Raw genomic sequence first — 72,089 nt, forward strand, 5'->3', positions numbered from 1 at the left:
CTTTCGATTTTAAACACTACCCAGTTAAACCGCATATGCGGCAACTTAATTGCATCTGCGATTCTGCTTCTGCGAAAACAATATCACTTCTGCTTACAAGCCTCAAGGCACACCTTTCGCTTCTGCGATCCTTCATCCGCATTTGCGCCCTCGCAGGTGCGGGAATCTCATCGCACCTGCGGAACTTCCCCGCTGACCAAATTCTGCTTCTATGCCCAGCTCGCCGCATCTGCGACCACGCAGGTGCGGAAATTACCTCGCACCTGCGACCACTGCACAACTCATCCTAGTCCGCTTCTGCCCTCCACTTCTCGCTTCTTGCGAGCTCGCTTCTACGGTGCCATGACCGCATCTGCGGTCTCAGCTGGGCAGTCCCAAATCCACTTCTATGGATCGATGGCCACTTCTGCGGCCCAAAATGCGCAAGTGCGATTGCACGAGACATAGCAATGCTTCAGCTATGCACTAAGTCCAATTTCGTTCCAGAGTCAGGTACGAATCACACCTGGGCCTCCCGGGACCGCATCCGAGTATACCAATAAGTCTTAAAATATTATACGGACTTAGTCGAGGCTTAAAATCATATCAAATAATGCTAAAACATGAATTGCACATCGATTCAAGCCTAATGAACTTCAAAAGTTCAAATGTTTACATCCGACGTCGAAACCTATCAAATCAAGTCCGATTGACCTCAAATTTTGCACACAAGTTATAATTGATATTACGGACCTACTCCAACTTCCGAAATTGGAATCCGACACCGATATCAAAAAGTCCACTCTTGGTCAAACTTTCCGAAAATCATCCAATTTTCCAACTTTTGCCATTTTATGCCGGAATGACCTACGGGCCTCCAAATCAACATCCGGGCGCGTTCCTAAGACCAAAATCACCCTATAAATCTATAGGAACTATCAAAACTCCATCTCGTAGTCATCTTCATACAAATCAAACTACGGTTAATTCTTACGACTTAGACTTTCATTTTAGGGACTATGTGTCCCATTTTACTCTGAAATCAAAAAGCAAACCTTCCAGCGAGTCACGTAACCACATAATAAAATAGAGGGAGCAATAAATAAGGGTTCGGGGATAATACTCTCAAAACGATCGGTCGGGTCGTTACATTAATACATCATTGGCAAGGGTAACTCACGCATATATTTTGCTACACTCGGGTGTTGACTTGACACACTTAGTAGCCTCTTGAAGTGCCTAAATGATAAAGGGATCAGTTAAAGTGTTTGTATGATCATTGGGGATAACTTAAAGGGGTTGTTTATATATTTCGCCTTATTTATAATATGTGTATAATAGTTATAATCAGTGTATAATTCATATATACCGGCTAAAAAATACGAACAATAAATTTAACTGGTTATTTATGTAAAGATCCCTATTTTGTATATCGGTTGGGGCCACCATTGAAGTTATACCCGCATTGCATAAAAATTTACAAAGTGTACCCACTAGGATCTGAAGTAGTCCAATCTCTTCAATGCAACTTCAGAAATCAAATATGAAGTTCTTCTATCTTTCAAATGCAACTTCAGAAATTCAAATCTTAAGTAGTTCAATCTCTTCAATACAACTTCAGAAATCAAATTGAAGTTCTTCTATCATTCAAATGCAAATTCGGTAATTCAAATCTTAATTAGTTCAATCTCTTTAGTGCAACTGCAAATTTCAAATCTTAAGTTATGAAATATAAACTAAACTTGTTCTTTGAATTTGAACAATCTAATTAACACACGATTCAATGCTCAAATCAAATAAGGTCATATTTGAAATATAACTTTTATATATCATAAAGAGCAAGCTCCAATTATCAAAATACCAATAAATTTAACAAACACATTTTGCAATCAAGAGGAAGAAGAAGAAACCCTAAGCATAAAGAAGAAGAAGAAAGCAACATCAAAGAAGAAGAAAAAAGTGTATGTATTTGAAATTACCCATAAATTAAGTATCAGTTACGTAATATTTTCAAAAAGGTGTATACAAATTCAATGTGTAGCGTAAAAATGAGCGCTACATAAAATTTTTACTTTTGTATATGACTAGGAGTGTTCATGGTTCGGTTTGGCTCGGTTTTTCCCTAAAAAAAACCAAACCAAGTAAGTCGGTTTTTCAAATATTGGAACCAAACCAAACCAATTAAGTCGGTTTTTTATCGATTCGGTTTTTGTCGGGTTTTCGGTTTTTTCGATTATTTATCGGGTTTTTTTTAAATATGAGACATACACTACCAAACGCATATTCCGACGATTACATTTTCAACGTAACACTATCAAACTAATTGCTCTTTGAGAAATCTATCATTTACCAAGATATATTGGTAAAAATTGACTCAAATAGTGATGAATAATTTAAGTACTCAATTAAAAATTGATTATTTTTAGCATGAAATAAATTATTGTACTTAGCAAAAGAAAACTACCAATCAAACTAGAAGGCAAAGAATTAGATTATTATAATAGCAAAGAATTAGACTAAAAATATAAATGACTAATATGTACCATAAAATTTCAGAAATTTTATATAAAAATATACATATATAGGTGTAATAATAAATTTAAATAGCTACTTTTATAGTCGGTTTGGTTCGGATTTTTTCGGTTATTTTTTTATTAAAACCAAAACCAAACCAAATTTGATCGGTTTTTAAAATTTAAAACTAAAACCAAACCAAACCTAAAAAAGTATCGATTTTTTTAGCCGATTTGATTCGGTTTTCGGTTTGGTTCGATTTTTCGGGTTTTTATGAACACCCTACGTATGACGAACAAGAATCTAGGCCATTGCACCTCTCCTAGCAACCGAAAAATTCAGAACAGGGATTTGGCCCAACATGTTTCCTTAAGGTTACGTAGATAGAAGTTTTGGTGTTTTTTAATAGGATTTTGAAGGATTAAATTTTAGGCAATAAATTTTTGAAGAAAAAAAAATACAAATAGATATGTGTTGGAGAATGATGCAGACTTATGTCGATACCAGAACTGGTCAAGCCGACAAAGAACTTGCACGTGGGGCCATCGCACGTGTGCATACATTCTACAAGAATTTTATTTCCTATCTTCTTAAGTTTTGTTCTAGATATCAATCTAGTGTTGAATAAGAAAATGAAACAAGATTGAACCCACATTACGTATATGTAGATTGTATTTAATCTGATGCTAGTTGCCCTTTCATTTTCCATAATTAATTTATTCACCATTTGGTATGTATGAATGTTATACTCTAAAAAAGTCCATCCAACAGTTAAGATATCACATAAATTATATTATTACGAGTTTAAATGTCAAATATCTTCTGGTCACTGTAAACCGGTTAGAGTTCTCATATTTCCCCTATTAACCACTATGTTAAAAAATCAACAGTACACACGCTTTAACAAAACAAGGATTTATTAAATGACAAAAGTTTAATAGTTCCAAATATATCAGTTACGTAAGTACATTAAATAAACCGTGTAAAGTGCAGCTCGTGAATAATTTTCAAAGAGTAGAGAAGACTAAAGTCTTGAAATATATGGAAGTTTTGACGGGTCACCGACAAGAAAAAAAGAATTGTTAGGGAAAATTGAGAGTGCCTAATGATTAAGAGACAAAATTAGGAAACTTCATTTTCAAAAAATATTTCATTAAATATCATGTCAAATTCACTAATATTATGTTTTACGTTAAGGTGTAGTTTGAACAGCAGGCAGTTATTCAAAGTCCAAACCCTTAATATAGGGATTTTTTAAAAATTAATGATTTGCGTAATTTAAGCTTATATAAACCAAGGGATAGTCAGCAGTACTGGTCATTTCAACATTAGGGCAAAAGAGCTGAGATGATGAAAGGTGGTGTTTTTATTCATTTATTTATCTACTCCTATTTATTTATTTGTTTGTTTTTATGTTCATGAATTAGACTAGACTGGTATAAGAAGCTAGAGGTGAGATGTCTTAATAAAGTACAGGTGGATATTTCAATCTACAACTAATGCACAAGTAATATTAATATTGTTGGACTGTTTTGCATTAAGTAATAACAATGTATATATTCTAGGTTAGATGACTTCCATTTCACTTGACGGGGCGCCCGCTTAAGATCGACACAAATGGTTGAGCCTACGTCATACTTTGTGACAATGAGGGCATGTGTTCAAAGATATTGTACAATGTATTTTGATATTTGTACCTTAAGACTGAAGCTACTCAACTTTTTTTTCTTTTTTCTTCTTTTTTAGTTATATATCAAAGAATCCAACTGGACTGCAATATCCTAAGAGGCACCATTAGACTTCAAATTATAACCTCTTGACAATCAACTCATGTTTTACGAGTACAAACTACTCGAACTTAGTCAACATATACATGCATTAGTTAATATTGAAACTATTTTATGATCACAAAGATCCTAATTAAAAGGTAAATATTTTGATAGCAGAATTGGTGTACTAAATCTTGTTTGGGAGGAGGGGGTGGATCCGGTTTGCATTTCCGGTGTCGTCCAAGTCAAACAAATGCCCTGTTCACTGCTCCAATTAAACCACCACTTTTACCGACAAGGGTTGTTGAGGGGTAAATATTCCTTCAATATTAGTTAAAGATTTCGGGTTTAAGCAATGAATATGAAATTGTTTTAGTTAGGAACCATTTCAGCCCTCGATGTAAGATTTTAACGGGAATCTAGAAGGTTTGAGTTCGGCATTAGGTATAGAATTGCTTTTACTAGAGAGTTTTACCCCAGACTTTCGGCTCGATTCGAATTTAACCGAACTCCAATACACCCCGCATGCCATCCACCTTTCCCCTCCCCCATGCCGGCCCAAGGAATTAAAATAATACGTATAGTAAATTTTTCTTATTCTTCCTACTGTATTCATCTCTCTCAGCTTGTTTCATTTATAAATCACAATATACACGCGTGACCACTCTGTTTCGAGCACGTCAAATAAGAGAAGAAACAGAAAAGATAAGATATAAAGAAAATAAAGATAAAAAAGTAGATCAACTTTAGTTGACCTCCAAACATGAAACAGAAAAGGACGAACAGTGTATTGTTTATTGGGCCGGCAAAAGTGCATTTCTCCCATTTTTAGGATTATTATTCCTTTTCAATGGCCCAACTTGTCTCTGCTGGCTTTGTTATGAAATTGTACGTGTAGTTTAATATATCTAATTTCCATCCACACGAATGGATATGCATTATTATAGCACTACGAACAAAGCTTTTTAGAATATTTTGTAGATTTGATTCCAGACAGATCCACGATTTTGTTAATGCTTTGTACTTTCTGGTACAAATATTAAAGCAGAAACGGGCTGGACCTCCACATCTTAGTGTTGGCCCAAGTTAGGATACACGCAAGTCCATTCTGGCCTCGGCCCAATATTCAAATGCACCTCGTTTATATCAAGCAATGAATCAAACACTCTGTTGTGAATATTGTTTCTCATCATTTTATAATGTCTCGTTTAACTATATTATATGATACTACAATATTTGAAGAGATTATATCGTTTGTCGTGATTTAATAAAAATTATTTATCGTGATTTAATTAAAAAAATTCTTATTTGGTGACTATATTGTATTATCAATACCTAAGTAGTCTTAGGGTACGCGCGCGCGTGTATCCCATCTCGTGGGTAATATTTTTTAAAGAGAATCTCATTAATATTATTTTAAAAATTATATAAGATTACAATAAAAATTTATGCTCATGAATTGATGACCGTTGATCATATATAGCTAACTCAATAAAGGAAGAAACTCTACCTCATAGAATTCCTCAATTATAATTCAGTATATTGAACTAAGCTTAATTTTGGTTCTATAATTTGATCATCGAAATTTCACAGCTTATCATGCCTCTTTTTCAGTTTTATCAAGAACATATAGCTTTTAAAATTTAAGAGTTTATTTTTTGTAAGAAGCAACTTTCAAGTTCATTCGTTTTTTCCCCGTTATCTTCAAGTTCATTCTAAAAGACACAAACGTGGTCAATTAACTAACAGAAAATTTTCTCGCGAGCAAAGTATAAATTGTTCTATTTTTTTAATTAATAAGAAAACTATATAAATTTCTCCAATAAATTAAAAAAGAATAAATTACTATTGCAAGAGTAAAATCCAACAATTACATTTTGAACATAAGTTTTAGTTGATTTCATAATCCTAAATATTAAAAAATAATTAAAGGACATTTGTTTATGTGAAAGTAATTTTTACCTTCCTATACTACATATGAAACTTATTTACTCTTTCTTATCAAGTTTTAACTTAATTACATGGGTGTATACAATTTACCAATTATATACAAATTAGTATTAATGAGTATCCCTTTATATCAGAAATTGAATATGTAATTAGTTATTTCCACATCCCCTACTCTCTCTCTCTCTCTCTCTCTCTCTCTCTCTCTCTCTCTCTCTCTCCCTCTCTCTCTCTCTCTGTTCTTTTCCCAATTTTTCTTCATTCGTTTTTTCTGCTTTTTATCCTCTTATTTTATCAATGAATTTTAATTATTTTAATATAGAGTTTTAACTTAGCAATCTCCTTTTCATGTTACACAATTGATGTTCGAATTGAAATTGTTAATTAATAAATTATGAAGGTGTTTGATTCTCCACCATTGACAATAATTAAAAAGCTTTAAAGCTTTGAATTCGAATTTGAGTTTTCAAAAATTATTGTTTGTTTGAATTGGGTGTTGTTGCAAACAATTGAAAATATCCTTCATAATTGGAAAAACCACATATAAAATATATACAAATCACATACAAAAGATATATTTGTATAAAATTTGTATTTAAGTTGTATGGTGTTGTAGTTATTTTTAACTAGGTAAAAATGATGTATAAAAATTGTAGATAAGTTATAAACAAGTTGTATACAATATAATTAGTTGTATAAAAAAAATATTTTGTCAATGAGAATTTTATATATATAAAACTAGAAATTACAGTGCAGATTACTGTCTAAGTGGGGGTACTGCAGTTCCCCTAAAACAATCATATTTTGTTCAATTGTATCAATATTACATGCCAAACAATTCCTAACTAATTCAGTTCCTAGGATGTTTGCCCAAACTACATCATTTGCAAACATCGGAGGAACTGCTAGCATGGTAGCTCTACCCAAAAATTTTAAATTTGCTGCCTCCTTTGTCAGTGCATCAGCCACTCTATTTTGCTCCCTGTAGATGTGTCTCACCACCACCTTGTCCATTCTTTGCATCAATAACCTGCATTCACAAATCATAGGATCATAAGTTATATTACTTGTGAGTAGCATTTTTATTACTTCAGCTTTATCTGTAGCTATGTCCAGAGGAACCCATCCATTTTGTTCTTCTATTTGAAGGCCCTTTTAGCAGTGATTTTAGTTCTGATATGGTGTTGGTGGTATGTGGTATATTTTTCATATACCCATAATCCAATCCCCATTATGATTCCGGAATACACCACCATCCTCCCCCTCCCCCCCCCAAATGCCCGGGTTGCCCTTGGCAATCTCATCCGTGTTTGGTTTATAGTGCCCCATAATAGGGAACTCTTATTTAACTCTGGTATGGAATGACTTCCTGATAACACCTTTTTTGTGCTAACATATAGTACTCTCTTGATTTGGAGATGGTATTTTTTGCTGAGATGTTATCTTTCTTATAATTGAAAAGGTTGTGGTTTCTTGCTAGCCAGATGTGCCAGAAGCAAAAAGGAAGGATGTTTTCCCAGGAGATAATATTGTTAAAAGATAGCTTCTTTAGCTTGTTCCAGGTTGTTGGCCAAAGCTGTGCTGAGAAGATGGGATTCAATTGCTGACTTTCAGTAGTTCCCTTGTGTCATGCCGACTTACTCATGTATGTCAGCAGCACAGAATGGCCCGTACGGCGCCTACAGTCACCCCTGCCTGCAGGCCAGCCTAACTCCTTCCCAGGTTTTCTAACACGATCTTGTGCCTGTAGTGGAGCTCGCCCAGGAGGCTCGCTCCAACTGTGTCGCCCGTATGATGTCAATGCTCTTGGCCTTGACTAATTGTGGCGTATCGCATCTACTGGATCTCATCCATGCGCACACCCGGGGTTGGTTTAGGACATGTTTGTCCCTCACCTAGAATTGAGCATCGCTCTCACGTGCATAGTCCAATCCTCAAGCTTGACACTCGCCTCGTACATCCACACCCATTTTGCGCCTCGCCCGAGTAAGGTAATCTTTATTCCTTGGCCTTTGTCACGTGCGTCTTTCGTGCCATGCCCATACATAGCCCTCGCGACATACTTCTATCCCGAATAGTGCAGTGCCATCCCACAACTACACGTCTAGGCCAACGGACCCTTGCTCGCATAGCTGAACCCAAGCTAAGCTCACAAGTCGACACATGAGGCCCCTAAGATAAGTGCTTCAAGTATCAAATCGGCACGGAGGTCTCGATCCATCATTTTTGTTGCCCGCGGGGCCTACCCATTCCACATATCGAGCCTCCAGCACCCGTTTGGTGCCCAACTTTAGCCCTAAGGTGTCGCGACGTCCATAGAGTTGCCTAACTCGTATGGATACATAAGACACTCATTTGAGTCGTCCAGGCAGGCCCTTGAGGTTCCCTTTCAAGGTCGCTCATTTTGTACGGCTTAGTAGCAGAACGTACGGGGGAGGCAGGTTGAGCTTCAATACCTCTACCCCCCTTATATATGCTTAAAATTAAAAAGCCCCAGGTTCCTGAGTAGACATGCCTATGTCAGAGAATCATAAGGACATTTTCTCACCGATTCTGAACGAAATCACAACCCCAAAATGCGGGTTATGACACTTGGCTAGTATTTCATGTCAGAATTGGGTTGCATTGGGGCATTCAAAGAAGATGTGGTCACTGATTTCAGACATTATTGAGCAAAAATAGCATTAAGGGTTGAAATTAACCCCAATTTTGTGCAGGAAAGCTCCAGTGGGCAGCCTATCTTGAGAAAGCAGCGAGATGAAGTTTTTGATTTTGTTAGAAACTTTGAACTTCCATATCCAATTGAAGTTACCTTCCTCCTCTTTCAAAAGATTCTCCTTATTGTTTCTAAGAAAGGTATAAGATGATTTGGTGGTGAAAGACCCGTTTGGAGTCAACCCCCATATAAGTCTGTCTTCCTTGGAAGAGTTAGCAGGGATGAAGGTTGATTTGATCAAGTTAGCAATGTTCTCAGGGATGTCTATGGAGATGGATGAGGTATCCTAGTTCCCAGAATTGTAGATAGTGTCCACTTTGGTAGATATGTCATTTGGGGTTAAAGGGCCCTAAATCATGTCCCTAATTGCTGGTTGGTTTAGGATCCATGCATCATTGATGAAGCTCACCCTATTTCTCTTATGGACAATCCATCTACTGGTTTTGTTGTATGTATCCTAGCCTTTGAGAATACATTGCCAGGTTGGAGATTTGGCCTTCTTGGGGGTATGGTTCCAGTTATAGTGTTTAAAGATCAGGACTTTATCCCATAAACTAGAGGTGTTATGGTAGATCCTCTAGGCCAATCTAACATAGGAGGCTTTATTTTTATACTCAGCTTTTTGCAAACCCAACCCACCATGAGACTTCTGCCTAGTGACTTGTCCCAGTTAACCAGGTGCATTTTTTTCTTGTTTGGAGTGGTGCCCTAGATAAAATTCCTTTGAATTCTATCAATTTGATTTGTAGTCTTGGTGGAAAATTTCATGTATTGCATAACATGGCTTAGTTTGGATTGCATATTGTCTAGTATGAATTGAAAGTCACTACTGGTGGATCTCCTATGTAACATTGGGAATCTTAGGTACTTCCCAAAGGATGTAGTAGCTTGGATTGAAAGGGTATTTGTGAGGCATTCCAATGTGTCAGGCTTTGTGTTAGATGAGAAGAGAACCATGTACTTGGTGAGATTAATTTTTGCCAAGAAGCCTCATTGAAGGACTGCAGGATAGAGTAGATTGTGGTGCAGTTCCTAATTTTTGCTTTTGCAAACAGAGTAAAGTTATCAGCAAAGAAGAGATGAGAAATTTTTGGGCCAGACCTGTTGATACTGATAGGGAGCCATTATTTATCTTGGACAGCTTTATCAATTGACCTGGAGAGTCTCTCCATACACATAATGAAAAAGTAAGGGGAGATTAGATCCCCTTGTCTGATACCCCTAGAAGGCTTGAAGGTGTCAGTTTTTCCACCATTCAATAGGATGGAGATGTTTGATGAGCTAATGCAGGATAGTATTAACTTAGTTAGCCTAGGATGGAAGTTGAAGGCATGTAATGTGTCCCTAATGAAGGACCACTCCAGCCTTCAAAGACTTTCTCTAAGTCAATTTTGAGAATCATATGAGCTTGGTTCCCTTTTATTTTCCCAAAATGGGTGATGTATTCTTGGACAATAATGGCATTGTCTGAGGACCTTCTATTACAAAGGAAATTGGCCTGGCTAGGGCAAATTATAGCAGGGAGAAGGGGCTTGATCTTATTGATAATGATATTAGTGATGATCTTGTAGATGGTGTTACAAAGCCCTGTTGGTCTGCAGTTTTTGAGCATATTAGCCTGGGGACACTTTGGGATGATACAAAGGAGAGTTTGGTTCATGGTCTCATCCATGAAGTGTGTGTCAAACATGAATTGCAGAAGTCAACTACTGAATTTCCCACAATGCTCTAGTACGATTCCTAACGTCTTGGTTTGGATTATCCAAAGTTGCATATGTCTCGCTAGATAGGTTTATATAAGCAAATGAAACAAGATAGCTAGTGTTCCATGTTTTTTGAATTAGCTGAAGCGGTTGAAGGTAGAATACTAGTAGATTTTTTACGCTTGGTTAGTATTTACACATAACATGCACTGTTGGAAAGAGGAAAGGAGAGAGAAAAAAAGAAAAGGGTGTACCTGAATCCCATAATTTAAAGCACTAATAATGGATTATATATGGAGAGAGGCGGCAGAGAATAGGGAAAGAGGAGAGGAGAGAAAAAAGGAAAATGGTGTAACTGAATTCCCTAATTTAAGACACTAATAATGGATTGTATATAAATTGTAAGCAATACTAGTTTATGGTGGGTAATATACAAAATTAGAATAATTTTGGTAAATAAATTTTAAATATTATATAGGAACGAAAAAATCCCTATGTGAAATCAACGAAAATTTTGATTATTAAGTATTTTCTTATTTTAAATCATATAGGAAATCTTAATATTAAAAACTTTAAAATCGATTAATATTTCCGCATATATAAACTTGTCCTTATCATACCTATCAAATTCTAACTCTAAGTAATATAAAGCGTTAAATTTGGGACTTATAAATCAATTAAGATCCATATGATTCCATATTGGATATACTTTGTTTTTTTCTTATTGCATGGAACTCCTTTCCATACCATATTTGTATATGTCGTCGGCGTCGTTTTCTTCTCCCCTTCTTCCTCCGCTTGGGTGGGTGCAAGTCCGGCGTGTTTCTGGCGATTGTTGCAAGTCCGGCGACCCTTGTAGCATGTTTCCGGCGACCCGTCTTGTTTTGCAATTTCCGGTGACCCATCCATTTTCTCCATCCTCTTTATCTTTTTGCCTTTCTCTCTCTCCCTTCTGTGTGTGGGGGTGCGTTCTATTTCTTTGGACAGCTGCAGCATTTTCCCGCCGAGAACATGCTATTTCCCAGCATGTGTACAGATTCCCGGTGAGTTTCACTAATTTCGGCGACTTCTGAACAGTTTTCCAACGGGACGCAGTAGGATTATCTGTAGTCTTGAGCAGATTTGGCATACCTCAGGAAAACTCACTCCAAGTTATTTCGTTCTGTCTTGGGTATTTGTGGTATCGGTATTTTATTTTATTTTGCTTTCTTATCTCTTTGATATCTGCAGTATTTTTTTTAAAACTGTATTTAGTTAGACTTGCCTGCTTATATCTGTCTCGGTCAATTACTTTAGTGTTATAGCTAATACATAATTAGTTATAACCTGTCTTCTTCGTCCTCTTTCTCTTTTTCCCTTTCTCTCTCTCCCTTCTGTATGTGTGGGTGCGCTATGTTTCGTTGGACAGGTGCAGCATTTTCCCGGTGAGGACATGCTATTTCCTAGCGTATGTACAGATTCCCGGCGAGTTTCATTAATTCCGGCGACTTCTGAACAGCTTTCCAGCGGGACGCAATAGGACTGTCAGTAGTCTTGAGCAGATTCGTCATACTTCAGGAAAACTCGCTCCAAGTTCTTTCGTTCTGTCTTGAGTATTTGTGGTATCCGTATCTTTATTTTTGCTTGCCTATCTCTTTGATATCTGCAGTATCTTGTTTTAAACTGTATTTAGTTAGACTTGCCTGCTTATATCTGTCTCGGTCAATTGCTTTAGTGTTATAGCTAATACTTAATTTAGTCTATTTCTTTTTTAGCCTTTTGTTGGTCTAGCGGTCGTGCCGAGCTGTGATAGAGTGAGGTCATGTCCTCGGGGGGACCGAGGGGTAGAGGGTAAGGGACCTTCTAGGTTGAGAGTGGGGGTCATGGAACGTAAGGACTTTAACGAGAAAGTTTATAGAGTTAGCAAAGATTCTCCATAAGAGGAAGATTAACATAGCCTGCATCCAAGAGACTAGATAGGTAGGGAACAAGGCTCGGGAGGCTAATGGGTTTAAGTTGTGGTATTCAGGGAGGATGAGAGGGAATAACGGGGTAGGCATCTTAGTTGATAGAGATCTAAGGGAGCTAGTGGTTGAGGTTAAGAGGGTGAATGATAGGTTGATGGCCATTAAGATAGTCGTGAGAGTATACTCTAAACGTAGTTAGTGTTTACGCGCCTCATATAGGTTTGGTCGAGTAGGTTAAAAGACTCTTCTGGAGGATTTGGATGGGTTGATGCGGGGTATACCATCCACTGAGAAGCTTATTATATGGGGCGATTTTAACGGCCACATTGGGAGGTTGCATGGGGGATATGACGGTGTGCATAGTGGCTTCGGTTTTGGAGATGGAAATGGAGGAAGTACTTCGCTGCTGGAGTACGCTAAAGCTTTTGAGCTGGTGATTGTTAACTCGTGTTAGCCAAAGAAGGCGGAGCACCTACCTTTCAGAGTACGGTGGCAAGACCCAAATTGATTATCTACTTCTCATAAAATGTGATAGAGGTCTATGCACAGATTGCAAGGTCATTTTACGACCCATCATATGATTTTGGTTATAGACTTAGAGATCAGGTGGATGAGGAGGAAGAGGGCTATGTTTGGGCTATCTAGGGTCAGGTGGGGTGCATTGACTAAGGACAAAGCCCAGGAGTTGGGGGAGAAGTTGCTGGCTATGGAGGGGTTGAGGAGTAGCGGGTACGCGAATTGTATGTGGTCTACGACATCGAATTGTATCAAAGAGGGGCGAGAGAGGTGTTAGAGGTCTCGAAGGGCGTGTCTGGTGGCCATAAAGGGGACTGGTGGTGGGACGAAGAGGTTCAAATGAAAGCGGAAGTTAAGAAAGCGGTGTATTTGAAACTAGTAGAGAGCATAAACAAGGGGCAGAAGAGGGCTAACAGGGAGGAGTATAAGAAGGCTATGAAGGAGGAGAAGTTAGCGGTTATCGCGGCTAAGACCGCGGCGTTTGGTCGTTTATACGAAAAAATTAGGGATAAAGTCAAGGACAAGATGTTGTACATGCTGGAGAAGGTGAGAGAGCGGAAGGCCCGGGATCTGAACCAAGTTAGGTGCATAAAAGACGATGAGGGTAGATTTTTGTTGGAGGGGGCACAGATTAGGCAGAGATGACAGTCTTACCTCCACAAACTCTTGAATAAAGAGGGTGATAAGAGCATTGTGCTAGGTGAGTTGGAGTACTTGGGGCGTCATCGATATTTTGGGTATTGTAGATGCATACGAGTGGGGGAGGTTGTACGGGATATGCACAGGATGAGTAGGGGTAGAGCGACCGGACCAGACGAGATCCTGGTAGAATTTTGGAAGAGCGCGGGTACGACGGGCTTGGAATAGCTTTCTAGGTTATTTAACATTATTTTTAGGAAAAAGAAGATGCCTTAAGAGTGGAGGCGGAGTATGATGATTCTGTTGTACAAGAGCAAGGGGGTATCCAAAACTGCAACAACTATAGGGGTATCAAGTTGTTAAGCCATACGATGAAAGTATGGGAGAGAGTGATCGAAGGGAGGACGAGGAGGAGTATGTCCATTTCCGAGAACCAGTTTGGTTTCATGCCGGGACGGTCGACTACTGAAGCCATTCACATTGTGAGGATATTGGTAGAGCAGTATAGGGCGATGAAGAAGGACTTGCATATGGTGTTCATTGACCTAGAGAAAGCCTATGACAAAGTCCTGAGAGAGGTTCTATGGAGATGTTTGGAGGCTAAAGGAGTGCTTGTAGCGTATATTAGAGTGATCCAAGACATGTATAATGGAGCTAAGTCACGGGTTAGGACAGCAGGAGAAGATTCTGAATACTTCCCGATTGAGATGGGGTTACATCAGGTATCATCACTTAGCCCATTTTTGTTTTCCTTGGTAATGGATGCATTGACGCGACACATTCAAGGGGGGGTGCCTTGGTTCCTGTTATTTGTGGATGACATAGTTCTGATTGATGAGACGCGAGGTGGTGTTAACGAGAGGCTGGAGGTCTGGAGACATACTCTTGAGTCAAAGGGTTTCAAGTTGAGCAGGACCAAGACAGAATACTTGGAGTGTAAGTTTAGCGGTGTTACCCAGGAAGCGGACGGGGATGTTAGGCTTGATACGCAAGTCATTCCCAGGAGAGAAAGTTTCGAGTATCCGGGGTCTATAATTCAGAAAGATGGGGAGATTGATGAGGATATCACACATCGTATCGGAGTAGAATGGATGAAGTGGAAGCTCGTTTCCGGTATCTTGTGCGATAAGAATGTGCCGTTGAGACTTAAGGGTAAGTTCTATAAGGTAGTGGTTAGACCGGCTATGTTGTATGGGGTAGAGTGTTGGCCAGTCAAGAATTCTCATGTCCATCAGATGAAAGTAGCTGAAATGAGGATGTTGAGATGAATGTGTGGACATACTAGGTTGGATAGAATCAGGAATAAAGTTATTCGGGACAAGGTAGGAGTGGCCCATGTGGAGGAAAAGATGCGTGAGGCGAGGCTGAGATGGTTCGGGCATGTTAAAAGGAGAAGCACAGATGCCCCAGTCAGGAGGTGTGAGAGGTTGGCCTTGGGGGTAGGATGAGGGGTAGAGGTAGGCCAAAGAAGCCTTGGAGAGAGGTGATCATGCGGGACATGGTGCATCTTGAGCTAACCGAGGACATGACCCTGGATAAAAGGGTGTGGAGGTTGAAGATTAGGGTAGAAGGTTAGTAGGTAGTCGTGTGTTTCCCTTTGTCTTCACTAGTTCGATGGTATTGTTGATAGTATGGTACCCCCTGTATCTTTAGTTTGCTATTATCGCATTTCTTGTTCTGTTACTACTTGCCATTAGTACTTCCTTAGTTTGCTGGCAATACTTCTTCCATATTCTCTATTGCTATCTTGGATTTAGTTTTTTAAATATATTGTCTTGCTATTACTTGTTATCGGTATCTCTTTTATATTCTTTATTAGTTTTCTAAATATATTGTCTTGCTATTACTTGCTATCATGACTTCCTCTATCTTCTTTAGCCGAGGGTCTATCAGAAACAGTCTCCCTGCCCTTCAAGGGTATGGATAAGGCTGCGTACATCCTACCCTCCTCATACCCCACTTGTGAAATTACACAAGGTTGTTGTTATTATTGTTGTAAATTTAATGCCATATGTTTGACGGCAATGATTCACGTATAGAGAATTTTATTTAATATTAAATATTAATCCAACTCTACGTAACATAAAATTTGGAATATTGAAAATTTTGCCTTAAATTTAGGAGTTATAAATTAAGAACTTAAATAATTTAAAAAGTAATTAATAACTAACCCTAAATATTAGAAAATTAACTAAATAACTGTTATAAAATACTAAAAAAATTAATTAATTGACTATTTTTTCAGAATGAATTTATTTTTAAATAGTAAAAAAATGTATAACATTTTGCTTAAAGCATTCGTGCTTTTAATAATACTATAATATAGAATAGATAAGTTAATAGATTATCATTAACTGAGTTATATACATCCCACATTCAAGATTCCGGGAAGGGAACTTGAGTGCTTTTGATTTTTTTTTTAAATATATATATTGAATTTATCAACAAATAAAATAATTATCACCGGAATTTCAATAACGTACAAATTCTAGAGCATACCCCACAAATCTATTAAATATTTAAGAAATTAAAAGAAAATGAAAAAGAGTTTGTAAATTCGCGTGAGAGCGAGAGCGAAGATAACATTTAAAAAAGGGAAAGAAGACCAGACCTGGAGTGGCTAAAGAGGAGGGGCTACTCCAAATATATATCCCTCTTATGGGCCAATAGTAAAGGGCAGAATGGTAAAGAAAATAATATAATAATCCCACCATACCAAATTAGTTAAATATATGAGGTTTTTATGATTCGTAATCCGTTGTATTAAAAGCAATAATACAATAGAATACGATGAAAACACACAACCCAACGAAAACTATGAGTCAATTAAGATACAAACTCAGAGACACTACTATAGCAATTATTATGACCCCTAGAAAACAACTGAATGTTCCTAGGACAGGACTCAAAGATGTGAGCAAGCATTAGAGGTTACAAAGAGAACAAAAAGACTAATGAACAAATTTGGGATCAAATTTATTGAGAAGTACCAAAATTCCCTTTACCAAATCAAGGAACTTGGGACATATAAGAAGAGGGGACATTTTTGAGGATTATTAAAGTACCAAAAAAACTGTAGTTTACACAATGTTACAGGTTTAAATAGGTATTCATCTGAAAATAGCTTCATCAGGAGAACCAGGCAAACCTTTTAGAACGTCTCTTAAGGCATAATAATAACCTTCACATTTGTGGTCAGAAATAATGTTGCTTGATAGAAGTATCCTCTGAAAATGTTCACCTGGGTGTCTCTTCAAAAGAGTGAAATATTCGCCACTGTTTCCATTGATTCTAGCATCTGCATTCCTCTTTAGATAATAGAGACTTCCCGGCACAAACAACTCATCAACTACTTTGCTACCAGCTTCTTCCCGTCTTACAAGAGAAGTCGCATTTCCCGATGGTTTGGAGGTAGGCTGAACTCCAGAATTATCTGAATACGTAGAGGAGAATTGAAAGGATATGTAAGTAACATAATTGAAAACAGACACAACACTTCAACCCCCCACACACACACTTTTATTCCAGACCCAGAAAAGTAAATAAATGAAAACGAAAAATGCAAATGTTACAGAACATTTGATCAATCGAAGTCTCTCCCATACCAGAGTACTTTGCATTGCCTGGCAATTTAGTATAATCAGCAAGTTTCCAAGCAACATCTTGCACAGAAGACACAACCTGCTTCGCATTTGTGAACAAATCTATGACACCTCTCCAGTCTTCCTTCTGGAGAACACTCACCCTGTCCAATAAATAACAGGAAAGACAAAGATTAGCATGGATCTTATCATTATAGACCTTCCACCCGCCTCCCTCAACTGCCAACAACGAAACCACCCAAACCCTAAGGTAGTACAAGATGGAAATAAGGAAAGAGGAAAAGAAAAAGAAATAAAACTTAAGATTCTGACATACGACCATCGTAACTGTCTCCTCAAAGTAGTGCTTTTTATTCTTGTTTAAGAGATAAAGTCCCATTATCCCCCTGCGTGTAGAAGAACTTATGGATTACCCTTCCTTGTGTTGCTAAAATAGGTTTGCAACCTCCTTGCTAAAAGAAACCAGTAGAGCTACCCCTTACCCTTAATTTGACTTTGTATAATTAATTTTCTTATGCCAAATAACTATATTTTGTGTTTCCTTCTTTCCCTTTAACTAAAACCAATATTCTGTAAATTAAAGTCCCAGTTGACTTAGATGAATTCAAGTCACCATGGGTCAACAAATATCTAAAATAATAAAGGTAAAAGCTCCAGAGTGGATATTACAAATCCTTTTAGCAAATCTGAGCTTGTAAAAAGAGAGAAAAGAGAGGGAAAAGAGGAAATAGACTACTACATGCAAATGGCCCACACCTTTCTCCTCTAGCCCCCCACACCTCCAAAAGATAAGGCACTAATGCATTGACATAAATTTTAGTGTTGAAAACTTAACATTAAAAAAAAGCATAAATTACTTTTAAATGTTGAAAACCTAAAATAAACAAATAAAAACATCTCCTCTGATAACTTGAATTTTCAGATCAGTTAGTTCAAACAATTCAACATGGTATCAAAGTGGATAAAAGTCTTGGGTTCAAGTCTCAGCGTCACCCGTCAACAAATATGGTTGACGTGCTTGGACCAGGAAAAATATTTAAGTCCAGCATGTGAGAGAAATGTCGAAGACCTAAAACAAATAAATAGAAATGTCCTCTTTCTTGCAACTTAATCTTTTAAATTAGGGCATAGACATATAACTGAGAAATCCCCTGTGCGTTAGCTAGCTCAATCCCAATTGTGCTCACAGGTTTGGAACTCAGGAGAATATTGGCCCGCCCCTCTACCCTGATCCCACTTAAACACCAAGTTCCAGCCAGTGGTAGGGTTCAAACTTGTGACATGCGCCTAACCACAGTTCAGGCGTTGCATGCTTACTATTAAACCATAGCCCAGAGCTCTAAGCTCTCTCATCTATTTAGTGTAAACAATGTCTAAAGGATGCCTTAATGCGACAAATAGGAACATCATCTAGCCAAATTAGCAATTAAAAATCCTATAAACATAAAAGCATGAATGAACTAGGTTCCCTTTACTCCAATAGTCACGATAAGTAACCCAATTTCCTTTTTCTTTCGTCCCAGCAAATTTTACCTCTTCTCTTACATGGACTGTTTCTCTTTACTAGAATGTGAGCTAATATAAGCTAATAACCTTATTAGCTTTTGAACTTATCAAAATAGTGACCAACTGACCATATATTTTTGATAAAGGAACGAATTTATTGTTGTAGGAAACCAGCTCATATATAAGCAGTTCTATACAAAAAAAGTAGAGAACCTACACAACATGGTTCTCTAAGAATGATATCCAATCCATTATTATACTAACAGAAACCTAGTGGGTGCTCCAAAAGTCAACTAGAAACACCTGTATAAGTTCATCTCCATCCCAATAATAGCTCTTATTAACTCGAAAATGAACATGCGTTTCTTATAATTGTAGTTTTTTCTAGTGAAAGCAGTGAAAACAAGGTCAGGCACATCAATTCTTCTTGACTTCGTAGTTTTGCCAGTAGGAGTTTTGAAAGTTGGAGAGAGAGAGAAAGAGATGACTAAAGTATGGGGAGATGGACTATGTTATCTATATCCAGACGGAGCAATAGCTCGACCAGGAAAAGGGGAGAGAAATCGTGCTGGAGCGGGGACCCATCAAGATCTTGTTTGGATATGGATCATAGCATGTGTCACTAACTTCACTGATCATATCTTTACACCTTGGATGCTTAAAGATATGCCTAATAGTAAGTAGTCTATGCGGATCCTAAACTATGACGCAAAAATACAAAGCTTTACACCAATAAGGCAGAGAAGCCCTGATATAGCCATGAACTTTTCGCGGACATGGCCATCCTTGGCCCAGTTAACCAAATCAGACTAAACGACATAGAGTTGGCTTTTTGAGTTGTAAAGAACTGAGCACTTAGCAGGAAACTATAGAATATTTCATCATTTGGGTATTTCATGTAAGTATCAACCAGCTACTTTTGCCAGTGACAGCCTACAAAATTGACTGACTCATTCAAGCTGGAGATCTAGTATAACCCAGGCATCATAGCTTACTTTACCAAAAAAAAAAAAGTAGAGTCCAGGCATCAGGAATGGTAGAATGAAACTATAGATATTCCATCTAAATTTTTATGAACAGCAATTTCGTAAGGGAAAAAGAAAAGGAAAAAGACAACTTGGTTAGTTTTGTAGATGTTGTCACTAATGTCGTAGATGTAGTCTTTATATCATTCACTTGAAAAACCAGTCACTGTATGAGTCAGGAATTGTACAAAGAAAATAGTTGGTCCTTGCTTTAACAATTGACAGAAAGTCGCTAAAGGAAAGAGACAACCCATCTCTATACAAGCAGGAGAACAAAAATAGAAAAGAAAATGCACGATAAGCAAGAAGCACAGCAATATGCAAACGGAGGCCTAAAGATGCAGCTTCATGTATCTTCAAAGCAATGATTAAGAAGATCCTAGGACCAATTAACGATACATTTGCTTACCAGTTAGTTTGAAGAATTTCATTCCTAAGTCTCGTGAGAGAGGTGACACTAAGCCTTGGAATTATATCACCCTACATTTGTAAAACATGAAAAGAATCAATCAAATGTTAACAATAGGTTCTACAGATTCTGCTCCATAGTCACATTTATTATGAAAAAGGAGAAGGGTCAAAATGTGCCCCTGAATGATACGAAATGGTCTAGATATCCCCTCAGTTAATAGTTGGGGTCAATAATGTCTTGCCGTTAACAAAGTGGTTAATATTTACCCTTATTGACTAATGGGAAATAATTAGAAACTAATTATCTCTAATCCGACTAATTAGCACTATCAATTGCCACATGTGTTATTTTAATCCAACCTTTTTAACACCCCACCTCTTACCGGATCCCTTACCCCATTTCCCCCCTTTTCAGCAACCCCCTCACCCAACCCCCATGCCGGTCATCCTTATTCCCTTCCCTCTCTAACTTGAAGCCTATATGCACAACCTGTCCTATATGTATTTATGTAATGTATGTGTATATACTTCCACTTCAATTTTGCAAAAAGAAAATGTTTCTAAAATTATTTCTTACATTTTAATATAAGATCGTTTTCTTGAAGGTGGGATAGAGAAGATGGTAACTTGCTGGATTTTCAGTCAAGTTATGGTTTCTAATAAAGGAATTCAGATTTTTTGGACAGAATTGACTGCTGAAATTTGGACTTTGGGGCAGTCGTCGTTGGAGATGATTATACAGAAGAACTTCAAAATGGTAATGCCGAGTTTGACACGGTACTGAGCTTGAAAATGGTAATGCCTAACCTCTGCATCGGCTTGGTGATGTTGCCACCAGTATAATTCTTTTGAATAGATATGGTATTCAGAGAATTTTAGCCGTCGAAGGTAACGAAGAGCTGCAGTGTCACGTGGTGCATAGAGGTTGCCCATTACAGGTGAGGCTTAGTCAAAATCTATGCCAAAACAGAGGGGCAATCCAGTGCGCGCTTCACGGCTACAAATAGCGAGGATGTCACAGGGGCGTGTTCAGGTACTTCAGTCTAGATTCAATGACGCGGCTCTTGTCTTCTTGATAATTGGAAGAAGAACAGCAAAACTAGTGATAAAGAATCAATTTCAGACCCTCAATTTAACCCACATGGAGAAACGCTTAGCTTGAAAAATGCCAAATGTGAAATTGGAGGTGACCCATCAACTGATGGTGACTCATTGAAGTGTTTGGGTGGAGTGATGAAGGGATGAGGGCTTGGGTGTCGGAAGGTGGTTGCTGCAAGTTTCAGAGTAGCTAATGGGGGGCTGGTTAGGTGGTTGTAGAAGCACGGTGATTTTTAATGGAGGACAGCGGTTGGGTGTGGTTTATTGCAATGCAGTGGTGGTTAAATTTAGTGCTTTTTTGGGAGGAGAAAGCCGACGCAAAAATGCAGAGAATGGTTCAAAAAGGTGAATGGTTGGAGCTTTTTTAAAGTGGTAATGGAGAGATGGAAAATGACGATGGTGATTTCTGCTGACTGCCAGCGTCACTTGACAAAGGTAGTGCTAGAAAAATGGAAGAAGATGGTTTTATTTTTTAGCCATGTGTTCCTTCTCCTATTTTAATGAGATTAATCAATCGCTAAATTCTAATTAGTTTCTAAGGAAGGGCCGTTTGCAAAAAAGGTTAAACTATAAGCCATAACGGCAAGGACATCATTGACCCCAACTATTATGGAGGGCATATCTAGACCATTTCGTCTAGTTAAGGGGAAATTTTGAACCTTATCCCTTATGAAAATATACAACAACAACAACCCAGTAAAATCCCACTAATGGGGTCTGGGGAGGGTAGTGTGTACGCAGACCTTACCCCTACCCCGAAGGAGTAGAGAGGTTGTTTCCGAAAGACCCTCGGCTCAAGAAAACAAAAAGACAAAAGGACTCCCTTATGAAAATATCTTTATCCAAAAACCAACAGAGTTATCGATTACCGACCTGCATAATTGCCGTTGTGACATATTCAGAGCAATTTTCAGCAAGTTCTTTAGAAACACATGGGGGAGTACCATATCCGATGGCTGATACAATATCAGGGCTAAACCCAAGCTCTTGGAATGACCTTTGACGAAGCATTATAGCAAGCAATGAAGCTGTTGCACCTCCAAGGGAATGGCCCACCAGCCTTAACCTAAATCCCTATATATGAATAAGTCACTGAATGGGAATATTTTATATTTATATACACGTGGAAACTAAACCCGAAACTTTCTAGGAAAACAAACTGTAAAATGATAAGAGGCCCACCTTGTGTTTCTTCAGGCAGTTTCTTATGGTGTCCAGCTCGTAATTAAGGAACCAACGAGCGGCCTCAGCTGTTCCAAAGTGTGTAGAGTAACCCTCACATGTGATTTCTTCATCACTTGAAGAAATAATGTCAGTTATAAGATCATACACAGTATGAGTTCCACGAATTACAAGAATCACAAGTTTCTTCCGATGGTCAATTCCCATATAATATCCAGGCCTCAACACATCGGAACTTTTTATGAATTTGAAAACATTGCTTTCTCGAAGCATAGTATTCCTAGCAATAGCAGCAGGGTTGGCTTTATAAGATCCCTTAGCCAGCTCGAGGTGGTAGATGAGATCTTGTACCTAACCAAAAAGGCTCATCTTCATTAGAGTTTTAAATTGACGACAGACAGGAAAATTGACATTAACAAAGGCAAAACTAGACAGAATACCAAACACTTTTACTACACAAAGGTTCTGGTAATTAGTGATTACTATCAGCTCAGATGATATTTCTTCACCCTTAACATCTTCAACAGCACTGGTTGATGCCTGCTGGAGATATATGAGATATAAGCCTATGGTGAGATCACTTAGACTCCAATCCTGGAGTCCCAATTTACTACGTTGAATGCTGGCAAATATCTCTGCAAGAGACCTATTAGTTGGTGGAAGTTTGTCTCCGATTACATTTCCTGCAAAGGAAATACAGAATCAACTTTTGGTAGGACACAAAAGGATTGACTCCCAAACCTGAGATTGATTTTAAATTTCCCAGGAGTCAAAATTTATCCTGACCTTTTAATGTCTTTTCGTGGAATAACAAGTTGATTATAAAGACTTAAAACCCTTTTACAGAATCAGCAACTGTAGCCACTAACCAGAGCTAATTTTGGTAGGATATAAAAGGATCGACTCCCCAAACCTGAGATTGATTTTGAATTTCCTAAGTCTTCAATTAATCCTGAACCTTTAAAGTCCTTTGATGGAATAACAAATTAATTGTAACAACTTAAAAATCATTTTCCTTTACTTTTCCTCTCCAAATCACCAATATACTGAAGAATGGGTAACTCTTTAAATGATTTTCTAAACCTTTAAATAAGATTTAAATTTCAAGACATTGTGACTAGTAGATCCACGCCATGTATTTGAAGCCAGCTATTTCAATTGTACAAATCCAATTATCACCCCAATCTTTAAAATGTCTGATAATATTAAAGAATATTATATTTAGCAGTTAGGACTTAGAAGTCAAATTAAAAGTGAAAACTAAGGAGTATAAAGTCAAAACTAAAACATGGGCAGCCACAAATAAACTGAGGTACAGTCTAATGCTCATTTGACATGCCAAGAGCAATGTGCTTATTGAGTCACCCTTCTACAAGATAACCAGTATCAAACTCCTGAAGGTTCCAAAATACTGGAGCATTCATAGAGAAAAATACCTGTTGGCAGAACCGATCTACATAGTTGAACAGCAGGTTCAAGAGCTTTAGAGAGCCAAGCAAGTTCTAACTTCCACTTATTACTATTTAAATCATCATTGACAACATTGAAACTACTTTGCCGAGGACCGTGGCCTATGCTATTTTCTTCAGGTTTCTCTGTCACTTGATAGTTTTCCTTCCCCTCTTTGAAGCCATTATAGGACGCCTTATCAGAATTGGACCAATGTGACTGACACCGGCTAAGAATATTGTACACAAACTTCTGACAGAACTCCTGTTTCCTTGAGATAATAATCCTCAAATCTGCCAGATTAGAATTAAAATTAGGTACCATATTAACAAGTAAAAACATTATAATTTCAGTAGTCTATTTATCTAGCACGCACACAAACCATATCTGCTTTCTATGAATCCACTTTCCCCATCAGGTACTCCCGATTCAGATCAATGTTTCAAAAATAGAATACCCGTCATACAAGAAAGGGTAGTTGGGTGCATGAAACATCCCGGTTCACACAGGGTTCAGGGAGCACCCCAGGGAGTGTGACGTAGGCAGCCTAGGGAGTGTGATGTAGGCAGCCTAGGGAGTGTGATGTAGGCAGTCTACCCTGACGCAAGCTTCACATTCCACGGCTTGAACCTGTGACCTCCAGGTCACACTAAAACAACTTTACCGTGCTCCAAGGCTCCCCTTCAGTACCCCTCATACAAGAACGGGCAAATACTTTATCAATCAATCAACTACACACTGGTTCCAAATTAGTAAAGGTCGTTCCACTATATGAAAATTTTACATCAATTCTACTCTATTAAACAAAAATGGATGATACTCTACAATGAGATCTGATACACCTCAATCTCAAACTAGTTAGATTGTCTAAATTGATTAACACTCTATCCTGGAATGACAAAACTATGCTGCTGACAACAAACATTTTTCTTTACAATTATCTCAACTCTTAAATTCCTATTACTAGCTCCAACTAACACATGGAATTATTATAAATCTTTAATATTCAGTCTCAAAGTTTCATCACTATCCAATTTGCTAATATCATTATAAATCATTACTAATAAATATTTTTCACTCAAAAAGAAAAAAATTGCCGAAGAAAAAACTTCAGAACCTGTGTTATTAAATAAACGCTTCGTGGATTTATAAGCCATCATTTTTTATACACGAACATATACACCTTCATGCATATGAAACCTAAAATTTGGAACATAGCGGGTTTGTCAAAAGGCGGTGGCCGATGGAGCTCCTATGCGGCGGTGCGGCAGCGTATTCCGTCTAGACGGTTAAAGTATCAAAAATGGTACTAAGAAATTACGACTAGTTAGTGAGGACGATATGGTCAGTACCTAAGTTGCGGGCCCGAATCAAATCCATCAACGTTCAAATATTGGGCTAAATAGGCCCACTAGCCCGATCTCATTTTGTCAAGAGAAAATAGCTTAAGAAAATTATCCCAAATAACCGCTGTAAAATTTAATATATATATATATATATATATATATATATATATATATATATGTATAATGGCTATGAAAAATAACAATGAATTCTGAATATTTGTATAAAGATCTCAATAGCTTCGCTCGATACAATTGATTAAATCATCGTGTCTAAGCAAAGTCGTGTCACTTCTGAATTAGTACTCCTTTCAAACGCTGACAATCAAATAATCATTTTTTATAATACAAATGTACGATGATAGCAACTTAGATGGATAGATCTATCTTTTATATTAATCTATTACGTATTAGGTGAAATGAATTTATATAGTTAAGTAGCGTAGCAAGAAGCCCCAAGGATTTTGGCTATGTTAGACTACTCTGCTTTGTTTAGTAACAAAGAGAAAAATTGAGTGAGATTGAGGGGTCTGCATTTCTTTTCCAATTTTCTTGAAATGTCAAACCAAATTAAATACTATGAATGTAGGTTGTAAGTTATGCCGAGTATAAATTGCAACCAGTAAGTCATTTCACTTACATTATATTCGACGAGACAAATTGCCCAATTATTTCTTGGTATCAAACTCTACTAAGTTGTAATCTTTTCGAATTAGATAATTCGATTTGATGATGTTCTTATAAATTAGTGTATATGATTGAACCTTATATTTTAGGCATTTTGTACTCAATTAATTTCTCAGTCCCTCTAGTCGGGTGGGCGTCAGTCGGTTTTTCGACCAAATCCCCCTATAAACCATACGTGTGGGTCTCCCCGCATGCGGCTCACACCATTCGAAGTGGCCCAGCCCAGCATTCATTCGCAAATCCTGTAATGAAATTGAGACTGCACAACCTCGGAAGCTAACTCGCATGTAAAAGGGCTGGAGAAACTTTCTACTTATGAGCCGGGTATAGAACCAATGGGCGATGCTTGGTTACAATTTCGAATCCGTATTATATGTTTGCTCTAATTTTTGTTGTTTTGGATATTGAAACGGTTTTTCTTTATCCATGGACAATGAGTTTCACGTATTGGGTGTATCTTTATTTATAAAAGCTTTCATTTTCGTGCTTATCAGATAACCAAGAAAGAAAGGTCTAACCGAGCGAGGCCTCTTTCCTTCCCTATGTGGAGAGAAGACAGAAAAAGGATGTTTCCCCGCTTTCCGTTCGTCGTCTATTCCCCCTTACAGTGGCAGAGCCACCTTATAGGTGACACCCCTTCGCGGAAAAAAATACACTGTGTAGCTAAGTAAAAAAATAAATTTTATATATATAGACTATGTATTGACTCCCCTTAATTTTCTGGTATGTTTACTTTTATATATTTTGACACTCCTTAACAAAAATGCTGGCTCCGCTACTGCCCCTTATGTCTTCTGTAACAGTGCACGAATTACTATTCTAGTTTTTGGTACAGGAAGAAGTCGAAGTTCTCCAAAACCCTGTTGGAATATGGTTGAGGTCACCTAAAAAATCGAAGAACAGATTCACAATGAATGGAGAAAAGGAAAACAAACCATTATTCCAATAGTAATAAGTTGTAGTTCATCCCACCATTTAGACAAACGTTTATTTTCAAAATGCAGAGGACATAACATTATACTCACCCAAAAGAAAACTTTGAAATGCATTATCACCAAAGCATCTGATAAGTAACTAATAAGTCACCTCATGTTGAAGGCCAAAATCTCAATGATGTACAAGCTAAAATTCTGAATACAAGCACACTCTAAAAAAAGGTTATGTGATGAAGAGCATAACCCTTTCTGTTTACACTCTCCATCCTCTAGAGGGAACAATAGTGATTTACCACTGACCCCCCTCCAACTTTGAAATGCATTACCCTCTCGAACCTCAAATCTATTGGTTGGACGTGGAGGATTTCAAGAGCATAACGCTTTTCGTAGGGGAGCATTACACATAAAACACAAGAAAATAGATACACTTAGCGATGGAACAAACAAGAAACAAAGAATCTATCTTCACACTGCAGAAAAAAATGAAATGAGCACGAGCACTTGTCTAGAAGGGAAATCTGATATTGCACAGAAAACCTTTGAAACATCAGTATCCTGACTGATGATCAATACCTTAAAACCCTGCATATACTCTGAAGATGCCACAGATAGAACTGAAACTGACTTCGATCTGATTAGTAAAAGTTTCTTCCCGACTTTCCAGCTCTACATGTTGATCTTTGCTTGCAGTTTCTGCATAAGCGACCATAATACATCCATGCGGTGCAAGGTTCTATCATTCTGCCCCTGAGAAAAAGGTAATAACATGTATTGAATAAGTGTCGTGCAAAATCAAAAATGAATTAATCAATAAGTTAAAATCAGATGGAACCAAAGGGAATAAGAGAAAGGAACATCTAAAGAACTATGCTAATTCTTGATTCTGCAAGAAGTCTATTGGCATCCTCTACCATAACACTGTAATTTGTAATGACTAAATGCAATCAAAATCTGAAGCATTTTTTTTTTATCAAGCCTTTAAATTTGAATTAAACTCAAGCTCATAACAGAGCAATGTTATACAATTTACAGCATATAATCTATAACTACTTGATATTGTCTTTTCCTTCTCAAAAATCTGTAACTACTTGAATGGTATTATAGTGTTCTGGTTTTTTTTCATTTTCTATACCTCTTTTGGTTGGTTCCATGATTTTGGCGAAAAATTTATCTTCTAATCTTCTTTTAATTTGGAATCTCCTTCGTTTATTGTATAAATGTTTTTTTTTATTAGGATATTGTATAAACAGTCATATTTTCTACATATGCTTATTAAAAGATTGTTTAGGAAATATTTGGTGCTCCCTAAAAACATAAATGTAAACATTAATGTCAAAAGATAATGGAAATATTTAGGAAACATAGAGCAAGAAAAAGAAATAGAAAAAATCATCTAAAATAGATGAAATTATCACCGAAAACTTGTAAATATCAAATGTTCACAAGAAAATATGTAGATTTTCTATTAAGAGATCTTGACAAAGAAACATAAGGATATCACACAAGAAGTAGATAGTGGATACACCATTAGTTGATAAAACATCTTGCTGTGTACCAAGATTCACTAATCAGTGGGATCTACTTAAGGTCAAGAAAACATTTTATAATAGTCAGGATTGTACCTCAACCACGAAACAAATACGTGTCCTCTCACCACAGGCCTCTGCCACACCTTTTAAAATAGTAAGATTCAAGCTCCGGATGGCTTCTGCTATGTCAAGGAAATGGCTGCCGTCTTCAAAGATCTGCATTGGTCTCACGTAAGGATAAATGTTTCATCCCTTACTGTTTCACCAAATAGTCTAACAAAAATTAAAATCCAACCATCCTTACTTCTACAAGTATTTGACCATTCATGCTTAAGTTTTCAACCCTCATAGGACAAACTTTTAGGTTACTTCCAACTTCCATCGCCCAGCTTGAACCATGCTCAAGGAAGGAAGACCCGGAGATACCCAATTCCTTGTCAACCAGCTGTAACATGTTCAACACAAACTAAATTAGTGAAAAGAATTAATAAACCGAAGAAATAAAGCTAGCTATTTTGCTCAGCCAATTATGGCCACAATAGAGCTGTGCAACGCTTAAAATAAGAAACGCATTAAAGCAAGTCTCATCCAATAATTTGGGTATCTCACAGGGATGCACTTTCAGAAGTCATCGCAAGAGCACTGTTTTTCTCTGCAAATTATTTCTAGAGGAATTATGCCACCGGGTGAGGTCAAGTAGAAAATAGTAATAAAAGAAATGAGAAGGCAAGCTTACAGAGTCAAATGACCCCCATTTAAAGAAAGACCATACAACTGTAACAATATATGCTCCACCCCTCCCATCCCCCTGTATAAAATGTCAGAAATTTTCGATTTAGAAAAAAAAGTGTCAATTACCAAGGATAAATGATCCCGTTTTCAATTTTCACCTTGACAAGAGTGGGGTTGCTCCGGTGGCAAGCACCCTCCACTTCCAACCAAGAGGTTGTGAGTTCGAGTCACCCCAAGAGCAAGGTGGGGAGTTCTTGGAAGGAGGGAGCCGAGGGACTATCGGAAACAGCCTCTCTACCCCAGGGTAGGGGTAAGGTCTGCGTACACACTACCCTCCCCAATTTTCCCCTTTTGTTTTTTCAAGGGAAGGGAGGTATGTTTGGGCATCATTGTCAATTACCAGGCTTTGACTTGGCATGAACAATTTAAACTATGTCAATCGAAAAATAAATCACTAACCGTGTAAGAGAAGCTCACCTTTGATGCAGAGCATTTCTTTAGCTTGTCAGCATGCTTGGTAATACTTTGCATGAAGACCATGTGTTTGATTGTTCGTTCTAGAAGTGAGTCTATACTGCACTGTGGTATCATCCCAGAGTTTCAGAACATCTGATTAAAATATTAAGCAACTTCAGAATTAAAGAAATATAGGCTGTTAGGTTACCTTAGAACCATTTGGAACCAGCTCACGGAGCTCCTTGATGCGATCTTGGATCAATTGTCTATCCCTGGGCCTAGGTCGGCAACTTTCACCAGGTCTAGCCCTCTTTTTATGCATTTTAGTGGGTTCAAGTGGCCTCTCAACGTGTCCACTACCTCTGCTACAACTGGTTGATGAAAAACCTCTCGAAGACTGAATACTACACATACCTGATGAGTTGAAGCTGTTCAATGTTTCACGATCAAATGAATAGCCAGTAGAACTGATAGTGCCGATATCACTGTTACAAGGTTCGGCAGTTATTTCAGTGGTCAAGAGGGAATCAACAGATTTACAGAATGACTTGACACTGCTACTATCATTATCATGGCGGTTAACATTAGCTATTACTGCTTCTAGAAGATGCTCATGGCCAGTGCTGCTCTTCAACAGACTGCTGGTGCCGATTTCCTCAAGCATCTCAACAGCCATTTCTTCCTGGTTCCCCGCCTCCCAGTCGTTGGAAGAATTCCCTTTCTGGAAAACTGGCCCTAGTGCTTCAAACAGCTCATAGCCAGCGAAGAACCTGAAAGGAGTGTGCATTGTGTAATTACACTCGGTCTCGAAACCTAAATTTTTCTCAGCACATTTATCAGGATATGCATTGGGAAGATCCGGCACACCCAACACTCCATTTCGATCATTGTAAGCTTCAGAAGAAAGATCGTTTTTATATGGCACAGTGAGTTCGGTGACTTGTCCAGCATCATATGAAACACTTTCATTACTTCCATTATTCCTAAAAGTTGGCTCAGTTTCATCTACTGAGCCCTTTCCCAAGACTCTCGAGTTGCTAGATTGGCCTTCAAACTTCGGATTAGTTTCTTCCCACATCTGCCCTTCCTCTTGGTGTTTTATAAGGGAACTTTCACAGCTTGGCGGAAGCAGATTCTCACAGTGACCAGATCCTTGAACTGCAGTCTCATGAAGTCCTTGCTTATTAACCACTTCAAGTATTTTATTTGGGTAACTTCCAGGTTGCAAGAAGATACAAGAATGATCAAAAGATTTTTCAACAGATGTATATAGAGGAGAGCACATATTTTTCCCATCTTCACAAACATTTCTACCTAGATTATTTACGCAGACTTGAAAAACCTCTGAACCTGAGGTTCTTGTCGATATCTCTGACTGGCAAAATTTAACAGCGTCAGATAAAGGAGTAGATGATCTGTGATAACAGTAATTCGGTGAGCATAATAGTCTATTTACCAAGCAAGAATTTTCCATGCTGTTCTGCATCGAACTCTGCAAGCAACTTGCCATCGACTCCTGGAGCTCAGAAAAAACATCTCTAATATGCTTGACCACCCTCAAATCCTCAGAAATCTTCTTTGACAAAACAACCGAAAGAGCATAAGATTTGGAGATAAGGCAAGTGTAGTTACATGTAGAGATCAATGATAACATACACTCCTATGGATGATGTCAATTAAGCCAGACATGGCAAAACTAGTTGAAATTTCACAAGGTGATGAATTTTAAGTGGAAGTAAATGATGCATTGGTGGCAGTCCAACATAACAGCCACACATGTGAAATTGAATAAATACAAGTCAAGAGGACATCAGTCACAAAATTGTCATAAACAGAATAAAGAAAAAACTGAAGGTGGTTTGATATGAAATTCTATTTGTCACGTACTTAAACCATTTATACATCTTTAAAAATGAGACTGTAGATCATCTTACACTATCCAAGGATCCAAGTTGTACAACTCCATGTGGAGCAACTGCAGCAACAACGATGGTCTGCATTCAAGAAAAAATTCTTTTAAGGCCCAATATATTTTTATGTAGCCAATAAAGTTCATGATGAAATTCATATGACTGGATATGGATAATGTTGAAGTCAAATTGAGAAGTTTATCTTCATAAACTCCGCATGTGAAGATTAGCATCAAGAAAACAGTTGATGCAAGCCTTGTCATCTCATGCAATTACTGTATTGTCTCGAGGACTAGCAGCAATGTGAAATCGATATACTTTGTCATATGCATTTCACAAGAATTCCAAGGAAGAAACTCAATAACCTTCCTCAGGACATAGAAAAACATAGTTTACTGATTCAAGTACGACAAAAATTTAGGAGGTGTCTTTTTTCCTTTAATTTGACAGTTCTAATACAAAAAATACATTTCTTCTGCTTTAATCCCATCACTCTACGAATGAGAAATCTAGAATGTCAGGAGTTCCCTCTATACACCCTAAGGTTAAGAGTAATAGATCATTTACACCTTAAGGTTAAGAGTAATAGATCATTTACGCATCATAGTAATACGCAACCATTTTGTCCCCTCCGTCTCACTCTATTGATCTAAGATGATTCAGCATAGAGATTAAGAAAAAGGTTGAATGAAAAATAAAAAGATTTTTTAGCGGCGACTGCAATATGTAAAAGGAGTTATAACAGAAGGGATAGGTATCACACAAAAGGTCGTACAACAACAACAAACCCACTATAATCCCACAAGTGGGGTCTCGGGAGAGTAGTGTGTACGTAGACCTTATCCCTGCCTGGTGAAGGTAGAAATGTTGTTTCCGATAGACCCCCGTCTCAAGAAAAGCCAAAAGAGAAGAAGAAAAAGAAAAGGTAGCACCAAACAATGACAACAGGAAAAATAAATAACTGAAGGGAACGAAACAACATGAAGTAATAGAGACCGAAGAATAGAAAAATACAAGAGTGCTACTAATACTACTGGTAATGCAAGAGGAAACTCTCGCCTACCTACTAACCTTCTAAACTAATTCTCGACCTCCACACCTTCCTATCATGGATTATGTCCTCAGTAAGCTGAAGCGGCACCATGTCCTGTCTAATCACCTCTCCCCAGTACTTTTTTGGCCTAACTCTACTTTTTCTCACCCAGTGTCGGCTCAAGGGCCAAGCGATTAAAGCAAGGGCTTTAGGCCCTTAAGTTTTTAAGGCCCCTTTTTTTTAATTAATAGTAAAAATAGGTTAATCTAGGCTCTTTTTTGGAAAAATATTTAATATTCATGGTAAAAAAGTATAAGATTCTTATAAAAAACATGATTTCTTAGCCAATGTGATTGATGGTCGTGAGAATGCACGGGAGAAAAATTTATTTTTTAATAATAATACAATGAGCCCTATATATGATACATATTCTACTCCTACAATATATGGGATTTGGACATATTCTACTCCTACTACATATGAGACTAGAAATTTCTGGCCGGAAAGTGCACCACGCGCCGGTCAGACGCGCTCGCCGGAACCCTAGTTCTGGTAGGGTGTGGAGGCGCGTGAGGGACTCCGGAGCGATTGACTGGGTTTTGTGGCCTGACTTTTCCAAACAAGACTGTAGTATTGGTTTTTGCACAACACTTACCGATGAGGAGATAACGCAAATCAATCTTGAGTAGCCAATCGGAAAGACGCACGGTGACTGACTTTTCTGTTCCGATGGGACTGGGATTTCTGGGGTTTGGTCGCACAAGGATTTCAGATCTGATGGTGGTACTGGAATATGCACAATACCACAGTAGCAGTGATGAACCCTGGGAACAAAACGAAGTTGCCGGAAAATTGCATTGAGATCTTTCTTCCCGGATGTCGCTGGAATGACGCACAACGATAATTTTCTCACTGAAACTCTGATACCATGTGAGAATGCACGGGAGAAAAATCTACTTTTTAATAATGATACAATGAGCCCTATATATAATACATATTCTACTCCTACAATATATGGGACTAGGACATATTCTACTCCTACAGCATATGGGATTAGGACATATTTACACATAACTATCTAACAATGGTGACTGATGATTAATTTATATTATAATATTAATATTTTTTTCCTCATAATAAACTTGTATTTTAAATTCTCCTTCTTCATCCCACTAAATTTTCTATTTTCTAAAACACACGAACGAAAGGCATTGAATAAATTAAAATTGCATTTCTCGTTCTTTCTCTAGTTCTCAAGCATTGCAACAACAAATTAAAAATATTGAAATTTCATGTTGCTATCAAGTTTTCAACATCTAGAATCAGGTTCGATTATTCTAACTTTGCTACTATTTTTTTCTTTAAATTTGAACCTTTTTTTGTATATTTACCTATAGTAGTATATTGCTTTTCATTATCTTATCAGAATTTAAATGTCAACTATAAAGATGAATCAGGTTACTCGTTATGATTTTTTTTCTTAAAGCGTCTTAATATTGGTAAAAAAAAGCCTCTCAATAAACTTTGGCTTTAGGCCTTGAACCGCCATGGCCAACCTCTCACACCTCCTAACAGGAGCATCTGTACTTCTCCTATTCACGTATCCGAACCATCTCAGCCTCGACTCCCGCATCTTGTCCTCCACGGGGACCACTCCCACTTTGTCCCCAATAACTTCATCCATAATCTTAATTCTCCTGGTATGCCGACACGTCTATCTCAGCATCCTTATTTCTGCTACTTTTATCTTCTGAACATGGGAGTTCTTGACTGGCCAACACTCATCCCCATACAGCACAGTAGGACACCCAAAAAGGTTTTAAAATTCTAATATAACTTGTATACTAATTCTAAATGCATAGAAAGTAAACTTTGTCATTTCTTGGTGGTGGTCAATCATCTTTAGAAAGGCGGTCAATCATCTTTAGAAAGGCTAAATGCCCAGGGACTACTGACACAATCTTTAGTTGCTTAGTCTTTTTATAAGGCAAGCATGTCAATCCTATGTCAAGAGCACTTCTAGTCCTTGTATCGGACAATAGGTGATGGACTCTCAAATCAAAAAGGATTTGGCAATATTGTACTCTCTATGTTCCAGTTTATGTGAACCTATTTCCTTTTTGGTCCGTTCCAAAAAGAATAACCCATTTCTAAATTTGGTAATAATGTAGCTTAAACTTACAATTATACCCCTAATGAGAAGCTTTTATAACCACACAAATACGTTGGGCCCCTTTTGACTTGTTTAGGACCACAAATTCCAAAAGTTTTCATTTTTTCTTAAACTTTGTGCCCAGTCAAACAGGTTCACATAAATTGTGAACGAAGGGAGTAGCAGATAAAAACTTTAATTTCTCCAATTCAGGAAAGAAACGGAAAGATCAGAAATTGTCGTAAATAGAAAAATATGGTGAGAGACATATGCATCAAAGATGATGAAGACATCAATCACCAAAATATCATGAGTAAAAGAGTTGAGGTGCACACAAGCTGACTGGACACCACCATCATCAAAAAAATAAAATATCATGAATGAAAGAGATTCTAATCCAAAAATAGATGCTCATTGATGCTCTAGTAGGGATCAGGATAATTACCTTAATACCAACAGAAAATTGAGCTTGCCACCCATCACAGTGCTGAAAAAGACAAAATAATAATGAATAACTGTGCACACAAGATACATTTACTACTCTCTCAAATTTACTATCACATTTTCAATTTTAGGCTGTGTAAGTTAACTTTTCTAAAATGAAGTATCTTCCAAGTTAATATCAATCAAAAGTTTAATGGGCCATACTTTTACTCTATCTGCCATCTAAATAGCTCAAATAGTAAGCCATTCACAGTTTTGGATCTACTTGTCATAAACTAGTTCATATTGATAACTCCAGTGTAATATATCGCTCCCAAGTCAATGTACCTTTTATTAGACACGACAAACTTTCTATCTGTAACATTCAAGTTGCATCAGAGGAAGTATATTGTTGTGTCTTAATAGCTAAATTCATCAGAAGCATGCTATAATTGCACATACTCGGAAAAAAATGGCTCACCTCAGGCGCCAAGCTGGTGATAGTTGCACCTTTGTCCGCTGAAAGCCACAAATGTTTTCCAGTAATTGCCACCTGCCCTACAATACTGTCCATGGAGATAGTTAGAAATTTGATTACCATAACCCATAAATCCTATTTATTTATTTTAGAGAGAAATTAGAATCACAGATTCAATCTGACAGGAACACATCGTCTTACAAACGATTACTGTGCGACTAACTGACTATACTCTCAGACTTTCAGAACCAGATAGCATAACAAATAAAATTTCTTCAAGGGAAATAAATCATAAACTTGCTTCTGGTCATCTAGGTATCATACCCTTCTCCAAGAGAATAAACATGATACGACATCTTTGCCACAGCTACTCCAAGACGATTGTTGGAATAATATCCATCATGAAGGTTGCCTGCTGCACTACCAGGAGATTTTTTCTCCGGAAAGCCGTCATTGTCATAGTAAGCGTCCGCCCAAGTCAACATCCTACAATGAAATCCACATGAAGGCCAACTGATAAGAGAAGATATGTTGTCCTTTTTATACTCAAAAGTATTAGAAGGCCAACATATGGCGGATTACCAACCACAACTAAGAAATCTATTCATCTCAAAGAGACCCAGTACTTGATAAAACAAGTCTCAGCAAGTCTATTATTAAAATCAAGCTTCTACTGAGCTTCAGAATTAAGGTTTCTCTATGGTATGGAACAAAAACTTCTGGCAAAAACAGTGTGAGACAAAGCATATGCAATCTTTGATTTCCCTGTTGAAGGGGAGGCTATTGGTTGCTTTATATTATGAACCTCCTGCTTACTGAGAAAAATAGATTTTGCATTTAGATTCCGTAAGTGCATTTCTGAGTTTGGAACATCCGATTAGATACTTTTTGTTTCAATTGAATATGAAGACACAAGCTAGATCATTCCCGCAAGAAATCTGAAAGCAAGCACCTTTCCAATTTCTGGCTAAGCAAATGAAAGTCCAGGGTCAATACAATAGAAAAATTTTCTTTCACTTTTACCCAATTTGTAAGCAGAACCAAAAGAAATATCAGTAGTAGCTAAGAACTCAATGAAGGAGGCAAAGAAACTCACATCCGAGCTCGATGTGTGAGCTTCCAAAACACAGCATACTTCCAAGGAGTGTTGCAGCAAAGGCTCCTCAGTGCTTGTTGCAGTTGGCTTGCCATATTCTTTCCCAAGTCACTAGATTTTTTTAACACACAGATCCCCCACCCTCCTCCCCCAACACTCAAAATAAATCCAGTCCTAAACCTAACAATCCCCAATTGTGTTCCCTTTGGCTGTCCGAAATTCTAACTTCCTCTGTATGATCCTCTGCCTGCTTGCTTCCTTCTCAACCCCGCTCGCCGCTCTATTGGCGGTCCTACTGTTGAAAGAAGCAGCATCCCATCATCTTTTCCCATTCTCCCTCTTCCCACAGCTCAAAAAACCAAACCTCACACCAATAAAAATCAAATCTTGACTGAACCAACCAACTCTAATTCAGTAATCAGTAACACAGAATGAAACCAAGAATCCAATAAAAACAATAGCCGCACATAAGATTATAGTACTATCCATGCAAGTTTCCATTACCAAACAATAATCTTGAACAATATTTACCAACTTGAGAATAATAAAAATCAAATCTTGATTATCCTATAAAGACCAACAAAAAGAAAGCTATAAGTGAACTAGCAAATTGATACTTGATTTTCCTTTAAAATGACTTCAACATCTGAAGTGGGGGATGGAAAACTAACTGTACTAACTGCAGACACTAAAAGGAAGAATCTTTGCCTAATATATCAACAGTAAGCTTTCTGGGAAGAGTACCTACGACGTTTTGGAGTTAACTTCTGAATTGCAACATTCACTTCCATTACTATTCTAAGATTTGAATATACTGGTTTTTGTTTCTGTTCTTGTTTTTAAGCTGAAAAAAGCTATGTATATAACACTCTACTAGTAAAAGTGTACAGCGAGGCGCGAGCTATATGGGCTAATTGCTTTTGATTTGGAAGTTATCTTTATATAATAATAGTCTTAAAGAGCGCGGCTTTTTGGATCTGATAAACAACGTGCAACCCCCAAAATTCCCTTTTAAGGACTAGGACTCTCCTAAATAAATGGATTAGGCTCATCTCCATTTCTCAATCTTTCCATTTCTAAAAGTTTCTATTTTGATTTGTGACACTTGTCATATTTATATATTAATAGTCCAAATTTATTTAACTAACTAATAGTCTTAACCATGGCTAATATACCTTTATTTTAGGAGAAAATACTCTCTAACTATAGTAAGAAATCTTCATCTCCAGAAATATTACTAAAGAATTTGCCTAAAATAGAGAAACACCGATTTTGGCTTTTAATAAATTTATACATTTCATCTTTATGTTAATATATGGTGAGGACTTCCATTCAATTTTTTTGTTCACAAAATTACCTACCTTATATATTGTTTACTTGAAATGAAGACAAAATAGCGGAAACAGTAATTCTAGGAGCAGCGCTTCCGGGAACAACAACAATGAAATCAAGTAATAAGAAAATAAAATTGTATAAAGCTTTGAATCGATTATAGCATGAGTTTGCCAGAAAATTTGTGTCCTTTACAATGATAACAGAGCTCATTATTTATAACTGCACCTAGAGAATAAGGTCCTAGGATCATGCCCTTCTTTAATGTCAATTATGAGGGCCATTGAAAAATGTGTAACGGTGAGCATAAATGATAAATTCTTTGTAACAGGCAGTGTACTAAATGTTGTGGAATATTCTCCATTAAATGCTACCAGACGACAGGTATTTATTGCATCTCTACGAGCGTCATTTTTCCCGGTGACAAATGGAACAGTTGTCTTCGGTTTTAACTATCCTCTGCCTTCGACTCCACGGGTCACTCTCTTATGCAACCACTTAGATAGCATATTTTACCTTATACAAATAGTCCTCATGCTTTCAGGTGACATAACTTTGTGTCACCGGAAAGTTGGTAGAAACACTCTTTTTGGCTGGAATTACTATGGTCCTCTCTGAAAAGCTTCTGACGGTTGATTAGACGCACGTCTCTCCGCATTTAATACCCCAAACATGCGTCATCCCACGATTCAGCATAACTTTTGCCGGTTATCGAGGTAATCATGGCCACGAATTTAGCCGCCTAAACCTTTACTTATACGCATCAACCTCCTTCATTCATACAACATAATTCTCCAAACTCTCTCCATTCAACTTGTATTATATTCTTCAACCATTCTTTAACTCTTTTCAAACGAAAAAGTTTGTCCTTCTACCATAACATATAATAGCTTATTCTTCAAAAAATAGCAGTTCCTCAAAGAACAAAAACAAAGCCGAGGATGCCGCTCCTCCAACAGTGAGCACCATCATCCCTAGAAGTTTTGTTACAACAAAAGACTTCGAAGAGAAATTTTCTTCTGTTATCCCTTGTACATGGGCCGTTAGCAGATATCCTTCTTCCATCTGCCCTTCCAGCATTCCTATTGTGAAGGAAGCTTGTCATTGCCAGGACTTAGACATTATCGTTCCCAACCTGGCAGAGCGGGTAACCTTACCCAAGAAGGATTTTACGTACTTCTATATGTATCTCTTCACTTTGGGGACATTTTCTCTCAGTTGAGAGCTTGACTCTGTCATTAAGTAGTTTTGCCTTTTCTATCAAGTGTGTTTGGCACAGGTGAGTCCCTCCGTGTGGAGGACGATTGCTTGCCTTCGGCGCCTGTGCTAGGAAACGGGGGTGGAGCTAACTTTAGCTCATGTGATGGACCTTTATTCCTCCAAGATCATCCGTGGGGGATGACCAACTTCAGCAAACGAGGCCACCATGCATTGTTATCCAGTATGGATGATAATAATGAACATGGATGGATGGAACGGTTTGTTTCAGTTGCCACTAATGATATCATCCCGGCCTCGTCTCCTTCCTTCCCGGAATTGTGGAACCGCACTCGTAAGTATATAGTTTGCTTCTATTCTTGTTAAAGATCCCTTCCTCGACGTTATTAACTTTTCTTCCTTCACCTGCCTCAACGGCTCAATAGGTTCCCCCTGGGGTTGAGGACTTGGACCAATGGGTTCAAAATATTTTGAATGCTACTACGCCCGAACCCCGCTCGCGGAAAGAACTTTCCCTCAAATACGGGTGGAAGGCCAAAAATCATGGTAAATTTAACTCATCACGTCCTTACCTTTTTCTTATGAGAAAGTTATCTGATTTTTCTCTCCTGTTGAATATAGGTCTACCCCAGGGCCCAGTTGTCGTCCCCGAGGAGGACATTTTGGATGATCCTATTGATGTGGCGAGGGTGCTGCAGAAAGCTTTTTCATAGACAGGCATCTCCAGGCCTACTTCTGGTGCAAGTGATTCTTCTCGGAATCCCCGGCTGGAGATTAAGCAACCAAAAAGAAGGCGTTCCTCCGCGGCGAGGGGAAATAATAAGAGGGGAAATAATGTTGTCCCGAATCATCTCCAAAAGTCATGGTGACGATCCCTCCGACCGGGTCGGCCATAAATACCGTGATGATTGACGATGATGGAGAAGCTAGTGAGGAGGGAGCTTTTCTACATAGAAGACGACTACCTTTCTCAACTCAACAGACCGCTCAATCTGTTGCGTTGGTTACACTAACCGAGGATGATATCTCAGCACTCTGGGGGAGTATGAAATGGTGGAAAATGCCAACTCCCGCTTCCGGATCCCAGTTGTTGAGCCCGGTATTTTGGGGCTGAGTACCGGGTCCCTTCATTCTTTGGTTGATGAGAAACCAACAACCAGCATTATGTTTGTCGCAGCTATTTCTCACCCTTCAACACCACCAGCTTCATCTCTATCTTCACCCTTTAACACCATCAGCTTCATCTCTATCTTTACCAATACCAACACCAACAATTGCTACATCATCTCCACATTCACCATCTCTTCCACCAGGAATTGCTACATTATCTTCACCAGCTGCATCTGCCTGAGAAAATGGTGTTCTTCTCCCCAAGTCCCCAGTTCATGGAAATTTGGGGCAAAATTGTTCTCCCCCTTCAGAAGATCAGCTAAGGAGGAGGAGCATTACTCTCTCGGTCTTCACCAGATGTAATTTTCTATCCCGGCCGGTGGAACATGTTAACTATATGAAGCCTTTGGCTTCAGAAAAAGCTTGGGAAAAGACATAGGCTCTCTCAAGAGAGTTCTTATTGAACAATGCCATGCACAATGCTGCAGGGGTACATTTTTCACTTCTTTTGTTATTTCTTCTATTTTTGCCTGAAAATATCCTGAGTTTGCCTTTCTTGTTTTGTAGGCCAATTTTCTTGCTTCTGAGGGCCTTCGAAAGTTTATTCGGGAAAAAGAAGTTCTTACCTCCGCATGGGATCACATTTTGGTTGAGCGGGAGCAAACTGTTGCTCGCCTCTCAGAATTGGAAGCCAAAGTTGTTGAGGTCATTGTGTTGGAGACTCATTTGGAGCAAAGCGAGCAAGAAGTGGAAACCTTTAGCCAAGAGATTGGTCCATTGAGGGTTAAATTTGACGAAGCCATGGCCAAATGGACTGAAGTCCGTAGTGTCATTCTTGCTACAACCGACCACGTGACTGCCTCCGCTAAAAGATTGACCAACTTAGAGGCAGCCTTGAACTCCAAAATTGAAGATCTTGTTGCTACCAGGGTGAAACAAGCACAATTAGAGGAGAAGTATAAGAAGACCCTTGAGCATAATAGGCTTTTTAGCTCAACTGTCTACGAACTCAATGTTAGCCTCAAGTCCATTAGATCCGCTCGAAAAAATATTTTTACCGAGGTTACCCAACTCAAAGAATAACTTAAGCGTCGAGTGGCTTCCCTCGTTGTTGAGAAAACTTATGTTATGTACAACATGAGGAGAAAAACTTTAGAAAAGGCTAAAGCGGGTATCATTGACTTTGATGCCAAAATCGTTAAGGCCCGTGAGCTTGAGTCAGCTGCTAAAAGGGGTCTCCCGGCAAGGTCTAATACTTCTGGTTTGTCTGGTTCTGGTTCCAAAACTTCGGGAACTGAAGAGGAAACGGAAGGCGAAGATGTCGAAGGCCAAACTTATAAGGGGCAAGATGTTGAGCCATTGGCAGATCTACCCACTTCCCCTGGGGGCACGAACACTTGTCTTCCTCCGGGTTCCGGAGATGCAGCAGTTTAGCTTTTTCTTTCTTTTTTCAACTTTTGTATTTATGTCATTTCTACATGTTTATTGTAAATAAAGACATCTTTTGCTCAAATATTACACGAGTGTTTCTTTTGTTTGAACATTTATATAAGTTTTAATCTTTGCATTCTTTTTTGTTTAAGTGTTCTGCGCAAGTTTTACTGTTTGCGTCTTATTATGCAAGGCCTTGGGTGTATTTTTCCCTCGAAAGCTTTTAGATTTTGGGCACAAGTTCGTCCCAAGTCAACCCTTTATCATGATGGTTTTTATAAGAGAGAGCCCTGTTATATTTATGGTGCTCTTGAAGAGGACGTCTCCTGCTCATTACATCATTAGTATTTGAAGTACTTGTTTAACTTTTAAATGATAAAATCAATTCATCGGTCAGACAAGAAACAAGATGGAAAATAAAAGGACTTTACTTTATTCCTTCATTTATCAAAAAATACATAAGCATTTGTTAGCTAAAATGAAATTGTCATTTCTTGTGGCTAACTTGTACCACTTGTTTCTTACGGGGTTTGCCGAGGAGTCCCCGGTCCCGATGATACAACTATGTTCCCGATTTTTGTGTTTCAGTCGACGTGAAAGTCATTGTTGTCGTATCCTCATATTATCCCCCCCCCCCCCCCCGTGTTCAAATGCGAAGAATGTGAATTAGAATACTGGAAGTTTTGCACCTTTGAGGATCTCACTAATGAATTGCTAGACAATCTTCAGCTCGGTAACAAACTTCGCTTCCCCTTAGGAATTTATGCTATCGAGCAAAAGACTATCGAACAATCCTCTAGTGGTTTGCACTTGTGAACGGTCGAGTAACCTTTGCTTGATCAACTCTAGGCTCCAGTCCCCCAATAGTTACCTTACATGACCGATACACACGGTCCACAATAATAGTATCGCCCACCGGCGTAGATACATGAACAAGTGAAACTAAGGACTCATGGGGCATATCCAGATAATGAGTAAAGTACGATGACATATATGAATAAGTAGAACCAGGGTCAAATAATATAGAAGCCTCACTATGGCACACTGAGACTATACCCATAATCACTGCATCTGAAGCAACAGTATCTGGTCTGGCTGGGAAAGCATAGAATTGGGCCTGACTGCCACATGATCGACCTCCCCCCTCTTGGGAGACCCCTAGCTGACTGAGCCCCACCCCGAGTTGGCTGGGCGGGTGGCGTAACTGCTGGTGCTGGTGCCGTTGGCCGAGAACTCTATTGTGGAGCCCCACTTAACAGCCTAGGACAATCTCTCTTATAATGACCAAATTCTCCGCACTCGAAACAACTCCTCCTCTGATGGAGCTATTGCTCTTGATAACCCGAGGAAGTACCTATACAAGCTTAAGCGGACGAGGCATGATGAGAACTCTATGCTGGTAGTGCACTGATTGAAGACTGGCCTGAGTGAGCACTGTAAGAATCGTGGCTAGCTGATGCACCACGATGATCTGGATGGGTCGTCTGAGCAAGCCTATAAGGGCGACCCCTGCTTTGGTAGGACTGTCCCCCAAAAGGTATCCCACCAAAATCGCCCAAACCTCGAGGCCTCTTAGCCTTCATGTCACCATGCTCCTGGCTACGTCCCACCTCTATCTGTCGAGCAATGTCAACCATCTCATCAAAAGTGGCACCAGATATCCTCTATCTAGTCATAAGCAATCATAGCGCTGATACGTGAGGACATAAATGAACCTCCTAATCATCTCACTATCAATGGGAACCAACCAAACTGCATGACGAGCTAACTCATAAAATCTCATCTCGTACTGTGTCACAGACATACCATCCTCACGTAACTGCTCAAATTGTCTGCGCAGCTCCTTCTTGTGAGACCGCGACACAAGCTTCTCCAAAAAGAGAATAAAGAACTCCTGCCATGTAAGTGGTACATCATCGACCGGCCTGAGCCTCTCATAAGCCTCCCACCATCTGAAGGAGGCCCCAAAAAATTAAAAAGTAGTGAAAGAGACCCCACTGGTCTCCAGAATACCCGGTGTCCGAAGTATTCGCTGGTACTTATCGAGAAAACCCTGAGCATTCTCTGACTCAGCACCGCTAAATGATGGAGGTCGAAGCCTCCCAAATCTCTCAAGTCTCCTCTGCTTATTATCTGCTATGACATGGATTATCGGGGCTTGAGCAGCTACAGGCGGCTGGGCTTGTAGTGCCTCCGGTATCTAAAGTCCCTCCACTACCTGCTCTGGAGTACGGGCAACAGGGGTATGAGTACCTCCCCCAGCCTGAAAAGTGGCTGGTGCGGCCTGAGCCGAAACCACCTGAGCAAGGACTGTGCAAACAATCAATATATGTGCTAGAGCCTCCTGAAGTCCTGGAATTACAATAGGCATAGCTGGTGCCTGAGCTGGTCTCGCCGGCTCAACTATTTCTGGAATCTGCTCCTGAGCTGGAGCAATTGGTGGTGCTACAGGTGCTGCTCCAACTGTTGTACGAGTTATGCCTCGACCTCTACCTTGGCCCCAGCCTCTACCACGGCACCGGCCTCTCGCGACCCTAACTGGTGGCATTGGTAGCTGACCGTCTGATCCGGTAGTATAACAGAATTTTAGTTTTCCGAAATCAACAAGTTCGCACGATAGAACACAAGAAAGTGAAATTTTTCTAAGGGTTTGACAACCTCTCGAAGATAAATATAGATGTCTCTATACCGATCCGCAAGACTCTACTAAACCTGCTCATGACTCTTGAGACCTATGTAACCTAGGCTCTGATACCAACTTGTCATGACCCAAAATTACAACTGTCGTGATGCGCTTATCTTAATACTAGGCAAGCCGACAATCTCAATAAACTACCATATCTTTGAAGTTTGAAAACATACTATTTAAATTCAGCGGAAGAAAACTCACAAGTACAGATATTAACACTCCCAAAATTCGGTGTCACTGAGTACATGAGCATCTAACTAATAACAAAGTCTAGAACAATACAACAACTGAAAAGAAGTGAGTCAAGGTTTGCGGATGCCAAGCAGCTACCTCGATAAACTCCAACAGATAAAACTCTAAGAACTAACACCCGCCGTGTCCAGAAGTACCTGGATCTGCACACAAGGTGCAAGGTGTAGTATGAGTACAACCAACTCAACAAGTAACAATACTAAATAAAGAACTGAAAGTAGTGATGAGCTTCACACCTGAGTCCAATTATAGTAATTTCCAACATAAGATTTAGGCATACTTTTATATTCAACATTTAAAACAAAACAGTAATTTCATATCAAGTTTGACTGAAGAAGAAGATAATATCTTTCAGAAATTTCCAACACAATGATATATGAAAACTGTAGTACAATAAGAATGGAATCAAATGCATCCTCTCAGGACCACAGTCACTCAACCATTTCATTCACTCAACACTAAGCACTCAGTAGGTACCCGCGCTCACTGGGGGTGTGTACAGACTCCGGATGAGCTCCTACAGCCCAAGAGCTATAATCCGCACAGACAACTCACGTGCTATAGTATCAGTATCTGAATTCGCACGGACAACTCACGTGCTATAATATAATATATGGATCTGCACGGACAACTCATGTGTTGCACAGACAACTCACGTGCTATAATATAATATATGGATCCGCACGGACAACTCATTTGTTGCACGAACAACTCACGTGCTATAATATAATATCTCGCAATCAGGCCCTCGACCTCACTCAGTCATAAATCTCTCTAGTCTCTCAGGCTCTCAATAATCATGAAAACATCAGCTCAAATAACAATGATATGATTCATCATTAAGGAGCAATAGAGACTGAGATAAAATAAACAAGTAAATTGTGACTTAGTACAAAACAACAATTAAGCAGATAGTTCAATAGGTACACAACCTCTGTGGGTCCCTACAGTTCCAACACATAATCTAAACATGATTTGTGGTTCAATTTCTCTACTACATGGAGAATGTACAGATAACAATAGAATATTCAACTACATAGTTTCATGAAAATTTGACCAAGTCACAATTCCTACAGTGCACGCCCATACGCCCATCACCTAGCATGTGCGTCACCTCAAAACCAATCATATAACACTTAATCCGGGGTTTCATACCCTCAGGACTAAATTTAGAATTGTTACTTACCTCAAATCGTAAAATTCTTTATTCTGCAATGCCTTTGCTACGAGAATTGGTCTCCGAAAGTCTCGTATCTAGCCATAATTAATTCGATTCAGTCAATACAAATTATTGTAATTAATTCCATAAGGAAATACTAATTTTCTAATAGAAATTTGAAATTAACTCAAAATTCGCCTGTGGGGCCCATGTATCGGAACCTGAAAAAAGTTACAAAATATGAACGCCCATCCAACCACGAGTCTAACCATACAAATTTCACCAAATTCCGACATCAACTCGACCCTTAAATCTTCAATTAAAATCTTTGAAGATTTCTACCATTTCAACCCAATCTTTACCCATTTGAACTCAACAATCTTTCCATAAATCTTATTGATATGTATAAATAATACTCTTATACGCATGAATCATACTCTTAATTACCCATCTTTACCCAAACTCAAAATTGAAGACTAGAGGTTAGAACCTTACCTCTTAGGTGAAGATCTTGTGATATTTTCCTGTTGGATTTCAAAGCTTGAACAAGATCTTGATGAACAAAGCACTTGAGCTTCTTCCTCTCTCTAGAACACTCTCCCTTATCTCTAAAAATGTCAGATTTTTGCTCCAAAATGAGCTTCGCGGGCTATAAATCGAAGTTGGGTCGAGTAAAAAATTAGAAAGAATTGAAGCCCCAACGCAGATTTGCGATCGCATAACACCTATGTGGTCCGCAAACTGACCGCATAATTGACGCTCTAAAACGAGGGTCGCCTGGATGGGTCTGCGGTGATTATGAGGCCCACATACTTGTCCTGCGATCGCATAATGCACCGTAGAATAGGTCCGCGGTCGCATAATGCACCGTAGATTTCCTTAAATCTTGCCTCGCATCTGCTTCACTCTGCGGCCATTATGCAGTCCGTATAGTATTTCTTCGACCACATAGTGGGCCTCACAAACGTCCTCTTTTGCCAAAAATTTTCCTTTACTCCCAAGTGTATTGTTTAACGCAAAAAGTTCGAGCCTTTCTCTATAACCTTTGTACTAATTGATCTACCTCGACACTACAAAACCTTAATTTCCTTAGCAAAAATTCTCTGGGGTCGTTACACATAAGTCAACATCTAGTCAACCTTTTCAACTTAAATTCTAAACTTTGGAACTAAGTGTTCCAAATCATTATAAAACCTCACCGAACCAGAACCAATTACCCCCGACAAGCCAAATAATAACCGTAAATCACAATTTGAGCAGTAAATGGGGGAACGGGGTTGTAATACTCAAAACGACCGGTCGGGTCGTTACACAAACTCACTTTTCCGATGAAAATTTTTCTATCGAGCCAAAGATTATCTAACTGTCCTGGAGTGGTTCTTCGCTTGTGTGCCCTTCTATTAAAGGGCTTATTACTTCTGTTGAAACTTACTTCATAGTATGCTTTCCGTTGCTGCCTCATTAAAAACCTTGCCAGAAAAAACCCAATTGGGACAAAAACTGGACGAAGGAAAAAATAGTGCAGCACATACTTTCAGTACATGTGATATTTGCCAGCAATAATATCTCTCGAGGTGTGCCACATTCCAGTTGCTTGGCTACTTTTCTCCATCCTGATTCTCCAACTCGTATGAGCCTTTCTCGATGACCTAGCTTCCTTGCGTTGAGTTCCCGGGTGTTTTGAGTTACTTTTCTTAGAACAAAGTCTCCCACTTTAAAATAACGGAGGTTGTCTCTTCGATTATAATATCTTTCCATTATCTACTTCTTGGCTGCCATTCTTATATGTGCCAAGTCTCTGCGCTCATCGAATAGCTCCAAGTTGTCCAACATCACTTCGTTGTTCGTCTCTTCGCTTGCGTGGAAATATCTCAAGGTAGGATCTCCTACTTCCACCGGGATTAAGGTTTGTGCTCCGTACACAAGGGAAAAAGGATTTTCTCATATGCTCGATTTGGTTATTGTTCGGTATGCCCATAGCACTCCGGGTAATTCCTCAGGCCACTTACCTTTAGCCGCTTCCAACCTCTTCTTGAGATTTTGTATAATCACTTTGTTCGTTGATTCCGCTTGACTGTTTGTGCTCGGATGATAAGTTTAAGATGTGATTCTCTTAATTTTCAAATCTTCAAGGAACTTTGTGATCTTTGCGCCTATAACCCGTTATCGCATGCTATCTCTTTTGGTATTCCAAATCTGTAAATTATGTTCTCCCACAAAAAATCCACCACTTCACATTTGCCGATCTTCTGATAAGGACCTGCTTCAACCCACTTAGAAAATAGTCACTTAAAATTAAAAAAACCTTACCTTACCAGGGGTCGGTGGCAACGGTCCGACGATATCCATTCCTCACTTCATGAACGGCCGCGGAGATTGAACTGAATGTAATGGTTCCATTGGTTGATGTAATAGTGGTGCATAGCGTTGGCATTTATCGCATTTTTGCACGAAAGCTTTGGCGTTTTGTTCCATTCGGGGCTAATAATACCCTGCCCTTACCAGTTTTAGTACTAAGGAATATGTGACCGAATGATTTCCACATATCACTTTGTGGACTTCTCACATAATGTAATTAGCTTCAGACGCTCCCAAGCATCGGGCCACCGGGCCTTGAAAAGATTTCCTATATAATTGGCCTCATTTGAAGCTATATCGTGTTATTTTTGCGCGCAACGCCCCAGATGTATTGGAGTCTTCGGGAAATTTCCCGTGCTTGAGATAATCGATGATCTCATTCCTCTAGTCCCAGACTAGATTAGTCATATTTACCTTATAATAGTTATTTACATCCAGAACCGAGAGCGTGGGTTGTACTACCATCCTGAAATTCGATCCCTTCATTTCCGTTGATGAACTGAGATTAGCTAATGCATCTGTTTTTGCATTTTCTTCCTTCGAGTTATAGTAATCAACCGCTCCCGGAATTGAGCTAGCAAAGCCTGGACTGTCACTACGTATTGTTGCATATGCTCCTCTTTGGTTTTGAAGATCCCGTAGACCTAATTTACTACCAACTGGGAGTCATATTTGATTTCTATGACCTCAGAATCTAGTCTTTGGGCCAGTTCGAGCCCTGCAATCAAAGCTTCATACTTTGCTTCATTGTTAGTTAAAGGGACCGTTCTGATGCCCTACCTTATAGTTTCTCTCGAAGGCATGATTAATACTATGCCAAGCCCGGACCCCTTTATGTTGGAAGATCCGTCCGTAAATAAGGTCCAAAATTCCGATGTCGATTCTGATACCATCACTGCTTCTTTGGTTGCTAGAGGCAGCAATCCCAGACTAGAATCGGCCACAAAGTTGGCCAAGACTTGTGACTTAATAGCAGTCCTCAGTTTATATTCTATGTCGAATTCACTTATTTAGATGGCCCATTTGGATAATCTACCAAAGAGTTCGGGTTTGTGGAGGATGTTCCGTAAGGGAAAGGTGGTCACCACAACTATTGGGTGACATTCAAAGTAAGGCCTAAGCTTCCAAGCGGCGACTAAGAGAGCTAAAGCCAGCTTCTCCAAATGCGGGTAGCAATTTTTTGCTCTCGTTAAAATTCTACTAACGTAATAAATGGGAGATTGCATACCTTCGTCCTCATGAACTAAAACGGTGCTTACCGCTACCTCTGAGATGACGAGGTAAACCAACAGTGTTTCACCTTCCTTTGGTTTTGAAAGTAACCGAGGGCTTGACAAGTACCTTTTCAAATCTCTCAAAGCCTATTGACATTCTGAGGTCCATTCGAAATTGTTTTCCTTTTTGAGCATCGCGAAGAAATAATAGCATTTCTCTGATGACCATGAAATAAACATGCTCAAAACAGCCAATCCCTCTATGAGCCTTTGAACTTCTTTTATGCTTGACAGCTGGTCCGGGATGTCTTCGGTGGCTTTGATCTTATCGAGATTTACCTCAATCCCCATTTGTGATACCAAGAATCCTAAGAACTTGTCGGATTAGACCCCGGACGTGCACTTCTCGAGATTAAGCTTCATGTTATGCTTCCTTAGGATGTCAAAAGTTTCTTGCAAATGCTTAAAATGATCACCTACGTTCAAAGACTTAACAAGCATATTGTCTATATAAACTTCAATGGTTTTCTCTATTTGTTTTTCAAACATCTTGTTTACGAGTCGTTGATATGTGGCTCTAGCGTTCTTTAGCTAGAAGGGCATCACATTATAGCAATATGCACCGAAATTTGTTATGAACAAAGTCTTTTCCTGATCCTCCGGGTTCATCTTAATTTGGTTGTACCCGGAATAAACATCGAGGAAACTCATTAACTCGTGCCCGGCCATCACATCAATGATTTGATCGATGTTTGGCAGTGGTAATGAGTCTTTTGGGCATGCTTTATTCAGGTCCTTATAATCTACATACATGCAAAATTTATTGTTCTTCTTAGGAACTACTACTACATTAGCTAGCCAGTCTGGATACTTTACCTCTCGGATCGAACAAATATCAAGTAGGTGAGTTACCTCTTCTTTGACAAATTTATTCATGGCCTCTGCAATAGGGCATTTCTTTTATTTTATCGGAGGGATGTTGGGATCCAAACTTAGCTTATGTACGACTACTTCCGTTAGGATACCTGTCATATCCGCATGCGACCACGCAAAACAATCGGCATTATATCTAAGAAGTTTAATAAAGCCAGACCTGAGCTCGGGGTGCAATCCTGTCCCCAAGTGGAATTTCCTTTCTAAGAACATTTCAAACAATGCAACTTGCTAGAGCTCCTCCGTTGTGGATTTTGTTGCGTTCGTCTCTTCTGGTACCTGGAAATATCTAGGCACCTGATAAAATTTATGATGATTCTTCCCCCTAGCTAACTTCACTTGATTTGGGAGCAGGCATCGGTTCATGTAATTTCTACGCTACATGCTCCTTCCCTTTACTACTGGAGACCTAAATCGTATTCATCTCCCTTGCCACTGGTTGGTTGCCTCTTATTTGTTTGATTCCTTCGGGTGTCGGGAATTTCAGCAACTGATGATACATTGGCGGTACTGCTCTCATCTCGTGCAACCACGGTCTTCCCAGAATAATATTATAACCCATATCACCATCCACCACTTTAAATAGAATCGTCTACATCACTCTTTCGGCATTCGTAGGCAGTAGGATCTCTCCTCGGGTTGTCATGTTTGCGAGGTTGAACCCGGCGAGGAGTTTTGTGGCCGGAATGATGCTTCTAATGAGTTTGGCTTGTTTAATTACCCTAAATTGTATGATATTGGTTGAACTTCCTGGATCCACCAGAACACGTTTGATTTTAAAATCCAGTACATTTAAAGAAATTACCAGTACGTCATTGTGCGATAGTGATAATCCGTCTGCGTCCTCCTCCGTGAAAGTGATGTCGTCCTCAACTACTTCCCGGAGTCTCTTGCTATGGGTTATTGATACCTTCATCTTTTTTGTTGCCGAGAAGGTGACCCCGTTGATCTCGTTTTCTCTGAAGATCATGTTGATCGTCTGGCGCGGGGAATCTTCTCCTGCTTTCAAGGGCTCTGTGTTATCATGATTGCGATCGTAGTTGTTCTTGGCGTGGTCACTTAAGAACTCTCTAAGATGACCATTTTTCAATAGTGTTGTCACCTCTTCACGCAGATGTCGGGAGTCCCGAGTCTGGTGTCCATTCGTCTCGTGGTACTCGCATCACAAATTGGGATCCCTCTGGCTGGGATCAGACCTCATCGACTTCGGGAACCGTGCTTCTTTAATGTTTCTCATAACTAATACGAACTCCACTACACTAACGTTGAAATTGTATTCTAATAGCCTAGGGTAGGGAGAATCATGTGTACCTGATGCTTCTTTGTCCTGCAATGATCTGTTATTCCGACCTAGGTCAGTTCTTATGTCGGTAATGAACCTGTCTGCCGACCGAAAACCTCTGCCGCATCCTTCGGCCCGTTCATAGGGCAAAAACCGCCCCCTCAAAGACCATCTATCTGTGTCAAAATCGTCTTTTGATATTTCTTTATTCTTTTACCGTCCTTTTGCCGACGACGGGAAGCCAATCTGATCATCTTCAATCTTATCTTAGACTCGTACCGGTTATGGTCATCCGCCCAAGTTGTCGCTTGGAACTCAAGCAAGCTCTCCTTCAATTTTCGGGAAGCATAAGAACTTCTCCGATTCATACCCTTGTTGAATGCTTCAGCCGCCCATTCATCCGAAATAACCGGGAGCAACATTCTCTCCTTCTGGAACCGGGTAACGAATTCCCGCAGCAACTCAGACTCTCCTTGTGAAATTCTGAATATGTCAGCCTTTCGAGCCTACACCTTTATGGCCTAGGCATGGGCCTTATAAAAGAATCCATGAGCAGCTCAAAGAAATCTATGGAATGCTTGGGGTGACAGCGAATACCAAGTCAAGGCTCCCCTCATGAGAGTCTCTCCGAATTTCTTCAGAAAAATGAATTCTATCTCGTGGGGAGCTAAATCGTTCCCCTTCACCGTCATTGTATAGGTGGTAATATGCTCCTAAAGGTCTGAAGTTCCATCATACTTTGGCACGCCAGGCCTTTTAAACCGCTTCGGGATTAATTGCGGTGTCACGCTTGGTTTGTATGACAACTGAGTATACTTTCTTGAGTCCGGCCCTTTCAGCACTGGTGGTGCGCCCAGTGATTTGGTCCATACGGGCGTTCATTTCCCTTATAAACTGTAAGAGTTTACTCTTGAAGGGATCATTCTCATTGTTCGGGCTAGATCCACTCCCCCAGGCCCATCGGAGCCAACCTCGCCCCTCAGGGTGTTGTTGTCAACCCTCTGTGTTGTTTGATTCACGGGAGTTTCGGGAGGAACTGGATCTCGTCCATTCACGTTATTAGAAGTCCCCGACAACGCCTGCTTCTACTCTTTCATAACCTTTTCATGTCGTGTGAGATGGCCTAGAATGGCCGCTTGTTTCTCTTGCAAGACTCTTACCGCCTCAACAACATGCTCTCTTCAGCGTCATCAGGAGTCGCCTCCTAAACATGCCGCGGGTACCGCCTGTCGTGGACCGGCGTAGCACTGTTTCCCTCATTGCGGGTGTCGCTGACTGAATCCTCGTGGTGAGGCTGGTCTCCTTGAGCCTCAAGATTGTATGTGTTGTTAACACCATTATCTGTGATTTTTTGCTAAGACAAATAATCAAAACACGTTAGTAAAAGAGGGAAGGACCAACTTAATTACACGACTGTCTAGGCCCCACGGATGGGCGCCAAACTGTTTACCCGTAAAATGGTACAGTTAAATTTATACGTGGTTTCTAGACAAGTGAATTAATTATATCCTGAAATAATAAAATAATTGAAAAAATATGTAATACTTAGCCTTGATTTGAAGACAAAATAGCGAAAACAGTAATTCCGGGAGCAGGGCTTCCGGGCACAACAATAATGAAATCAAGTAATAAGAATACAAAATTGTATAAAGCTTTGAATAGATTATAGCATGAGTTTGCTAGAAAATTCTTGTCCTTTATAATGATAACAGAACTCACGATTTATAACTGCACCTAGGGAACAAAGTCTTAGGATCATGTCATTCTTTAATGTCAATTATGAGGGCCATTGAAAAATGTATAGCGGTGAGCATAAATGACAAATTCTGTTGTAACAGGTAGTGTACTAAATGCTGTGGAATATTCTCCTTTAAATGCTACCGGGCGACAGATATTTATTGTATCTCTACGAGCGTTATTCTTCCCGGTGATAAATGAAATAATTGTCTTCGATTTTAACTATCCTTCGCCTTCGACTCCCCGTGTCACTCTCTTATGCAACCACTTAGTATATCATATTTTATCCGTACAAGTATACAACCGGTGAGAATGTTAACAACAAAAACAAGAACAAACTAGAGATGGCAATGTCAAATTTCTTATAGATGTATCGCAGCAATTTATTCAACCTTTTCCTTTTGTGGCTAAAACATCCGCCAATGAAAAAAAGAAGCTATATATGATTATCTTCATCTAGGATTTATATTTTTTTAAATATTATTTTTGGAGATGACGATTTCATCCTTAAGATAGAGAATATATTTCCCCCCTAAAATAAGGGTATATTAACTATGATTCAGGCTATTGGTCAGTTAAATAAATCTGGACCATTAATATGTAACTAGAACAAGTGTCAAAATTTAAATAGGGACTTGAAAAAATGAAAAGATTGAGAAATGGAGAGGAGCCAAATCCATCAACTATTAGTTAAAAGTACCGGACATATTCTAGAAAATTAGCTTGATGGATCTTTTTAAAATCACCGATTATATTTTTATCTGATTAGGAAAAATTTAGAAAAACGTGTCAGGAATTTGAAATATTAGGAATTCTAATAATCATCAGAATTTTCAGCCATAATATTATAAATTTCCTGGTAATCCGTCGGGAATTGTGACAAAATCGTGACATTACCATAACTTGTTAAGGAAAATTTATCCAAATCAAATACTAAATTATGGCGAACGTGGAGCGTGCTTTAAAATTTTAGCAGATCTTTTTCCAAAGCTTCTGTTATCGGGGTAAAAAAATCAATAATGGACAAAAGTATCCTATTTGTGTCATTCACACGATTTATGTTCTAAATCAATAGATGCATGACATTAGGGATGTTCAAATCGAACCGAAAAATCACATCAAACCAAACCAATTAAAAAATCCAATTAGGTTTGGTATTAAGTAAAAAAATCCGAACCAAATCGATATATATATACTTTGAAGACTTTATATAAAATTTTCTTCAAAAAAAAATATTTAGAAATATTTGAAATTTTATCATGGGATGTAATATTTAATAGAACTGTGAAATGCATTCATTTTTATTTACTTTAAATAATGGGTTGTATATCACTTTTATATAAGGTGTTATTGAAACGTGTCAATCATCCTTTTGTTCTTCCATATTCATATATCAAGATTTCTTATATCTTTTTCGAATTTAGAATGATATTTCGATAATTTAAAATTAATTAATAGAACATGTTATTATTTAGGTATCATATTAATTTTTATGTTTAATTATTAAAGTCAATTAACTTTGAAAGCATACATCAATGAAAAATTATTGTTAGACGACTAAAAAAATTAACTATCATGTGTTACTAAAATATTCTCCCATAAGAAAATAGATCATATGTCAATTTTTTAAATTTTTACTAAACATATATTCACTTATCAAAACTTTATCTATACCTTTAACAAAGTAAGATTGAAATAATATTCATGTAACAAAAAATCTGAAAAACCAGACAAATTGAACCAATCCAAATCAATATAGTTGGTTTGGTTTGGTTTTGATAAAAACCGAACCAACCCTGTCCATGTATAATACACCCCTACATGACATATGTTTATAAATGAATTTCTCACTTAATCATAATTAATTAATATATATTTTACTTTATTAGATTAATTAATCATAATAAGTTAATATGATTTGATGTAAACAATCGATGATATTATATTTTTATCCTCAAAATGCATGAGGAAATTTTTTCACCAAATAAAAAAAATTCACTTAATATTTTCTGCCTCGCAATTCTCCTTACATTTTATTGACTATTAAATTACACCCCGCAAAGTTGAGACATTATTTATTGACTAAAAAGAAAATTTTAACTAGAGAACAATTGTCCGAATAATATTAAGATTTAGATTTGTGACGCTGCAATTCAATCGTTGTTTCTCACTACCTATTGTATCCCTTGGGACAGTAATTCTTCTTCTCTAATTCCTTATTTATTTTACTCTTTACAGAAGTTATGATTGAAAAGGAATAATTAAAAAAGGTTTTAGAGATAGTCCACTCATATGGCAAACAATATGATGCCAAGGTGTATGAAAATGCTACTTATCTTGCCATCAGTCTATCCAGCATCAACCTAGCTCTGAACTTACCCTCCAACAGGCCTTTTCAACAATGATTTCTACTGCTAAAAGTTGTGACATCTACTCACCTCCCATTCCCACTGTCTTCCTTTTCATAGTTTCTTCCCCTTTTTAAATAATTATTTGGTATTAGGTATTCATTGATCCGATTAATTTGAATTTACGCGACGTAAAGTTCATTAAAAGGATAGTGCTCCCTACTAGATTTTCTTTTCATGTCCTTAATTTGAATTCGCACTCCATAAACACTCCCTAATTTCTTCCTCCATTTTTGTTGTTATATTCTATTACAATTTTAATAGTTACTTAACAGCCTTCGAAAATTCATTCAACTCTCCCCCCTCCCCCTCCCCCAATGTTTACACTAAATCATATAATTTTTTTGTAGTATAGTTAATTGATAAATGATTTGTATCATATGTTGGTGTAAAATATCTTTAGCGTAAACTTTTACTTTCATTTAAACCTAGTCTTTTATGTGTCGCAGTGTCTCTATTTTGTAATGACATGTTTGGCATATAAATTATTAAGCTTATTCGAGTTGTACCACACCAACTCAACACTTTAACAAGATTCCTTTAGCAATGTAATCGCAAGATGATTATTATTATCGATTTCTAATCATTATTATCTTTTTTCTCAACTTTCTTTTTATACCCAAAGAAGAATGAAAATGCGCATTTAAATTTACTAAGCCGACGAAAAGAGAAAACAACAAAACAAGCTTATGGAATTAATAAAGGTTGAAAATGAAAGCAAGCTTGACCATGATACTCAATTTGTCAGAAATTGTTGATTAATATGTTTCATCTTATTGTGATTTTCAACAACCACACCACAACATGCATGTAATTTTGTTAAAATGATGTTAGCTAGCCCTTAATCTATAAATATTTGACTGCAAATCTAACTGTTATTATGTATTAACTTAAGGTCCTTCTAAAAACCTATAAACTTTAAATACTAAATTATCAGACAATTGATGAAAGAACATTACCGTTCATACTAGTACTAGGCATAATTAAGGGAGAATTCATCTACACATTATGGTTCTTTGTAAAATCTAGACTACAATATAGAGTCCATCGGAGTATCGGTGATACGCATGAATCTCTAATATATATATATATATATAGAGAGAGAGAGAATTTTTCAAACTCACTAAGGTACAGCAAGCCCAATTGCATATGAATGGATCAGTCAAGTTGTCATTTGAGAATGAATAAGTTAAAAGGGAGAAGCGAGAAAAATGAGAGGTCTCATATTGTCTAGCAAATATGGTAATTAGTTTAGCCTATTATAACGAGTCAACTTATGAGTTAATTTGCATTAATTGAGTTAACTTACATTAATGTTGTAAAACAATAATAATGTTGTCAGTCTGTCAGTATATATTGCTCAAATTCATAATTTGTAAAAAATTGATGAGTGTACACTAAAATAAGAGGGATCATGAGTACAAAGAGACAATACAGATCTCTCTATCTTATTCAATTGCTTATTGCTCTTATATCATAATGTGGTCTCTCATCCCCATATGAGATAAGCATTATGTAACGGTGCAAATGATATTAAACAAAATTAAAAATAAAGGGTTGGTGCGGCTATTTTCATTTCTGCACTTAGATCTGGTAGGCCACCCTATTTTGATCATAATCTTGCTTTTTTATTTCTCATGCACTCAATTATATTTGTAAATTGGGAACCAAAATCATCCCAAGTAGATTTTGAAGCTTGGCTTTTCACTAGCATGAAATCAGAAGGGGATGACTAGCTATTTAGTCTTCTTTGTCATGAGTATTTGTTTGATCTTTCTGTATCTCAAGTCAATTTTGGCAGGCGTTTTTCCCTTTCCCTTTAATTTGCCTTTATGTTTCTTCTTCCTTTTTTTTTTATTTGTGGAGATTTTCGAACGGAAAAATTTATAAGGATTAAGTTCAAGATTTTTAAACCATGTTAAAGCTTGTTTTGGAAAGTTGGCGTGTTTTATATTTAGTTTTGACTTACTTTTTGGAAGAAAAAAAAGGGAAAATAATTTTGGAGAAAAGTTGTCTGCATGATTAATGTTCAAAAAGTATTTCTGAAAATTATTAGTTTTTTCTAGAATCTGTCTTTCGACTATTTACCTTTTCTGAAAATACTTTGATTTTGATAACCATGTTATTTCTAGCTTTTGCAGAAGTTATCAGTACATATGAAAAGTTGTAATAAAGCACAGAAGATGAAGAAGAACAATCAGAAATTGGTTTTATCAGTCCCGCGACCTCTAAGGTTCAACGACAAAATTCAAATACAAGGTTCAAAGATTCAACTTAAATGTAAATGCAATTTAATCTCTATATTTTGCAAGATAATGTTTACAATTCGGAAACTACATATGGAAGTCCTATTAATTAACATTTTTCATAATTAAAGGTTTAAAGATTATTGGTAAGGAAAAAATTATTTTAAATTCTTAAAAATTATAATAATATTATATAAAATTGAAATAATTGAATTGTCACTTTGCTTGTAAAGTAAAACTAAATCAAACTCGTAATCAATCATCAGCTTTCTAATGACAACCTAAGAAAAGGAACAGTACCAACATGTGGACCAATGTCCTCCACCATATAATTCTCCAACTTTGATTATGACATGCACTTTGAATTACGTTTTCATTTACAACTAGTTAGTACGTGTTTCTTTATTCTTCTTCTTTCTTTTTTCTTTAAGATTTTTGATGATAGTAGTATTTTCTCCAATTCTACAGAAATGATCAATTTCCTAGCCCTAACCTATTCAATTAATTCTAATGATTCTAATCACACGTAAACTAAAATAATTTTTTATGAAAATTTTCCTTATATGACAAAGAGATTCAATAGTCTACATATAACAAAAAAATGCTTTCTTCTATTTGCACAATAAAATTTTCTGACAAGGAAACTCAATTTGAATATCACATGTATTTGGTTAATGATGATTTTCAAATACATTGGTAAGACCGAGGTTTACATAAAATTCGATAAAAATCAAAACTTTAAATATGTTCTTTTAGTTTACAGGTAAATAGTTAGAAAAAATAAAATATAAACTTATTGAAATTGGCATCGGTAAAAAACCCCTTCCCCTCCCTCCCCTTTTTTGAAGAATTAATCTAATCGTTTAAATTAAAATAACAAGTTGATATATATATATATATATAACAGTTAGAAAAAGTAATCAGTGAATAAAAATTCCAAACATTTTCTTGTAGCCCGTACCTACTAACCTAGGAAGTTTAGGAAGATACGGGATGTTACCTATCCACAAAATTTAGGTCATTTAATTTAGTGTTCTCTTTGTGGATGAGGAATAACATATGAATTCATTTCAATTTAGTGTTCTATTTGTGGATGAGGATAACACACGAATTTCCACGACAAGAAAGTCGTTTAAATCAAACACCACCTTAGTAATTTAATTAGATAGAGGCGTTTTTCCACAATTATCTTGATTTTAGAATTTGGGGAAAATGTGATTTGAGTAGCAAGGCACATCTACCATACATGCAAATAGCAAATATTAATTAGCTCCTATTTTTCATCTTTTAATTGACAAGAGTGGGTTGCTCTAGTGGTGAGCACTATCCACTTCCAATCAAGAGTTAGTGAGTTCGAGTCACCCAAGAGGAAGGTGGGTAGTTCTTGGAGGGAGAGAGTTGAAGATTTATTAGAAACAACCTACCCCACTAGTGGGATTATATTGGGTTAAAGGGGATAGTATAAATCGTAGTGTCACGAGCTCAAATCCTATAAGAAGAGCATGAAATCGCTAAGAGTCCAACTTGACTCTCGCGAACTCAAATTCCAGTTGCCAAGCCCTGTTAAGGCTTCTCCAACTTTGTTAATTGTGTCAAAAAAGAAAGGTTAGACTAAATCCCTAAACGGAAGGTTTATTTATACAAAATAGAGATCATAATCACAAGAAGTAATTCATACGATATTGTGAAGTTCAGATAACACTTTGGTCTAATTCTCCTTCTCGTGTATCTCTTTGTACACAAAGCCTCGTTAAAAGGGAGTTTATTGGACTTTACCTTTGCTGGTTGCAGGTTTGATATAACTATCATAAGGAATGCCTAAATAACTTCAATTGGGTTAAATCAGTCAATAAAAATCATGCATTACCATTCCATTCTGGGTGAAAAGGGCTGACAATTATGTGACTGGGTTGGCAATTGGCATGGTTGATAGTCGAGGAATGAATTTCTTTTAAAGTGATCTACTTAGTATTTTAATGTGGTGGGATAGATGTACGTGGTTCTTTCACCCTTAATTAGAAATTTCGAGTTAAGCCCTACGAATAGAGAAACTCTTGTTAGGGAGTACTTCCTTCTTTAATAGGTCATATGTGGTACAAATTATAATTAGTTGGGACGATGAGTTTCGGATACCGAATGATTATACCAAAAGAAAAAGTATGCATTATTTGATGTGAACCTTCCAACGAGCAGAATAGGAAGTGACACAAAGTCATCTCTGTGCGAGGCTGCTAGACATAAATAAGGCCATCTCAGCTAAGATGCTCACGCATAGTTTTACTTGTTGAAACTGGATTGGGGTCAAACTGAGAACGTTACTGACAATTGATTCATTGAACGAATTTGATCCTTGCTCAATGCACTTTACCACTAAAATTGTGCCTTCTTACAGGGACATAAAAAAATAGGATCTCTTTGTTTTCCTTTAGACAATCTTTTTTTTTTCTTTCTAATTCTTCTTTGTAAACAAAAACGTCAGGAAACTTCCCAATTGGAGATCTAGGGTTCGAAACCCACTTGCATGCTTTTTCGATTGAGCCCGTCACAAGGGCTTGCGTAATGTGGTTTACAGAACTCTTGCAATTTTCACCCTCACCAATTGGAAGGGATAAAAATTTGCTTAACACTAAATTTATCAAGCTATACGAATACGAGGCGTTATGTTTGTGCACAATCAACGGTGGCCTTCCAGTATTAACATCTTGAATTACGTGTTAGTTTTTCTAATTACGTAGTAAGTGGAGTACTATAATATGAATTGCGTGATCTACTTAGTTTTTCTAAATATGTAATAAGTACTATAATAATTTTGTTTTTCTTCTTCTTCCATTGAGGCATATTTGCGGCTTATGTTCTTTCTCTCTCTTCCTTCTCTATCTGTATCAGTAAAATTCTCAATCCTCTCTCTTCTCCCTCAAATCTCTCTCCCTTTTCCATCAGGGCATCCGTCGTAGCATCCATTTTTGATGGCGATGGACTTGCTGAAGCGAAGAGAATAGATCTGAAGCGAAGAGGGAGTAGGCGAATAGTTCTGGCCATGGCTACGGATTAAGCTTTTGGAAATCTGAAGTAGAGTCGCCAGAGAAGATTTGAGGGCCGGGTTTTTGTTCGTCTCCATATTTGGTTTGAATACGAAGTATACAGTATTTACTTGGCCGGAAAACATCATCTCCGGCGAACTTTCTTCTCTTCTTTGCAATTTGAGTCGCATACAATGATACAAATACATTATATTCCGTACAAATACACTCAAATACATTGTATTTTTATATAAATGTGCACTTATAAGTTGAAGCATGTGGACTGTGGTTGGGTAAATCCCAAAGATTTATAAGTGTGGGCATGAGGGGGGTAATGATTAAGATTTAAGAGTGTCATTATGCTCAGTTTCCGTCCTAAACCTTCAGCTAATGAGATTCCAAAAGCAACAAGCTAATAAGCTTCTCTGCTTAACTGAGTACTTCCCATCCACTTGCGAACAACCAACAGATTAAGGAATTAAAATGTAAGTTGAAAGTTGAATCGTATTAAAATTTAAAAACAATAAACATAAACTTTGAGAGGCCTAGACCTAAGGTGTCTAGTAGGGAATTTCATCCTCAGCTAAGCCAGTAAGCAAGCCCAAGTCCCATTTGTCAAAAAAAGAAGCTCAAGTCATAGCCGCGACAAAGAGAAATGTCTCTCCTAATAAGCCAAGGCAGGACCAATCTAATAAGCAACTTACTTCTTCTTTGCATATATAGATGAAGAATGGGCTACTTGAAAGCTTTAATACTAATTAAGAAAGATCCTTATACGCAGTGTTCTACGTGAATTCACGTTCGAAGGACTACGATATTGTTTTTTTTGCAAGGCCTCCTTGTGTGGTTATCAAAAACTTTTATCATGCATTTCTTCTTCTTCTTCTTCCATAAACAAGGTGAATTGTTACAAGAACATACAAACGAAACCCATAACAATGACAAAAACCAGCATAGCTGAAACTAGGATATTATTCAATATGGAAACAACAAATACACTATATCAACACCAGCCATTAGGCCATTTATTCTTGGGGTCTAATCTTTTAAAGAATTTCTTTTTCTTTGAACTAGAACCTAGAGATGAGCTCGAGCTGGGAGAAGCCGGTCGCACTATATTCAGCTTCTTTCGTGGTCGCCATATTAGCTTCCAGAACTTACCTCGACGGACTGGGGTGGTGGGGCACTCGTATTTCGAGGCCTCAGCATTCAACAAGTTTAAAAAATTGTCATGTTCCAGCTCCAAGAAAATTTCATCCCTAGTCCTAATGGTATTGAGCCTAACGTACCTTTGCTCCAGAGATTCTTTGGGTACATTTCTTGCCAATAGAGGAGAAGCACCACCCCAGTTATTTCTACCCAAAGATGGATGTTGGGGTGTCCTGAACTCTAGTAAATCCCTCTGCCTCATTTAATTCCCTTTTCACTTTCTTAGCTCTTTCTATGGCTACATCACCACTCTTAATACATAATATATCCAAATGATTCTTGTTTTAAGTCACTCTAACCTCTGTCCAAAAATCTTTTCTTGTCCTCTACGAAATGGATTTTCCAAGATCCAGCTCATCTGATTTGGTCATCATCGCCCTTCAAATAGAGCCTAGCTTTTACAATAATTAATCGCAACTTCTACCTATGTATATGGTCATATTCAATCTACTTTGGCACCAAGTGGATTAATTTAAGATGGATAATGTGGGTGAAAAACTCAAGAAAGGCATAATGGAACGGCTAACTCGAGAAATAAATAACAAAGTTGTACCTGGAAAGATCCTGTTCTTTAACTTGCATGACATTTTATAAATGAAGATGAGCACATTTAAAAATTTATTAAAGGATATTATTATATCTATATCCTCTGCACATGCTCTTTGCCAGCTACTGTCAAGGAAAATAGCAACATTTTGATCCATAGCTCTAGGCTCATGATTAACATCCAGTATCTCATTGCCCGGGGCTATATACAAGGACTAACAAAATCTTATTCCAAGTGAAGTTCATTGCTATATACAAGGAGAACAGATCTAAATCTTCAAAGAGTAGCCCTTATTAGCCCTAACTTGCAAGCTGACCTAGGTCCTGGTTAAATTATAATTGCACTGTACTAAACGGTACTGCTGTAATCTGCATCCATGAATGCTGCACTAGAGAAGAATATATTGAAATGTTAATCTAATTTAACAAAAAATTTATATACAACTATCTTCTTGTTTCTCTAATTTCGCTTCAGCTAGTCTTGTGTGTAGTTCTTTAGGACTTGATATCTGGTTAACACTGCAAAAGAAAACAAAACTAATGACATCAAGCCTCTCTTAGTTGTGACTGCAAAAACAGTATCAACTGGCATTTAATCCTTGAAGGCTCATTGCTTATCATTTTAACCAAATATGTAGAAAAATTATCAGGCAGGCACGCTTCAGGAGAAACAAGCTTTACCATAAGAGAAGATCCCCACTAGCTGCCACCTTTTTGTAAATCCATTCAGGAGCAAGTTCTTGCAATAACCTGAGTTGCTCTTCAACTTCTCCTGCAAACATAAAACATAAAGATTCAAGTCAGGTGCAGTTTCCAAGGCGATTCAGTTTGAAATGATTGTATCCACGCTTACTTCTATCAGCAATCTCTAGATGGCTTGAAATTACTTTATGAATAAGTTCCTCTTTTGTAATCACCATGCGTCTTCCTGATTGAAATAGGAAATATATCATGTCAAAGAATTTAGGCAAGCTTGAAATCATCTGCTTGCGTCTTTTCGCTTGGGATAAGGCTGGATCTTGCTCCTCTAGCCCCTTCCTCTCTTTTTGTTGTAACTGCAGATCCATGAAGCATTTGTCACTGGCACTCAATAGTAGACTTAGAAATATGGATTACCCAATTCCTCTCGGTTTAAATAACTAGGGAATAAACTTCATCTAAGTTACAAACTTAAGTGAAATTAATCTAGAAAAAGTAATACCATTAAGGATATTAATCTTAGAAAGTTCTTTGTGTCTTACCGACTGCAGAAGATCCTCCGAAAGAATGTCGATGATATCATTATTTATTGGCAATCCTGCACCCTCACACGCTTTATCAGTAACATTTGAACTCTTCACAGGAGTATTGAAGTTCAAAGACCTATTACGAGGAGGTCGCCTAACTAGCTTGCTTGGTGATTCAGTTGAACCACTATTAGGACTCATACAACATCTCTTGGGAGATTGAGGCATAGGGGTAGAAGTCGTCAGTTTTTCTGGTGTAGATGTAAGTCTTGCTTGAGTTCCTTCAGCAGTTAATAAAGCATATCCATCATCGCCCTTTATATTCTTCATTGGAGTGGCAGGCAGAGGAGTCAGCAGTAAAGTATCAAAAGCAACCACTGGCGATGAGTTTTTAACTGTGCTAGTTTGCATTGTAGGCTTTTTAGAAGGACATTTATCAGAAGCTGTTGAGGTTCTTTTGTTATTGGAACTTTTAGCTATTTGGCATTCCGTGACTGGTGGATGTTGCTCGGCATCCTCCGCTTCACCAATTGATACTCGGTGTGAAAATCTTCTTCTGAAAGATTGAGACAGGTGAGATGCAGATGCTCGCTGCTCTGGCACTGAACCAATTGGTGTCGTCTCACTCATCAACTGTGAGCCAGCAGATCCAGACGAATTTGTCAGTACTTCTTGCCTTGAATCACCGAATGGTCCAGGTAGTGCTTCCTCGGGAATGTCTTCTCCCTGCATCCAGAAATAGTATTCCTTAAAATCACCAGCTTTATAGAAAAAGCAATTTATATAACTAATACCTCTCCTTCCATTTTTACTAAAGAACTTTGGGAAGCAGAGGAGATTGAGAAGAACCGTTCAAATAAATGTGCTTAAGTCTTAATTGCCAACATGCCGGCCACTATAGTAACTCTTCATGCTGGTTATTTCAATCAGCCAAGCAGCTGTGATTTTATCAAAACTGTGTGCAAACAGTAAGGTAAATCTAATACTTCCTGAAATTAGTAGACTTTTCTTTTTATGTGGATAACGTTATCAACTGCTTCATGTCTGAATCTATTTCAGAAACGAAGTTAAAAATATATGTTTAAGCCCCTAAAAGCTTTGTCATATAGTATTCATTTAACTAAAGTTTGTACAAAGGCATGAAATGTTTTCTTCAGATGCCAGTAGTCAAACACAATCCATCAACGTACAAAAATCTGCAAATGAAATTCATTTAAACAATTTTGGCACATGTATGTGCATAAAACTGAAAAAACATGACACCAGATAAGTATAGTCAGATCGAACCAAAGATATGAAAGCTTCAATTGGACTTGTAAAGCACATATGCCAAAATGACTTAACTCTTAATACAGGCTGGTGATTTCAATAAGACAAGAATTTAAGTCGATAAACCTTAAAACACCAACCCTCATTTCTAACATTGACCTAAAATTTAAAGTCTCAACAAATGTTAAATGCAAAGTCTATAATTCGAAAGAAATCATATAAATACAAAATTTCTTACCTGAGGATGGGATTTTAAAAAGTTCAAAAGCCGTGTACGGAAGACTTTCCTCAGCTGAACAGAGCTACTAGATTTCCGCTTCTCGTCAATTTCAACTGCATTAGCATTTAATGCAATATAAAGTTCAGGCTTCATACAGTTTGTACGTTCATCAAACACAAGGATCTTTTTTATCTCAATAACCTCAGGTAAAATAAACTTCAGCTGCGCTAAATGAGCGTAAGAAAACCTCCTGCAAAAGTTAATGAAATGCTAGAGAGTTAGCAACAATTGACAGAGAAATTGTCAATAAAAAAGTTGCATTCAGAGTTGTCATCATTTAGTATACCTATCAGTTAACCACTCAATTTTGGAACTAATGTTTGTGAATGTCGTGGAAGCACTCTTAAACTGCAGCAGACTGTCCAAGCTACTAAAGAACGTATCTAACAACTCGTACCTGCACACATACACTAATGTCAAAACTAAGGAGAACAAACTACTTCCTTCATCCAAATCAATTTGACACTATTTCTATTTCTAATACGGTCAAAACTATCTATAACAGTCGCGTTTGTTATTTTCCGTATGCTATAGTGAAGTATGTTATAGAGTATATATATTATAACATAAAATACAAAATCAGAGCGGAGAAAAACTTATTTTTTTATAGTAAATAAAAGTTATATATAGATGCTATTATAGAGTTTTCACTCAACCTTTCAAAGTGAAGTTTAAAATTAAATTATTTTTAAATAAAGAAAGGTGTCCTTGTGCACGCCACATAAATTTGAACTAGTAGTTTTTCAGAAACTATTTATTCTATATAAAATTTTATCATTTGAAACACTTACTTTTCTGGTAGCTTTACTGGGTCAGTAGGCTTCTTGGGTTTGGCTTTCGAAGAGCCCGAGAAAGAAGAGACCCCATGGGATTTACCGGAGCTCAATAACCTGTCGGGTTGGGGAGTTGGGTGGTTTTGATCCGACTTGCAGAGCTTCTGCGCGGCTTGCCGGACTTGTTTTAAGGAGAAGGCGGCATTGCGGTTCCGAGTCCGGCGAGGATGATCGAGGGGCTTCTCGGGGGTCTTGGTTCTCCATGGATCCTGAAATGGAGCCCCGGTGGCATTCGGGTCAGATTGTTTCGAGGTAGGGAAGGGTGGTTTCTTGGGTGAAAAAGAAGATTGACTAGACTCCATGGATGAGCAATAACAACAATGGCCGAAACGACGATCGTATGTGTATCTGTTATAAGGCTCTTTTGGCGGGAGTGCTGAGGTGGAAGCTGATGTGTCTGCTGTGCCATGTCAGACTTGGCGCCAAATTTTCACAGGGCCCAAAGGCAAGAGAGTCGATGAAAAGGCCCATGGGCCGTTCTATGTTATCCGAGTTTTACTGTAATTTGGTAGGAATGGCATGCTATGCTCATTTACAATTTACATTGAAAACGATTCTTGTTATAAATAGTTATTTTATTTATGGTGAATGTCCATTTTTTAAAAATATTTTAGAGTTTTTTACTTTATAGCTAAGTCATTTTTTTCCTATAAATAAAGAGGTTCTACTCTATTATACTTTATCCAAATCAATAAGAATTCTCTCTCTTTACTTTTCTCTGTAATACTTTCTTCTTTTATTGTTTTATAACACGTTATCAGCACGAGACTCTAACCAATTGAGTAGAGAGCGGTTATTTTAAATTCTAGATATACTATTAATTAGTTATCTAATGTTTGAGAAATTATACCACCCGTGGAGAGAAGATATAGCAATTTGTGTGAGGCTCTTACGTGAATGCATAGGCATTTGCTTTGGTTACCAGGCTTTGAGATATGTGCATGATGCTCAACTCGTACATAATATGGAACGTAATGATTATTAATCGTTCCATGAACTTGCTTCATGAATAAATTCTAGATTTAAGATAAGTATTTTACTTTATTTTTCTCTTTTAAATTCTTGAAATTCTATAATTTGATTTTAAATACAAGCAAAGACAATAAAATTTGATTATAACTCTAATAGAGTTTGTAAGAAACTATAATCACCCGAAGTGGTAAAATTTCTATGTCTTGCCATGATCAAATTCATGTGTGATTGTGAGCACAAGAAGAGGAAACCCGTCCCATTGAATTTGCTTCATTCTCGTTCCCTTAAGAGAATATGGTAGTAGTATGTGATAAGTCTGAAAGAAGACAAAATTATTACCGTGAAGGTATTAATGGATGTGGACATGGCATAGACAAAATTATAATCGTCATCATTGTGGTAATAAAAAAATATAAGGATTCTCAAAATAATCCTTCACTCTATGAAAGTAATGTTTGTCTTTGACCGAAATTTTGTAAAGCACATGTAGATGATTATGGTCCATTCATGATGTGAATGTGACAATATGTGATTTACGAATACATATCTATTTTTGGAAGAATATGAGCGTGTTAGTGGTAGTGAATATACCACACTCACCTTTAAAAGGAGGTTTAAGATGAAATAAGAAAATAATTTTATTATTAAGGCATGATTTGTTATTGATCACGTACCTATCGTGATTATGCCAAAATATTATGGCAATGTGATTATTACATGGCAAAAGTAATGGAAGCAACATATCTTGCCTATAATAATTTTGACCATGATTATAATGGTATAATATTTTTCTCCTTGAAAGAGATATTCACCATATGAATGTTGATGAATATGTGGTAGTACAAAATAAATTGAGAGCTCCAGAAGAGCTAAATATACCATTTTGGAGAAATAAAATTGATTATCAATAAGGTACTATGTCGTAGTTAGTCTCAAAGAAACTTATTGAGTTTATAAAGTATTCACGAAAGCGGTTGGTTATATTGAGACTATAAATAAAGAAAAAATTTAATATCTTCTATTACTAGAACTTGTAACGGGATAATATGTATATGAAAATCTATCTTCTTTATTCTCCAATTTGTACTACACAAATAAAAGAATGCCACAATAAGGTAGAAGTTTATTGATATAAAAACTCATATCATAATAAACTTGAAGTTTATTGATAATTGCACATGTCATTGTGTATACCTGAAGTTTGTCAATATTAATAATTTATCCATTTGGCATAATTGGTTTAGCCATATTTATTTAAGTATGATGTGCAAAAATAAAAGAGAATTCACATGGGTAAATATTAAAGAAAAGTTCTTTACGAATTCTCTTATGTTGCTTGTTCTCATTAATTAATAGACCAACTAAAATTGGGATCGAATCCCATGAATGCTGAAAATATCAAAGGTCAATATGGGCCCATTTACTTGCAATATATACCACATAAGATACATCTATGAGATGGTTACATGTGCGATTATTATTAACCCGCAACCTGATATTTGCGAGATAACTTGCTCAATAATTTAATTTAGAGCGTAATTTTTAGATTTTCTATTCAAGACACTTAATCTTGATAAGTTGGTTTAGTAAAATAATTTATTGAGTGCCTCTATTTAGTAGCTAAACTATTGCTTATGTAACGACCCAGACGGTCGTTTTGAGCAATTGCATCCGGTTCGGAAGTTTGAGATCATGAGTAGTTTCACATAGTGTATTATGACTTGTGTGCATGGTCGGCTTTGGTTTTTGAGTGATCCGGAATTGATTTTGAAGGAGGACTCCCACTTGAGAAGTTTGAAGTTGAAAGAGTTGACCAAATTTGACTTTTGAGAACTTGACCTCGGATCGGAGTTTTGATAGTTCCGGTAGGTCCGGATGGTGATTTTGCACTTGTGCGTATGCCCGAATTTATATTTGGATGTTTCTAGAAGGTTTCGACACCATTTGGCGGAAGTTGACAATTTAAAGCTTTAGCATTTTCTAAATTTGACCATGGTTTGACTTTAAGTCTATCGGGTTCGGATTTTAGTTTCGGGACTTGAAATACGTCCGTTTCATCATTTGGAAATTGCCTGTAAAATTTGGTATCATTTGGAGTTGATTTGATGTGGTTCAGACGCTTGGTTGCAATTTTAGAAGTTCTTGAAGTTTATTGTGGTTTTCATGCATTTCTTGTTGCCATTCGTGCTTCTATTATCTTCATTGTTGGTTGTAAATTTGTGATCTTTCTGATGTTGGTCTTACATTGATGTTCTTTCCATTGTTAGTTTTATGTTATATCCTGCACATGTTTACATGTCTGGCAGGTGTCTTGATATGGCCTCGTCACTACTCTACCGAGGTTAGGCTTGATACTTACTAGGTACCGATGTGGTGTACTCATGCTACGCTCCTGTACATTTTTGTGTAGATCCAGGTACTTCTGATCAAGTTGGTTTTGAGACTTTTGTCTGCGCGGCTGGAGATTTAAAGGTACACCTGCTCGACATTCGCAGGCCCTGAAGTCACCTTCTGTTGTATTTTATTTTCATTGTCTACTATTATTCCGGGACAATGATGTACTTGTTATTTCTAGTTACACTTAGAAAGGCTTATGATTTGTACTACTAGTTTTGTGGTTATGTAACTGGTATTGGTTCAGCTATGTTGTTACAGATATTACTTAATGTGTTGCATTTAAGTTGGTTAAATTCCATTAATAATCAGCATGTGTTAGGCTTACCTAGTCTTAAAGACTAAGTGCCATCACGACATCCTAAGGTGGGAAATTTGGGTCGTGACAAGTTGGTATTAGAGCTCTAGGTTCATAGGTGCTACGAGTCATAAGCGAGTTTAGTAGAGCCTTGCGGATCGGTGCAGAGACGTCTATACTTATCTTCGAGAGGCTACAAAACTATTAGGAAACATCACTTCTTTGATTCCTTATCGTGCGGCATTGATTCGGCTTGAAGCGTATATCGAATATCCCCTTTTCATCCACTCGTATATGATATTGCGCGCTCGGTACCAGCTATGCACTGACAGTTCGTGATGCTATGGATAGGCTATGAGAGAGCCAGAGATGCTCAAACATTGTCTCAATGTATTGTCCAGACTGAGGATGCGGATGTATTGAGAGACCATTCAGTTGTTTATGTGGGGGTGCAAGCGGGTTCTGTCATCTGGGTGATAAGTGCGAGCTTGGGAAGATTTAATTGGTTGCCTAGTCGTCACGATCGTGGTTGGGTCAGGAGGTGGATGTTGATTTGAGGATAACTGGTGGTATTAGAGACTATGTGGTTCGCATGAGATTTCTACTCAGTGAAAGATGCATACTATGATTCAGGGCACTGGAGGAAGAGAGTTTGACTGTCACGGGGATGGACATGTGCTTAGCCGATGATTTGAGGTATCTTACGATTGGTGTTATACGAGCTATGGAGGTTAGTATTGTAGATCATCGGATGTTATGTCCTATGGCTTCGCACCAAGTGTGGGAGCCCACTATCGATGACCAGATTGCAGGGTCATGTGTTATATCAGTTTTGGCGCGAGATGTATATATGTGGTATTGAAAGGTTACCCCGAAATTTGTATATGATTAAGCTATGAGATTTGCATAGGATAATGCTTGGACTTGCGGTATTTCTGCATCATTAATAATTCTATATTTCAGTATCAAATAGGTTAGAGAAGCAACTTCAGATTCATAGAAGGTCTCTTCAGCGTGGGTATCTCGGTTGCAGCATTATAGGGTGCTTCAGAGGAAATACAGTGGTTTATGAGCTTCTGGGCTACGTTGTTCGTGCTAGGATCTTCTGCATTGAGCTTTGATTTTAGGATCGTTGTGTACCGATAGGGAGAAGTGTTACCCTGAATAAAAGTCGAGGAGGATCCGAAGAAATGGGTCAGCTTGGTGGTGTTGGGTCAGCATAGCAACAAAGGTAATTGGTCCTTTTTGGGTGGTAATTCTCTATCGATGTTTGTGGCAGTAATCTTAGGTTGGACGGTTTGCGTGACTCGATTGAGTTGGGGAGATTCGGTCATGATGACTTAGTTATGCGCGGGCGGGTCTCGGAGAGTTCTCGATGGTGTCGACTACGGCTTGAGCCGGCTGTCTTCTACAAGCATAAGGAATATGTTGTGCATTATGGTTTTCTCCTGGATGGATATTAGAAATTAAGAGAAGGCTGGCATTATTGGATATCGCATGTGAAGAGCGTGCATTTTAGGAAGGCACCTTGTGTTTTGACTTGCGGATGCTTGACTAGTGGTACAGTGATCGCCGGGTTTTGGGGCTTCTGAGGTTCAATTTTTGCTACACGATATAGAAGATCTATATGGGCGTTTCTTTAAGATGATGGAGTGCGAGTGATGTATCAGCCATTTGAGTAGCGTAGTTCATATCGGGTATGGAAATTCTGGTATTCATAAGGTTTCGGGACTGGATGTTCTCGTAAGAGGACTATCCCTTGATTTCGGATGGTGAAGAAATGTTAGGGATATAATAACTGATGGCATATATTATGGATAGGTTGTTATGGACTTTTGGATAATTACTTACCTGTTTGGGAATGATCGGAATTTGGTTTGGGGGCTATTTGAAAGCT

At 37.9% G+C, this 72,089-nt stretch overlaps 3 protein-coding genes across 7 annotated transcripts; all 3 read right to left on the reverse strand.

Annotated features, from left to right (window-relative positions):
- Positions 1–16,681: 16,681 nt before the first annotated feature.
- LOC104086838 (uncharacterized) lies at positions 16,682–25,397 on the reverse strand. Of its 3 annotated transcripts, none has more exons than XM_070189271.1 (8): positions 25,355–25,397; positions 23,990–24,295; positions 23,037–23,236; positions 22,554–22,904; positions 22,245–22,445; positions 20,272–20,342; positions 17,335–17,474; positions 16,682–17,162 (listed from the first exon to the last, which is right to left on the reverse strand). In XM_070189271.1, exons 1-8 carry the CDS (start codon positions 25,380–25,382, stop codon positions 16,840–16,842), a joined length of 1,620 nt encoding a protein of 539 aa, XP_070045372.1. In that variant the 5' UTR covers positions 25,383–25,397; the 3' UTR covers positions 16,682–16,839. The 3 variants fall into 3 exon arrangements, with proteins under 3 accessions (XP_070045372.1, XP_009589478.1, XP_018623108.1); XM_009591183.4 differs by lacking the exon at positions 25,355–25,397 and adding an exon at positions 25,120–25,309; XM_018767592.3 differs by lacking the exon at positions 25,355–25,397 and having other exon boundaries at positions 23,990–25,087.
- Positions 25,398–27,061: 1,664 nt separating this feature from the next.
- LOC104086837 (transcription factor EMB1444-like) lies at positions 27,062–37,739 on the reverse strand. 2 transcript variants are annotated; one of them, XM_033653567.2, is made up of 12 exons: positions 37,521–37,739; positions 36,777–37,343; positions 36,005–36,166; positions 35,684–35,768; positions 35,225–35,266; positions 31,619–31,678; positions 31,141–31,260; positions 29,893–31,059; positions 29,706–29,807; positions 28,801–28,941; positions 28,590–28,712; positions 27,062–27,714 (listed from the first exon to the last, which is right to left on the reverse strand). In XM_033653567.2, exons 2-12 carry the CDS (start codon positions 36,869–36,871, stop codon positions 27,634–27,636), a joined length of 2,178 nt encoding a protein of 725 aa, XP_033509458.1. In that variant the 5' UTR covers positions 36,872–37,343; positions 37,521–37,739; the 3' UTR covers positions 27,062–27,633. The 2 variants fall into 2 exon arrangements, with proteins under 2 accessions (XP_033509458.1, XP_009589476.1); XM_009591181.4 differs by having other exon boundaries at positions 31,141–31,257; positions 36,777–37,738.
- Positions 37,740–63,127: 25,388 nt separating this feature from the next.
- On the reverse strand, positions 63,128–67,027 carry LOC104086835 (CDT1-like protein a, chloroplastic). 2 transcript variants are annotated; one of them, XM_009591179.4, is made up of 7 exons: positions 66,487–67,026; positions 65,982–66,092; positions 65,654–65,885; positions 64,162–64,872; positions 63,774–63,975; positions 63,602–63,692; positions 63,128–63,439 (listed from the first exon to the last, which is right to left on the reverse strand). In XM_009591179.4, the coding sequence occupies exons 1-7, from the start codon at positions 66,828–66,830 to the stop codon at positions 63,355–63,357; spliced, it is 1,776 nt and encodes a 591-aa protein (XP_009589474.1). In that variant the 5' UTR covers positions 66,831–67,026; the 3' UTR covers positions 63,128–63,354. The 2 variants fall into 2 exon arrangements, with proteins under 2 accessions (XP_009589474.1, XP_033509457.1); XM_033653566.2 differs by lacking the exon at positions 65,982–66,092 and having other exon boundaries at positions 66,487–67,027.
- Positions 67,028–72,089: the final 5,062 nt, after the last annotated feature.

The sequence above is a fragment of the Nicotiana tomentosiformis genome, chromosome 1 (genome assembly GCF_000390325.3).
Source record: "Nicotiana tomentosiformis chromosome 1, ASM39032v3, whole genome shotgun sequence".
Classification (NCBI taxonomy): domain Eukaryota; kingdom Viridiplantae; phylum Streptophyta; class Magnoliopsida; order Solanales; family Solanaceae; genus Nicotiana; species Nicotiana tomentosiformis.

Bases quoted from the DNA above. Each gene is read 5' to 3' on its own strand.
- LOC104086837 (XM_033653567.2), bottom strand. From the start codon at position 36,871: ATGGCAAGCCAACTGCAACAAGCACTGAGGAGCCTTTGCTGCAACACT. The intron at 31,261-31,618 runs GTAAGATGATCT...GTTTTGTCAAAG, and splicing joins AACTTGGATCCTTGGATAGT to AAGATTTCTGAGGATTTGAG. The intron at 27,715-28,589 runs GTACAATCCTGA...CCTTTTTCTCAG, and splicing joins GTATTTGTTTCGTGGTTGAG to GGGCAGAATGATAGAACCTT.
- LOC104086835 (XM_009591179.4), bottom strand. From the start codon at position 66,830: ATGGAGTCTAGTCAATCTTCTTTTTCACCCAAGAAACCACCCTTCCCT. The intron at 66,093-66,486 runs GTAAGTGTTTCA...GTATGTGTGCAG, and splicing joins CCAGTAAAGCTACCAGAAAA to GTACGAGTTGTTAGATACGT. The intron at 63,693-63,773 runs GTAAGCGTGGAT...TTATGTTTGCAG, and splicing joins TCTAGAGATTGCTGATAGAA to GAGAAGTTGAAGAGCAACTC.
- LOC104086838 (XM_018767592.3), bottom strand. From the start codon at position 24,344: ATGTTTTTACTTGTTAATATGGTACCTAATTTTAATTCTAATCTGGCA. The intron at 22,905-23,036 runs GTAATCACTAAT...CTTTTTGGTTAG, and splicing joins AAATATCATCTGAGCTGATA to GTACAAGATCTCATCTACCA. The intron at 20,343-22,244 runs GTCGGTAATCGA...TTACAAATGTAG, and splicing joins TCACAACGGCAATTATGCAG to GGTGATATAATTCCAAGGCT.